Source organism: Impatiens glandulifera, chromosome 9 (genome assembly GCF_907164915.1).
Source record: "Impatiens glandulifera chromosome 9, dImpGla2.1, whole genome shotgun sequence".
In the NCBI taxonomy this organism is placed as follows: Eukaryota; Viridiplantae; Streptophyta; class Magnoliopsida; order Ericales; family Balsaminaceae; genus Impatiens; species Impatiens glandulifera.
This window is the reverse complement of record NC_061870.1, coordinates 21471268-21543101: the sequence shown is the minus strand read 5'-3', so window position 1 is coordinate 21543101 and position 71834 is coordinate 21471268. Positions and strand designations below refer to the sequence as shown.

Below are 71834 nucleotides of genomic sequence, written 5' to 3'. Positions count from 1 at the left end.
TAATAAATTATTGAGTTTGTAAGTTCTTTAGAATAACGATTAACTCTCCGACGGACTCTACTGACTTTTTGGAATGAATACCAGAAATGCCGTAATAATAGCATCATGAATGATACTCATTGGACGACTACGGTAATTAAAAGTTCGACGATTTATCTCAAACCAAATAGTCCACCAAATAATAATTGGGATGATAATCCAAATATGTAGGTCTAACATATTAGCTGCATCAATCAAAAAATTTTCAGCAACTACTTAAATATTCAGACATCACTCAATGAATCCTAGTAATACTCCACAAAAGACTCAAGATTTTAGTCAACTCTCGATAATGTAAAAATAAGTGAGTTCATCTCCGACAATAATTAAGAAATCAATAGAAAAAATAATGACTCACACTCTCCTTCAATGTCCATTCAATGTCCATTTGTGAGGCCAATTTGGGATTTGCTTTTGATTACCCTAACTATGTATGATATTGGAGCGGATCGGGCAGGAATACATTTATCATTGACCCGTTCTATTCAAGAGATTATATATTTTTATTACCATCCCTATTATGTTCGATTTTGGGTAATTTTTGCGGAGTATAAATATTTTTTATGGTAAAAGATGTTTTTATATAATATATTCTAATATATTAAAAGTTTATATTATTATAAAAAAAAATACACTTAAATTCTTATAAATAAGAAGAAAAAAATTGTTTATATATATATATATATATATATATATATATATATATATATATATAACTCTTCAAAATCAGAATAGAGTCGGGCTGAACACAAATATCAACTTTATCCCATCTCCGGTAAACTATAAATCAAATTGGAAAAAATTCGTCTCAAACGATATAATTCAGATTAAAAATCGCGAGACGGATTAAAATTATCATTTTTACCGTAACGATTGAATGTGTCAAAATTTATCATCTAATTGATTTTGGAATTGAATGAGTTTACAAAATTATTGTTCTAAGTTGGTTGTATTTTGGATCTATCCAGAAGTTTAATTGAGAACATTTTCAATCTCGCATTTTTGTAATTGGTATTGTTTTATTTTTGATCTTATTATTTTAATTTTTAAATCAGAAAGAAACTAGTACAATTACCTAGTAGACTCCACCTCCCATTCCTTTTAGCCTAAGTTTTATTACTAAATAATAAGAATATACTAGCAACAAAGAAAAGATCGTATCTAAACTACTATCTTACTTTATAAATGCAACAAAAATAAAGTTATATCTAAACATTCACTTTAAAAAGTATATGCTTTTTACTTTTCTTACAAAAGTGATAATAATTTGAACTTAAAATGATTAAAGATTGAATTCCTCAAGCATCAATAATGGACAACTTTTTCCACTGATTTCAACGGCTTAGATTCACAAGTACTTCATAATAATAATAATAATAAATCAATAAATATATATTAAACTCACTCATATAAGAATTCTCTAAACCAAATACTGAATATCACTCAATTAATACCATCTCCAACGGGCACCCATAATGCGTTTGGGGTGCCCTTTTTGCTCCAACCGTACTGCAAAAAAAAAAACTCATTTTGAGTTTTTATACTCTCTCTCCTCCAACCAAACGTATATATGCGTTTGGACTGTTCATACTGCATTTTGGCCATTTTTAAAAAATGGCCCTTAGGTTATATATATATTTTTTTAACTTTTAATTTTTTTACATTTAAATTAAACCTTCAACTTATATTTTTTTTACTTTAAGATAAAAAGTTAAATTGTTTTCTAAATATATAATTAAATCATTAAATTTATTATATTTGAAATTTAATCTAATTTATTTTATATTTTATAATTTACTTTATATTTTTACTTTATATTTTATAATTTTAATTTTATAAATTATGTTATAATATGTTAACAATGTTTGTTTTAATATAATATGTTTGTTTATTTAAATGTATTAGAATTATTTTGTTGTTTATGAATTATTGATATATAATTAATTTTATTTTAATTTTATTAAATGAAAGAGAAAAGATTGGGGTTAAATATGTAAAGTTGATAAATATATAGATAATATTAATAAGGTTAAAAAGTTAGTGTAAGAAAAAATATTCTAAGAATATTCTTTTGGGTTTGAGAATGGGTTTTTGGGTTGGAGATGAATTACTGTTTGATGGAATGTTTACTGCATTTTGGGTTTGAGAATGGGTTTATGGGTTGGAGATGGTCTAATGATAATAAGACTTTATTGAACCATGTTAAAATCTTATTCATGTAATAAAAAATGATCCTTTACCAAGAAAATATGTGAAATTGAATAACAAGGATTATTATTTAATTTAATTTAATTCTTATATTTGCAAAAATGTATATTTTTACAATGTTGTAATTTTTTTTAATTAATTAAATATAAAAAATATTATTACTTACCAATTATCTAATATTTTATATATAATTAATCTCAATTAAAAGAATAGTTAATTTTTTTTTTTATCTAGAACCACTTTAAGTTTAAGCGGAGGTCATAGTTGTGAGTTGTCATATTAGTTCTCGTTTATTCTAAAAAAAATCTCAATTAACAGAAAATATATAACTTTGCATATAATAACAAATTAACAATACTAATTACCTAATTAATTAATAATTTATAAAATGCCTAACCATTATAAAGTGACCAGACAAACCGTACACCTTGGATTATATTATAATATGTAAAAGGAAATGTTATTATTTTCATGCATATGCATGTGCACACATTATCTTCAAAATCCAAAATTACCACAAAATAAAAAATAACTGTACTTTGAAGTGATACTTGGTCTTGTTTGGAATTCATTTTGGTTAATAAAAATCATATTTATTTTCACTCGTAGCGATTTGAATGTAAGCGGAAGAATATGATCGGTTGGGTGTAATTCTATTTCTCCTTAATTTAAAAATAAAAATAAAAAATAAAAAAAAATAATCATATTTGTGATGTACGTATTTATTTTTTAAAATATATGTATTTAGTTTTTACACATTTATATAAAAATAATAATAGAATAAAAATAGACTTGAATTGAGAATTTATTTTTGAGTTTTTTTAGTAGGTTTTAACTATTTTCACAATACTGACTCTTTTTTATTTTTTAATAAAAATAAATATAAACTTTAAATCTATATCATACTACCCTTTCTTGTCAAGATAAAAAAACATAACTTAAACCATTATGGTTAAAGAAACAGAGAGAAAATAATAAAATAAATAAGTAAATGAGAATATGATAAAAATATGTTTCACCCAATCATTTCACTAAAATTTAATATATATATTCTATTATTTTTATAAGAAAATGGGCAACTACATTGTAACAAAAACAATGTCACAAATTCAACGTGGCTGGTCAAATGTGTAGGACAGAGAAAAAAAACCGGCCTCTTCTTCTCTTCTCTTTTCAAATAGAGATATTTTCAAGAAGTTCATTTCTCTATTCGGCAGTCGCCGACTTTATTCTTCGGCGGCGACTTCCTTCTTCGGCATAGACTCGAAACCCTATTTTTGTTCGTTTTCCCCATTTTGTCGCATTTATCTTACCGTCATGTTATTTAACTTTTCAGGAACAAAACAAACTTCTTGAAATCGCTTCCAGCTCAACGTCAAACATAGAAAGGTAAGTTATTTCTAGGTCTTTACTGTTTCTACGTACTATAGATTTAGTTGTTAGAATCGTGTTGGCTGATAGTAGATGTTGATGATAGTTAGATTAATATGCATTTGAATGTCATCAGGGACGTACCCAGAATTTAAAGTTGGGTTGGCTAAAATTTAATGTAATAAATTATATATATATATATATAACAATGTTAGGATCGGTGTTGACAATAGAGACGGGGTCTGACTATTGTCAACAGCTTATGACTTCGATTCGATTTTAACTCTATTAGAAGTTAAAATTTGTTTCTATTCTTCGCAAATCTTCGCAAATCTTCACAAACTCTTGAACAAGTTCAAGTGCAGAATCGTTTATTGGATTTGAAGCTTCAGATGAATGAATGTAAATGACAGAAAGTAAAAAACACATAGAGTTTTATGGATGTTCGGAGATAAAACTCCTACGTCACCCCTTCTTCCTCAACATGAAGGATATTCACTAGAACACTTTGGTCGGTATAGAACACACTACACAAACTCATTCAAAACCACAAGACTTAATAAATGTCTGCTTCTGAACTTCTAGTTAACTTTCTGTTGAACATAACAACATTTGTTCAACTTACAATACTAAAATTTCACACAGAAAGAGCAGTAGACTAATTACAGAGTAATCACACAGTGAGTTATTTTGTGCTTGAGCTTGAGAGATTGGATAATTAAAGAGAGAGAGCTTAAGTAATAGTGTGTGTGAAGAAATGAAGGAGCTACTTTGAAATGGTTCATCCGTTGTCTTTGAACTTCTATTTATACTTGAAGAGTACCAACGGTCGAATCTTCTTTGTGGACACATGTCCTCCTTTTATTGGACGACCACCAATAGTACAAAGGTACATCAGACTAAGCATTAGGATCGTGGCCATACCAGACAGATAGTGCACTGAATATCCTCTGATATATTGTTGTACTGGAACGTACAACGCATCATGAACAATTTGAATATTGGAGTACGTGACAGTTGTTCATTCGTTGTTGGAGCTGAGTTGTCAGACTATTGAAAACGGTAACTGTAGATGAGATGAGTTACGTAGTTAGACGCTCTTTCGGACGTCTAATCAAGTTAGACAACGTCTTCTTGCGCTCCTTCTTTAGACCGCGTCTAAGAGGCTTTAGACGACGTCTAACTGTGTTTCCTTTTCAGACCGCGTCTAAGAGGCTTTAGACGATGTATAACTGTACTTCCTCTTTAGACTACGTCTAAGAAGTTTAGACGATGTCTAGTTGCGCTTCCTCTTCAGACCGCGTCTAAGAGGCTTAGACGACGTCTAACTGCGCGCACTCCTTAGACCACGTCTGAGGGAGTTAGACGACGTCTGCGCGTACTCCTTGACTACGTCTAAAGGAGTTAGACGGCGTCTACTAGCGTACTTCAGACTCCGTCTGAAGTAGCAAGACGTGTAAAGGCGCCTACTTCAGACCACGTCTGAAGAGGTTAGACGTTGTCTACCGATCAAAACGTCTGCTTACGTTTCCTTGAGATGTACCTGCACAAAGACAATTTTACAGTTTAGTCTTATTCGTTTGCAGCATTAAATTAAGCTCTTTAGTTTTTCTTGTGCATAACTAAGTTTTATTTTAATTAGTCCGCACATCATCAAAATAATGTCAACTCATAATTAGAACAATGCTGATTTAAATAAACTTATTTCCTAAGTTCATTTTAATTGACTCAACAAATAATATAATATTTAAATAAGTTGAGCTCTACAAGATCTTACAATATAAAACTCATCAATAATCTATATTTACATCTTTAGCTAAATCTTGTTCAATATAGAGTGTCAAACAATCGACAAAAAAATCATTTTTCATTTTATTACGAAGTTCCGTTTTCACCTTCTTCATTGTTGAAAATGTTTGTTTAGTAGTAGCGGTAAAAACATGTATTGTTAAAACAAAATAAATCAATTTAGTCAGCATACCATAAATTTTTGATCGCCTACTCTCGGTTAGTTGTTGACACAACTCAAAAAGTGTAGAAATTTTCAAATTTTACATCACATCAAGATTGTAATGTACCAATTCATATTTCAATGCAATAATGTCTTGATTTGTAAATTTCCAAGGTAAAATTTCGTTGCAATTTTGCAAATATTATCACTATTAAATGAGTCTAATGCTTTTTTTAGATTTAAGGATGTACTAAGATATGAATTTTTTTTTATTGTAGAGACCGTATGTGTATTTTTTGTTGTAGAGACCGTATTTGTAGGTGGAGAACTTTTATTAGTTTGACGATCTCTCTTTTTAGAAAATAAAAATATCAACGTCTTTCTTTTCTTTGCAGCAGATTGATGTTCTATTTTTTATAAACATATACATAATTTTCAAGATGGAGTATTTTATCGAACAATTAAATGTAAAATTAAAAAAAAACATAAAAAAAACTCAAGTAAATATTTATTTGAGAAGTTATAATACAATAATGAAAAATATAAAAATTATTTAAGTAATTCTAACATTATAAATTTTCAAAATTCTACTTTATCAACGTACATAAAATCAATTATATAAATATTATATACATAATTAAATTAACGATTATACCAAAAACATTGGAATTAAAAGAAAAAATTATAGAGGGAGTGATTCTACTATTCGGAAATTAAAAAAATTAGCAAAAAGATTTTTATAAAATAATTTAAAAAAATAGAGAATTAGTGAAATAAAATACAAGGTATGTGTTTTTTTAAACAACTTACGGAAAAAATCAATACAAAACTATTTAAATTAATTTGATATATTATTTTTTTTTAATATTAAAAATAAAATTACAAATTAAGGAGTTTTTTAAGAGGGTGAGTTTAAGCCCACTTTAGCCCTGTACTAAATTCGTCCCTAAATGTCGTAATTTTGTAAAAAAATACTCATAAATGGCCTTGTAAAAACCATGTTCATGTAAAAGCACAATAGCTGTATAATTTTTAAAAAAATATTATTTTTAGCGTCTATGAATGTCATGTTCAACATTTATGAACTTTATGTTCAATGCCTATTACTCAATGCTCAACCCGCATTTTTCAGTTAAAAAAACTTAGTTTTTTTTCAAAATAAAAATTAATGTTCAGCGTCTATAAACTCCATGTTTAGCATATTTTTCAGTTTAAAAACTAATTTTTAAAAAAAAATAAAATCATGTTCAACGTCTACATATGTTCATCGCTTCTTAACTTTACGTTCAATATCTTTTTCAGTTTAAAAAACTTAGTTTATTTCAAAAGAATTTCATACTCAGCGTATATGAAGTCCATATTTAGCACATTTTTCAGTTAAAAAAAAAATTAGTTTTTTTCCAAAAAATCTCATGTTCATCGTCTATAAACTCCTCGCTCAATGTTTATTTCTGTTAAAAAATGTAGTTTATTTTTGAAAAAAAAATTCATGTTCAGCGCCTATGAACTCTGTGTTCAGCGTCTATGAATTCCGTGTTCAGCACCTATGAACTTCATGTTCAACGTATTTTTCAGTTAAAAAAACTTAGTTTTTTTCAAAAACAAGTTAATGTTCTTTTTTTAAAAGAACATGACCATGTTTTTACAAAGTCGTGTTCTTTTAACTTTTCAGTTTCAAAAACTTGAATTTTCTTCTAAACAATTACATATTTTACAAGAACATGGTTTTGTTCTTGTTTTTACAAGGTCATGTTCTTGTATGTTCTTCACCTAAAACATGGCCTTGTTCGGTACATTTTGGGTTCAATGAACGATTTGTTTAATGATTTATCTTCTTTGACGTTGTCTTTATTGTATTTCTGAACATTAAATCCGAAGAAGTTATGCGATTGTAGTGTTTGAGTTCATGCAATGAATAAATCTAGAGTTTTGGATTTGAAGACGATTTTTGTCGGAGAGATGAGAGAGAGAAATGAAATGACCCGAATGTGTGCGGGAAACTAATTTAGATATTTTTTGATTTTTTTTTCTTTTCTCTGTCCTATTATTTCGTAACTTTGTTTTGATTGTGTTACGGGCTGCTCATCAAAAACCTCGGTCCTAAAATATTTTATGCATCCGTCTCTCGGCCCAATTGTCCACATGGGCCAGTTTATGTTTTTTTAAAGAATAATTCTGTTTTGTTTACTTTCTCTTTTATCTTTCTTGAAACCGAATTCTGTTATGTTGGAAGTTTGTTGTAACCGAATACTTTTGGGTAAACCAGCCTCTTTAAATGGTGATGCCCACCCCACTTTTTGGGGCTATAAATTGAATATTTTGGAACTTGGTGTTTAAGTTATCTCTCGGCCCTCCTCCCCCTTCTTGGACCGCTAGGTGTGATCTAGTGGTATTTCTTTCCTCCTCTTCGGCTCTTCTCTCCCTAACCTCGAATTCTCCTCTAATTCTATGTCCGCTGCGCTAGAGTGTTGAATTCCATCATCGGTCCCGATCATCAAGAACCCGTTTCTTGAATTAAAGAACTTAAAAGACTCGGTCAAAATTTAAAAGTCTAACAGATTGTCCCTGTCATTTCTCTCTTTTATAATAGTAACTTTAAAACTCCTTATGAGTTGTTATGATTTTAGAGTATATGATTTAAAAAAAATATTGTTATTATATTATTATTGTTTTAATTATTAAATTATTTATTTTATTAATTAAAATATTAAAATATTTTTATAAAATTTAAATATAAAAAAAATATTTTAATAATTTACCTACAAAATTCCAATTAATAATCTACTTTTTTTCTATCAAACAAAATTTATGATTTTTTTAATAAAAAACCTAAAAGAACTCAAGATCAAACAATCTCATAATTAGTATTCAAATAAATAAATAAAAAGAAACTCTCAATCCAAACAAGGCTTAGTGCTTGCCCACAGTAAATCATTGTCCTTTCTGCCAAACATATTTTGAATTCTATAGCTTGTTTGTTTGATATTTTATTATATAAAATGGACATACAAAAAGCAAGAGAAGAGTGATAAAATGTATATTATAAAAGAACATAAAATCAAACAAGACCTTAAAAAATTTAATTCCGTTATTTTTTTTCCTCAAAATCTTACAATCTGCTTCTCTTTTACTCTTTCCAAAATATAATTTAAAAAAAAAATCATAGTTCGAATAGATCAAACAAAAGAAAGGAGAGAGTCATTTTTTATCCTTTTAAAAAAAGAGTAGGAAAAACAAAATTAACTTTAACATCATTAATTTTACAAATATATTTTTAATTTGCTATACTAAGTACTAACCCTTAATAAAGGGAGGAGTATATACATAAATTTTTTAAAATGTGCAATATGTAAACTAAAATTTTCAAATAGCATAAACATCTTTTAATGATTATGTTATTAAATTATTGTGTTAGTTAATTTAAAGATTAATTTAGACAATTGTAAATTGACATATACCCATGAACCTAATATCACAATAACAACAACAAATGCTCTCTATTTTATCAGTTGAACTTGACTATGCATAATAATAGCATGTTTTATCAATTAACACACTTTTCATGCATTCTCACCCACATGTTCATCCTTTTAAAATAATGAGTTATTAGAATTATTAACATATTCTAGTTATTAATTAACTTATTCTTAACCTATTGGTCTAAATTAAGTATTAATATATATATATATATATTAGTTTTATTATTTTATACTTGTGACAATCTCAATTATATTATTATTCAATTATATAACAATGTTTGTTAATCATGAGTAAACTATTCAACTTAACTTAGGTATGGTTAGGATTTTATTTAAATAATCCATTAATTAATTTAATAATTTTATTTTGATTTAGATTTAGATTATGAAAAATAGGATTATTAAGTAAAAACACTAGGTATTAAATATAATAATATTTTAATTAATTACTTGATTAATATAATTTGTAAATAAAGATTAAAAAATAATAAGTAATATAAATAATTCAAAAATTTTAAATACTTAGACGGGTATTGGTCTATCCTCATTTCTTAATAGAGTCAAGCATGCCAAAACAAAAGCATTAACTTATAAGACTTCTTGTGCCTAGGCACATTACAAGTCATTCCTCTTGTTTTTGTTTTGTCTATTAATTATATTTACAATTTTTGTATGGCTCATTAATCCATAAAAAAACATGATTTGTTACAATTGTTTATGAAATTAGTTTTTTTGTTTTTTTCTTTATTATTTTTAAATAATTACTTAATACATTTTAAATTATAAAATAAAAGTTAAAAAAATAATACATTACAAACTAAACTTTATTATTTTAAATATTTTGATTAGATTTCTATATATAATATATTCATAAATTTAAATATATATATTTTAAAAAACAATACAATACATTACAAACTAAACTTTATTATTTTAAATATTTTGATTAGTTTTCTATATATAATATATTCATAAATATATATATATATATATATATTTTTTTTTTTTTAAACTGTATTTTAATTTGGTCTTATCTTCGTTTTATCTTATCGTGATCGTGTCGGTGTGACAAGATATAAATAAATAACACGGAACAACTAACCAAGGGTAGGTAATGAAGTGTCCAACTTTATTTTCCAATATATCTATTATAATACTTTATTTGTATTGTGTAACAACATATTTTAAATATAAAAAATAAATAACTATAAAAAGATTATAGTTAAATATAAAAAAATAAGTAAAAATTTAAGGTAAATTATACTAATCGAGATGAAATTTGTTTGTATTGATATCAAATATTTACCTAGAATGATTTTTTTGATTTTTTTTTTAATTAAATGAATTATTTTAATACATTTTTTTAATTTTATTATTATGCAATAATTTTTTTTTTAAAATTTTAAGAACTCAACTTATCATAAGGATGAATTCAATCATTACTCATCCCACCAACAAATAGGTGTACACCAACACATCATATTGTCATCATATAACAATTTTATATATTAATAATTTATTTTGTTAAAAGTTAATTTAATTATTCCACGTTAAATATAGTCGAAATTTCATCTCTCTCCTTTCTCTTGACTTATTTTTTTTAAAATTTTAAATTATTTAATATTTTTCATAATTAATTCATAAATCTTATTAATATATTTTTATTTCTATAAACTTATATCAATTTGTTATATAAGATTTCTCTTATTAATATTTTTTTATTCTCAATCAACCCTAAAATTTATTAATTTTTTTATTTTCTTAAATATTAAATATTATTAATATATATTTTTCTATGAACCTAAGTTAAAAAAAAAACATTCATTATTAGTGCACCTCCTCTTCTTTCATTTATATCTTCTCTCCCCTTCATTTTTCAAATAAAAATAAATAAAAATAACTCAAAAATTATAAATAATTTCTTATAAAATATTATAATAATGTTTAATAATTTTTTTAATATTTTTTTTTACAATAATAAAATCTACTAAAAAATTGTATTTCAATAACAAAATAAATAATGACCAGTAAGACAAATATGGATTAGAGAATATTCACAAATTTAAAATTTATTTGAATTCATAAGTGAAGGTAAAATTTCAAATTTGCTTATATTTGCGGCACATATTCGTGTTATATATTATTAATTATATATATATATATATTAATATATAATTAACCTTAATTTGAAAGTTAAACAGATAAGTTCAAATAAAATTTTGAAAACAATAAATAAGGACAAATTAGACTCATTCAACAGTTAAAAGACAGACACATGATACTTTATAATGAATGTCAATATTTCTTTTTCTAGTAAATTTTTAATTTTATAATATTTTGATGACATTACTTAAAAGTTTAAAGTGAGTTGGTCATATTTGACCTATTTTCATATATTTATTGAATAACTGCAATATTTATTTAATTGAATAGTTAATATTACATGTTTGATAAATTAATCTTATTTTATTATTTTCATGTGTAGATAAACTTTAATAAAAGTTTATTCACTATAAATCTGGATATCCATTGACTACTTTTTTAAGAACTTTTTTTTAAATAAAGTTTAATCTAAGTCTAAATAATAATAATAATAATATATTATAATATAAAGTGACTCTTTTTTGTCTAACTTTTGCCCATCTCTCCATTCATCTATCAGATACAAGATCTACACATTTTTTTTTATCAATCATATATATATATGAAAATAATTAGACAATGTAATGTGCTAGTTGTCACTATAATCATTCCTATTAAAGTAAAAGGGAAAGAGATGAAAAAAGAAAGTGGAATTGGTGAAGCTAAGCCAAAAAGCAATAAAACTTATTTTAAATGTATTGAAAGATGTCAATGGAGTAATTCCGGGGTGGATAACGTATTTCCCGTTTTATTTCAGAGATTTGTTTTTACTACTATCTCCGTTTGGATCAATTTCGAGAAATTTAGAAACCATTTATACTATATTCTTTTAAAAAAAATATTATATTAACAAATTTTTTAATATAATATATATTGTAATATATTGAAAATTTATATTATTATACATAAATAAATTTAAAATTCTTATAAAATATAATAAATAAATAAATAAATATATTAATAATTTTATATATTTAATTGTGTTTATAATTTAAAAAATCATGGTGAGATCGGAAGAAATGACACAAATTTCATTCCGTCCTATTCTTGGTCAATTATCGATCAAACTGGAGAAAAATCTCTCCATAAATAGCAATTCTTTTTGTTACGGGTGATTTCAAATTGTTATCTTTAATTAAAATAATTTTACAAGAGATGTTACCATTTAATTTATAAAAATGTAATAAAATTTAAAAAAAATTAGTTATTAAATAAAATAAAATATTTTTATTTAACAAAATTAATTTAATTCAAACCTAAAAAAACATTTTAGAAAATGGATTATTTGAAAAAGTTGAGTTAGGATGAAACTAAGTAGAATGCTAGTTTTATGCATGCACTAACTAGTATTGAAACTGGTACACACATAAACACACACTTTCACAGTAAAGACGACGATGCCTATCTGCACCTTTTCTCTGCCCTATCAGTTCTTCCCCATTCTCTCTCTCTCTTTCCCTTTCTCTGCTACATCTTGTATAGCCAGCAACACGACGACTGACTCTGCGCTGGCCAGATTCCTCATTCTGTCCTTCTCCTTTCTCAATCACTCTGTTTCTCTCTTTTCCACCTAACCCTAAATTAACATGTATCCTCTCTTCCTACTTCATCCTTGATTTCACTCTCTTTTTGTGATTATAGTTCCTTTTTACTTTCTTTCACTCATGGGGTGCGCCACTTCCAAACACGACGACCTACCCGCGGTTACACTCTGCCGCGACAGATGCGCATTCCTCGAAGAGGCAATCCGGCACAGATACTCCCTTGCGGATGCTCACCTCGCTTATATGCTTTCTTTGAAGGGAGTTGGTGGTTCTCTTCGCCGTTTCTTCGATCAGGATCTTGAAACAGCTATGCCGCCGCCCCCGCCGCCGCCGCATTTGCAGAAAAAGGGACAACTTGAGCCTTCCGGTTCACCTGTCTTCTCTAAGGTCATTCATCATCACAATCACTCCAATTCCGGCTCTCATCTTCATCTAGACTCTGGTTCTGGTTCTGATTCAGATGATTTGAGTCTGCACCATCATTTATCCGGGAACAATTCTCCATTCCATTCGTACGGACAGATAAACTATACGGATCAGGAGTCTCTCAGCTCGTACATGAATTCGAATTTCAATGTCAGCTATACAAAGAATAATGCGGCGACTTCTGTTGTATACGAACAAAGGCCAATGATTCCAGAAACTGTTTATATGGGAGAGTTTCCATCTTCGTCTTATCCTTATCCTTCCGCTAATCAAAATCAGAACCAGAGTACCTACCCATATTACGGTAACTTCTTCAATGAGTCATTGCACAACTATTCTTCAACTCCGGTGGTGATTCCGCCAGATGCATCAACCTCAATGTCGCCTCCTCCGCCACCTCCGCCGCAGCAGCAAAACTCGACTTGGGATTTCTTTAATCCGTTCGATAGTGAAGACAAGTATTATCAACAATATACCTCCACCTCGAGCCGTGCATCTGGAGAGGTGCGGGAAGTTGAGGGAATTCCCGATTTGGAAGACGAAGAAGAGGGTTTTCAGCAAGAAATTGTTAAAGAGGTACAAGAAGATAAAAAGGGCGAGGGTGGAAATAGTTACTCTAAGCCGGTGGTGAAAAATGATAGCTCTTCAGATCCAGTGTATCCTGCAAGGAACAGTAATTCAACCGAGAATAATCCGGTGGAGTTCGAGGTGCATATGGTTGATAAGAAAGTCGACAAGGAGGAGATTTCAGGTGACCTGCAGGGGAATACACCGGCTTTCAATGTCCGGTTTAGCGATGATTCTGAAATTGTAAAAGAAATTGAGACCCTGTTTCAACGTGCTTCTGAATCAGGGCATCATCTCAATGGAATACTTGAAGTTGGGAAAATGCCATACAAGAAAGGTGTTGGTTATCATCATGGTAAGTGAACTTTCATCAGAATCTGTAATTTTATTTTGTAAAAGTTGGTTTCTTTCAGATTTAGTTTGAACTTTCATTTCACTTTCACAATGTTATTAGGGCTTTGTTTAATTCCATCTTAACCCCTACATCTTGGGTATTAGATTTGCTTATCAAACTCTTAACTGTTTGCTGATTTTGAATATATGTAGCCTCTTCCAAGTTGTTGCATGTAACTACACCTTCGGCATTTGATTTACAACCTTCTTTGTCAACTGAGAATGGTGGTCTTGACATGGATGAGGTCTTGGGGTCTGGGAATCTTTCTTCCACATTGCATAAACTCTATCTTTGGGAGAAGAAATTATACAATGAAGTTAAGGTATGTGGTTAATCTATGTTATTTATGCCAATATACTCTTTTTCTAGGACAAGACCCATCACCATGATCCCCATTTGAATTAAGATGTTCTTAGTTAGAACAGAAGTGAATTCATCAGATTTGTTTCCATGCAGGTTGAAGAGAAAATGAGAGTACTACATGATAATAAAGCTGCCAAGCTAGAGCGACTGATTAAACGAGGTGCCGAACCCCACAAAATAGAAGCAACACGAATGCTCATAACAAACCTCTCCACAAAGATAAGAATCGCCATTCAGATTGTCGATAAGATCTCTGTGAAGATAAACATGTCGAGAGACGAAGAGCTATGGCCACAGTTGATCGAACTCATTCATGGGCTAGCAAAATTCTGGAAATCCTCCCTAGAATCCCTTCGCGGTCAATGTCAAGCCATAAGTCAAGCTAGGAAACTCGACGCAATTGCTTCAAGTAAACAAGTAGCTAATAATCTCGAAGTAACCTTGCAGCTCGAGTACGAGCTCCTTAACTGGATCTCAAGATTTTCATCTTGGATTGTGGCCCAAAAGAGTTTCGTAAAGTCATTGAATAATTGGTTAATGAAATGTATTCTTTACGTACCGGAGGAAACTCCAGATGGAATAGTTCCGTTCTCTCCTGGAAGAATTGGAGCTCCTAGTATATTCGTGATATGTTTTCAATGGGCACAGGCGATGGAAAGAATTTCCGAGAAGGAAGTGGTTGATTCAATGAGAGATTGCGCGAGAAGTGTGGTAGCAATGAGAAACAACAACGCGAATATAGGCTACAAGGATTTAGAGAAAGACGATAGGAAGATACAAAAGGAGATTCAAGCCTTAGACAAAAGACTAGTTTCGATAAGTGGCGGTCAATTGGTATATCAAGCTGATACTAGTAACACTAGTAGTGGTTTGCAGATAAGTTTGAAACGAACTTTTGAGACGATGGAGCGGTTCACATCTGAATCGTTGAGTGCTTATGAAGAGCTTTTATTGCGTGTTGATGAGAAAAGACAAGACTATCGGCTTGATCAAGAAAATGATGAGAAAGCTGTATAAAATGGAAAACAAGTGATTTTTCCTCTTCATCCTTTTGATAATTTTGTTAAATAAGTGTGAGTCACAAGTAAGGCAGTTTGTTAATAAGATAGGGTGGGTTAGCCAGCCATATTAGAGAATTGCTAAGGACTATAAGCTAGATGTTATGTAACATTATAAAATAGGTTATCAAATATGTTAACTTTTGTAGATTTAGTTCATGTATGTATAGGTTAATTTATTGGGCAAATAATGAAATTTTCTATATTCCTTCTGGTCTGGTAAATTATAATGTTGCACTTACTTCTTTTTCTCCAAATAAAATTTGGACATTTTCTAGATTTGGGACTATTGTGATGTTGAAAATACTTATCAAACTAGTAAACATAATAATTGGTTATGATTTTGAATATTTATAATTTGAATAATATTCTTAAATTTATTATTATTTAGTTTGTTATTCATATTCTCATTAATTGGTTATGCGATTCTTTCATGTGTATATTCATTTCAAATAACATGATTTTATTATAATTTTTTTTAACGCTTAAAATATTTGGTAGAGATTTTTTCGATACCGTTTGATTGATTTGTTCGGCTTTTTTTACCTCTCCACTCATCGTTATGAAACTCAAACGAGTTTATATTTGAAATTCATACTCAAATTTTTTAAGTTTGTTGGATCTTATCCAATAAAAATTTAATTTTTATAATTTTGTCATATAATTTAACCATTAGTTTACTTATTTTGACTGTGTTGATGTTATTTTGTATTATTTATAAATTATTTTTTATATATAACTCATTTTTTGAATTAATGAGAATTAATTTTGTATAAATTTATTTGAAGAGAACTCACTCTTCTTCTATAGAGGAGTAAAGGTCTAAACTATTGCCTAGTATCCATTTAGGATCATTGTTGCCAACTTAAAAGATTAAATACAGATGGATTGTCAAATTATTTGAAATAATTAACAACTTTTGACTATAGTTTATGGAATGAATTTTTTAGCTTTGAAAAAAAAGAGAAATGTGAATCAGAATATGATATATAAAACATCACCAACAAAAAGACCATAAAAGAGAACTCCATTTGGGTTATTTAATACTGCAAGGTATAAAGCCTTTTTGATGTTTGTATTCTTTACAATTAGAACATATTGGGCCCTATGCAATATGTGATCCAACTATAGTTTTATATCAAATCAAAACATATTTCATAACTGTGATTTAAAATTTTACAAAAAGAACTTACTATTCATAAATGTTGAATCAAGTTATGGTCATTCCCTTTAAACTCTCTTGAAATTATTATTATTCCGAAACTATTGAGTGTAGAGTATACCTTGTGATGATATTTTATTTATTTATTTTTTCAAAAGAGTTGATCTTCATTCAAACCCGAGGCATATAAATCTTCTGAAATGATACACTTCATTTATTCACTAGGATTACAAACCCAATTCTTATTTAAACCACAAAATTTTGTAAGATTGACAACCCATTGGCTTGTGATAAATTCTACACAACTTAATTAAAATTATTGGATTTGGGCTTAGACTTGAATTTGGACTGAGTTTGAGTTTATCCCAAAAATTATTTAGGTTTTATTATTTTGATATTTATTTTATAAAAATATTGTTGTAAAGGGTTTTAAAGTGTAATACATCATTTTAGAGAGAAAAAAAGGTGAGATAAAACTCTTGTATTCCTTCCTAATGAAATCAAGTGACGGTGGCGTAACTCTTACAGGTGAATGAATACAAATCTATATATTCTTGTGCCCTTATTTTCTTGATTTTTATAGATCATTAGAGGTATGTTGAATTTGAGCACCCAAATACTAACAATATATAAAAGTTGTTAGGCTAGATCGGAATATTTGAAACGATAACAGACGAGGAGAGTATATGAGACCAGATTTGGAGATTCGATCGAACAAATTATGCATTTTGAAGGACGTAGATTAATGATTACCTCTACAGAAAGAAGTTTCAGTTTTTTTGAGTGAAAAATCAGAGAAGATTGGTGAATGAAGTCGTCCAATTGATGTTAGCCAAGACCGTTGCTCACAAATCACCTAAAGAGAAGACCACTGTGAGTATGATGAAAGTTCTTTTTGATATTACGAGAAATCATCCGCTAACAAGGTATATTTAATGAAAATAATTTTTAATTTAAGATTGGTTGATGATACTTCATCCACTACTCATTTGAACGATTTTAATATAATTGTGTATCAATTACTATTTGTTGAGATTAATTTTAGGGACAAAGTTAATGTCCTGATTTTGTTAGCATATTTAATGAATAGTTGAGAACTTGATAACTTATGAGGGCATCAATTAGTAACTCAATTGAAAGTGCTAAGTTGAAAGTGCTAAGTTGAAGTTTACTGAAGCTAGAAATCGTATTTTTACTGAATATGTTCGTAAAATTGATTCTAGTAAAACATTCAAAAATTCTGCTATAAATGTTGAAAACAATGATAAATGTAATAATAGAAATTTTAACTGAGTTAAGAGCAGATATACGTCGAGAAATAAGATGAGTCAGTTTAGGTGTAAACTAACATTTAATTATTGAAATTGTAGTAAACATGGTCATTTCAAAGAACTACAAAATACTGAAGATAAACGATAATGATAAAAATGATGCAGTCAATGTAGTTATAAAAGATATCACTGACGCATTGATTTTGTTAGTTGATAGTCTGATAGACTCATGAGTTTATTCGGTATCGTCTTTGCATATCATTGCACACGAATAATTAATGGATAACTTTGTGGTTGGACAATGCGAGAGAATTTAGATGGTGTGCCACTGAATATTATAGACAGCAGGGTCATCAAATTAAAGATGAAAAATAATTTTGTTTGCAAAATTAATAAGGTGAGACACATTTCATGTTTGATGCACGATCTGATTTCTATTACATAACTCCATGATGAATGTCACAGTTTCAATTGTGAAAACAATGTTTGCTAGAAACTGAAATTGTGACATTTTTCATTGAACTGTGTAACAAAAATCAGATTGCGCATCAAACCTGTAATGTGTCTCACCTTATTAATTTTCCAAACAGAAGCATTACCATCTTTAATTTGATGCTCTCAATTTTTATAATATTTAATGGCTCACCATTTGCGATATAAACTTTCCTGCAATTTACATTAATTATTTGTGTTACAATGATATGAAAAATTGCTCCCAAATTCAAAACCAATAAGTCTATCGGACTATCAACGGACATAATCAATGCGTTAGTTATAATTTCTATAACTACGTTGACTATATCATTTTTTATCATTGTTCATTTTCGGTGCTTTGTAAACATTTTCCAAATAACACTGTTTACCACAATTCTAGCCATCAAAGATTCGCTCACACTTGAATTGACTCCCCATGTTTCTTGACATACTTCTTACATCCGTTGAAATTTTTATCATTATCTCTACCCTTATTTCAACATTTATAACAAAACTTTTGAACGATTACCCAAATCAATTTTATGAACTTTTTCAATAATAATACAATTTCTAACTTCAGTCAATTTTAATTTAGAACTTTTAACTGTGTTACTAATTGTTGTCACATTTAGTAGAGACAACAAAATTATGACACTAATCTTGTCCCCAAAATCAATCTCAATAGATATCAATTTATTCATATTTATATTAAATTCGTTGAAATGAGTAGTGACATGTTGTTAAGTTAAAAATTCTATCATTTAAAAAAAATGCATTTCACTCCAACAAAACTTAAATCTCAAATCTCTCAAGACTATCCATTCTATGAAAGAACGAAAGAGAATAAAAAGTTGTTAAAACACCAAATCCAAATCGAATTTCAAATGCTTTATTTTAAAGAAAATTGGGATAGAGTGAAAAATGATATTCTTGATATGGTCACTAATTTTTTTCAAAATCAAACGACTCCTCAAAGATATGACATTTGTTTTATCTGCAAAATCAATTTTCCAAAACAAATGTGGGTGATTTTAGCTCAATCAGTCTCTACAATACATCTTATAAAATCATTTTCAAAATTATTGTTAATAAACTTAAACCACATAAGAGCTCGATTATCTATCCTATTCATGAACATTTCTACTCAGGAAAGAAATTAACAAAGGCAAGAGCCAAATCATCTATTCAAAAATATGTCATCCACAATTTATTAAATTCGTCTACGAAACACTACCATTAAGAAATGAACAAAAAAACCAAACAATATCTTGGGCTGTTATCTCTTTTAAAAAAAACAACTAAATACTAAGATTTTATTTGAACAAAAAACAATCTTATAAAATATTGATGCTTTATGTAGGGATTTATGGTAGATTTTAATAATTCAAAGCCTCACTATCTCACATAATTGGTCACATAATTGGATGATATCTTGTAAATAAACTCACTGGAGAATTGAGTTTTAGAAAAACTAAACATCACAATATTTTTCTTCTCGCAAAATTTGTCGATAAATCATTTGTGAACCAAATAACGCTACAAAAACACCATCATGGATGTATTTTTTTTTAAAATCAATTTATTAGACTTCTTATTAAGAATGCAAATAAATGAAACTCTAGCTCGAGGCATGTTAATTTCTTAAACCACTTAGGATTTGACAACAAAACTTAATATTCTAAAATTTAAAGGGCAATTTGTTCATAAAGATCTGATGCATCCAACTCATGTTCTTTGCACATGGGCACATGATCATAAAAAAAGAAAAAAACGGCCTTTGACACTGTTGAATGATTTCTTTTGAAAAAAAAAACGTCTTTTCACTCCTCTCACAATGTAATACTTTTCTCATTAGTAAACAAAATAAAATTTACAGGTTTTTCTGCACGTCCATGTTCTTTATCCACACGTGGAGAAAGCTGTTATTTTAAGGTGCAATAGTAACATAAAACATAATATATATTAGCCCTTTCCTAACCTCAATCATACATAGAGATTCTCTGACCCAAATGACCATTATAAAAATACACCAAACAAAACACATTATTATTGATATTATTATTATTGAGATGCACGCATCACAATTATCTAAATAATAGACCAGATACCAGTACAAACAAAACTACTTTTTCTACACTGATTTATGTGATCCTAGTAAAGAAAGGAAAATAATTTGGTGTGAATAAGTTCATATTTTCATTTTCGTAATAAGTTGTTACAGTAGTTTTAAAAATAAACTATCGTGTATAAATAAAATCAAACATACCTTAACGAAACTGGAACAAATAAAAATAAAATAGGAGTTAACCATTCGAATAAATTGAATATATCAAATTTACCATTCCAACAAACTTGAGACTCAAAGTAGTTAAATATATTTTTCAATCAACTTATGCCAAAACCACATGTTTGTTCTTGGTTGGCGGGCATATAATAATGTCTTATAACTTAAACTATAAGCACCAGAATGATTCCCATTGTATCAAGGATGCCACACATAGTTATTATACAAAGAAAACAATCTGATACTTTTTGCATAAACAAAACATATATCAAAAGTCTAGGCATTTGTGGTAGAGAACATGTTGGCAGCAGTGCCATTTAAAATAGAAACAAGAGATTTAATCTTATCCCATCAGGAGACAACAAGAACATGATAATCTGAATTATCAGACCTTTGTTTATTTTACTTTCATCAGATTTCACAATACTCGTGCATAAATCAATGATAATTGGTGGGAAGGAAACATTGACAGCAAACGTTTTTTCATTCAGATCTAAATCATGTTGTAACCCCTCAAATATGGACAAGAGACTATAAATATGGAGTATAGGCCAAAGAAAGAGGCAAGAAATCAAAAGCATTTTGCTAAGCCTAATTTGGAGTTGTAAACATCAAAACATCTATCAAATGGCACCATCTTCTCCCTTCAGAATGAAAACTCGCCAACATACTCGGTCCAACAGCTTGACATCAAGAAACCACCCTGTCCTTACTCAGTTCAATGAACACCTGAGCAGATTCGGGGAAACTGAAAACACAACTAATTCATTGTCTTCCCTTGGACATAAGTTGAGTGGCCTTCAAGATCTGTATATTTCTGTTGATGACATGATCCAGATGTCTCACATTCAACAATCATTGACATCGGTCCAAGAATCTAACAAGAAAGTAACTGATGATGTACTAGATACATATATCAAGATCTTGGATGCTTGCACTTCCACCAAGGACATCTTCTCGCAGGCCAAACACGATGTCCAAGAGCTTCTTTCATCCCTCCGAAGAAGGAAAGACGCAACTGATGCATCTGGAAAGTATTTGGCCTCCAGAAAGAAGGCCAAAAAGGCAATCCTAAAGACCCTAAAGGATCTGAAGAATGTTAAGATCTCTGAAGGAGCTGATCAATTAGAAGTTATCAGTTTATTATATAACGTCCAATCTGTTACTATTTGTGTGCTTGAATCATCCTTGTCTTATGTTATGGGGACAAAAGTACACTCAAGCTTGGTCTCGAAGATAATGCATAAGAAATGCAAAGAAGCAAGCACAAATGAATTCGATCAGATGAATGAAGCTCTGGGTGTGGAAGACACCGAGAGCATTCAGAGGCAGATGGGAAAGATGGAATTGAGAATTCAAGATATTGAAGAAGGGATTGACTGCTTGTTCAAGCACTTGATCAAAACTAGAGTTTCGCTCCTTAACATGCTTACCTACTAGGAGATGGATGATATTACATCCTTCCATCTTCAATTTTGACACATTAATGTAGTTTAATCTGTTCATACATGTAAAAAACATAAGCTTATACATTATACAGTATACAATTTTTCTTGCAACAATATGCAATTATGAATGATTTTACCAAAAGTAGTTTTTCCTTTATATGATATAATTAGATATTACATTCCTGCGTCTTCATTTTTGACACATCAATCTGTTCATAGATATATCATATACTAAACACTATACACTTCAACAATATAAAGCAAATTTTCATGTAGCAATATTCAATTATAAATGAATACATCTATTTAACCAGACATCAATCTTTTCTTATTTGAACATAAGTCAATTGACAAAGGTATTTTGCCTATACAATATAGTACAAATTTTCTTGCAGCAACATGCAATTATAAATGAACAACAGTAATAAAAGTAAAGCTGAACTTTAAAATCTATCACAAAAACATACTTTAAGGGTTTATTTCAAAATCAGTATATACTTGAAGGGAACTAGACAAAAAAAACATACATACAGATACCCTCCCCAACCCATATTACTATTATCAAATTAGACAAGACAAAACACATCATTGATGCACGGATGGAAAGGTGTATGCTTCATGAGAAAGACTTGCCAAAGGAGTATTGGAAAGGTGTATGCTTCATGAGAAAGACTTGCCAAAGGAGTATTGGGCAGAGGCTGCAAACACTGCAGTCTTTGCAGTCTTTCTACTCAACAGGCTACCAACTAAGGTTGTGGAAGGAAGGACACCATTTGAAGTATGATATGGTTACAAGCCTTTTATGAAAAACCTTAAGGAATTTGGGTGTTTGTGTTTTTATTATGTACCATGGATCAAGAGAGATAAGTTAGACATGATGGAGCTGGAATCTTTGTGGGGTACAACATAGTTTCAAAATATTATCGAATTTTTCAGCCTAAAACCAGAAAGTTTCTGATAAATCGAGATGTGCATTTCATGGAGAAGGACAAGTGGAATTGGGCAGAAGTAGAACCAACTCCATATCCTCAGCTAAATGAAGAAGAGTTAGTAAATGATGAACCAATTAGGGGCACAAGATTACTCTTAGATATCTACCAGAGTTGCAATGTTATAGTCCTTGAGCCCACCGATTATTTGGAAGCTGAAAGAAATCCAATATGGAGAGCTGCAATGAAAGAGGAGATCACTATGATCGAGAAAAAATCACACTTGTAAGCTTGTAAAGAGGCCAAGGGAAAGGTGATAGGAGTGAAGTGGGTGTTCAGAACCAAGTTGAATGCAAATGGCTACATTAACAAGCACATCTCGCCCTTTCTAATTGATATTTTTTTTTATTTTTCATCAGAGCTATTAGGCTAGATCGGAACATTTGAAACGATGATAGACGAGGAGAATATTATGACACTGCATTGGGAAATTCAATTGAACAAATTATGTATTTTGGAGGATATAGATCGATGATTACCTCTACAAAAGAAGTTTCATCTTTTTTTTTGAGTGAGAAATCAGAAAAGATTGATGAAGTTGAATAAAAACTCATCGATAGGTAAATTTTAGAAGTCGTCCAATTGATATTAGCCAAGACCGTTGCTCACAACTTAGCGAAATAGAAGACCGATGTGAGTATGATGAAAGTTATTTTTGATATGTACGAGAAACCGTCCTCTAACAAGGTATTTTTTTTAACTTAAGATTGGTTGATGATACTTCGTCCACTACTCATTTGAACGAATTTGTTATAATTGTGATTCAATTACTATTTGTTGAGATGTTTTAGGGAAAAATTTAATACCCTAATTTTTTTAGCATATTTGATGAATAGTTGAAAACCTATGAGAGCATCAATTATCAATTAGTAACTCAGTTAAAAGTGCTAAATTAAAATTTACTAAAGTTAGAGATTGTATTTTTACTAAATAGGTTTGTAAAATTTATTCTAGTGAAACATTCAAAAATCCAGCTTTAAATGTTGAAAATAATGATAGATGTAATAATATAATTTTCAACCGAATTAAGAGAAGATATATGTTGAGAAACAAGATGAGTCAGTTTAAGTGTAAACTAGCATTTGATTATTGGAACTGTAGTAAACATAGTCACTTGAAATGAACGAAAAAATACCGAACATGAACGAAAATGATAAAAATGATGTAGCCAATGTAGTTACTGTCACGCCCCGAACCAAGGCATGAGGCGTGCAGACGTCGCATGTCATTAGCCAAATATAACATGCTAGGCTAAACAAAAGAACTTCTTCTAACCATTATTCCTAAAAACTTTCCTTTCATATTACATACCTTCTATACATCCATATTAACACAAAAAGAGAGTAACTCTTTACCGGCTAATCTATACTACTATAGTCTTCTCACTCTTAATCCCCTTGACTAGTCGTTGTTCTTATCTGAAAAGAATCCATTTAAAAAGGATGAGCTAAACAGGCTCAATAAGAAAAAATCAAACCCTTCTACAGCTGGATCAAGAAGCCAAATATAAGTTAACCAACTATTAAGTAATTAAGATACTAATTAGACAGAAAATAATATACTTTAGGAACAACTCTGGTATCAAGATAAAGTCTGTATTATCATAATAATTTAATAAGTCATCTATCAAGACTTTTAAGTCTTGCATAGACGCATTAGCCATCAACCAAGACATAAGCGTCTTGCGTTGACGCGCTATCAATCAAGACATAGGTCTTGCATTGACGCATGGGCCATCAACCAAGACATAAGTGTCTTGCATTGACGCATGGGCCATCAACCAAGTCATAAGTGTCTTGCGTTGACGCATATTACCGGTGTAAGCGGCACTCGAGGCACAAATAGTTCATTATTAGACAAACAATACAAAACCAAGTCCAGAGTAATAAAAATAGTCCAATCGACATAATTATGTAAAACTTCATTCTCAAGTCCAAATCTATCGTAATCCATTTCATTGTCGAAATAATACACTCAATCTGTTTAGAAAACCCATTTCTCATAAACCATTCTTTTATCAAAACCCATTTCAAAATCATCAATCATAAACCCTCATTTCATCAAAACCCATTTCAGAATCAACTATTATAAACCTATCCTTTTATCAAAACAATTTCAGAATCATCTATCCTAATTATCATTTTATCAAATTCATCATCAAAATACACATGCATTCTTGATCCATACATTTATAAACTCATTTAATAATAAATCTGTAACCCTAAAATCTGTTTGATGAAAACCAACCTCTTATACCCAAAATACTTATACATATATATATTTTAAAAACTAATATTGTAGAAGAATAGATTTCCTTACCTAATTTCCCATAAGCTCTTAGTTTTCTTTATTTCCTTCAACCAACTCAAATCTCCAAACCCTGATTCTCTCTCTTTGTAGCTAAAGAGTAAAAATACAAATGATCTCTAAGTTTAGGACTACATGCATTGAAAGGTTATTAGATAATGACATTTGTCATTTACCTAATATCTTAACCCATCTGCCCATTATCTCTCTCTCATAAAATAGTCCAAGTGTCATTCATGCCTTGTTTCACTTATTTCTTTTAAAGCAAAACAGGTGTCACCTACATGTTAAGCCACTATCAATAAAATATGAAGTCTTTTATTTTTTTAAATTTGGATATTACAGTTACAAAAAATATCATTGACACGTTGCTTTTGTTAGTTGATAGTCCGATAAACTCATGAGTTTTAGATTCGGTATTGTCTTCGCATATCACTACACATGAAGAATTAATGGATAATTATGTGGTTAAACAATGCGAGAAATTTCTAACCATGGAGTTCTACATTAATTATTTGTGTGCTAGTGCTATGAAAAGTTGCTCCCAAGTCCAAAACCAATAAGTCTATAGGACGATCAATCATCAAGCCAACTACCCATGGTTAGAAGGAGAGTGAAATGATCTTGTTTTGTTTCTCGGTTGAAAAGAGACGTCTTGAACAATGGGAGAAGAACTTTGATAAACAAATTTTATCTTGACCGACTTAATTAGTTCCCCTTAAGGGAGTAAATTCTGAGCCTCTATCAAATGACAAAATCAACGCATTAGTTATATTTTCTTTAACTACATTGACTGCATCATTGCATATTTTTATCACCGTTCTTTTTCCTCTACCCTAATCATGAACATTTCTACTCAGGAAAGAAATCAACAAAGGCAAGAGCCAAATCATCTATTCAAAAATATGTCATCCACAATTTATTAAATTTGTCTATGAAACACTACCATTAAGAAATGAAAAAAATATCAAATAATATCTTGAGTTGTTATCTCCCATTTTTTAAAAAAAACAAACTAAATGCTAAGATTTTAGTTAAACAAAAAAACAATCTTATAAAATATTGATGCTTTATGTAGGGATTTATGGTAGATTTTAATAATTCCAAACCTCACTATCTCACATAATTGGATGATATCTGTAAATAAACTCACTGTAATTGAGTTTTAGAAAAACTAAACATCAAAATATTTTTCTTCTCGCAAAATTTGTCGACAAATCATTCGACGCTACAAAAACACCATCATGGATGCATTTTTTTAAATCAATTTATTAGACTTCTTATTAAGGATGCAAATAAATGAAACTCTAGCTCAGTCATGTTAATTTCTTAAACCACTTTGGATTTGACAACAAAACAATATTCTAAAATTTAAGGGCAATTGTTCATAAAGATCTGATGCATCCAACTCATGTTCTTTGTACATGGGCACATGATCATAAAAAAAAGAAAAAAATGGCCTTTGACACTGTTGAATGATTTCTTTTGCCAAAAAAAAACGTCTTTTCACTCCTCTCACAATGTAATACTTTTCTCATTAGTAAACAAAATAAAATTTACAGGTTTTTCTGCACGTCCATGTTCTTTATACACACGTGGAGAAAGCTGTTATTTTAAGGTGCAATAGTAACATAAAACATAATATATATTAGCCCTTTCCTAACCTCAATCATACATAGAGATTCTCTGACCCAAATGACCATTATCAAAATACACCAAACAAAACACATTATTATTGAGATGCACGCATCACAATTATCTAAATAGTAGACCAAATACCAATACAAACAAAACTACTTAATTCTACACTGATTTATGTGATTCTAGTAAAGAAGGGAAACTAAAGGAATAATTTGGCGTGAATAAGTCATATTTACATTTTCGTAATAAGTTGTTATAGTAGTTTTAACAAACAAACTATCGTGTATAAATAAAATCTTAACGTTTGATGAACAAGATAAATAAACTCGAACAAATAAAAAAAAATAAGAGTTAACTATTCGAATAAAATGAATATATCACATTTACCATTCCATCAAACTTGAGACTCAAAGTAGTTAAATATATTTTTCAATGCAACTTGATGCCAAAACCACATGCTTGATTCTTGGTTGGCGGGCATATAATAATGTCTTATAATTTAAACTATAAGTATCAGATTGATTCCCATTGTATCCATGATGCCACACATAGTTATTATACAATGAAAACAATCTGATACTTTTTGTATAAACAAAACATATATCAAAAGTCTATGCATTTGTGGTAGAGAACATGTTGGCAGCAGTGCCATTTAAAATAGAAACAAGAGATTTAATCTTATCCCATCAGGAGACAACAAGAACATGATAATCTGAATTATCAGACCTTTGTTTATTTTACTTTCATCAGATTACTCAATACTCGTGCATAAATCAATGATAATTGGTGGGAAGGAAACATTGACAGCAAACGTTTGTTCATTCAGATCTAAATCATGTTGTAACCCTTCAAATATGGACAAGAGACTATAAATATGGAGTATAGGCCAAAGAAAGAGGCAAGAAATCAAAAGCATTTTGCTAAGCCTAATTTGGAGTTGTAAACACCAAAACATCTATGCAAATGGCACCATCTTCTCCCTTCAGAATGAAAACTAGACAACATACTCGCTCCAACAGCTTGACATCAAGAAAGCACCCTGTTCTTACTCAGTTCAATGAACACCTGAGCAGATTCGGGGAAACTGAAGCCACAACTAACTCATTGACTTCCCTTGGACATAAGTTGAGTGGCCTTCAAGATCTGTATGTTTCTGTTGATGACATGATCCAGATGTCTCACATTCAACAATCATTGACATCAGTCCAAGAATCTAACAAGAAAGTAACTGATGATGTACTAGATACATATATCAAGATCTTGGATGCTTGCACTTCCACCAAGGACATCTTCTCGCAGGCCAAACACGATGTCCAAGAGCTTCTTTCATCCCTCCGAAGAAGGAAAGACGCAACTGATGCATCTGGAAAGTATCTGGCCTCCAGAAAGAAGGCCAAAAAGGCAATCCTAAAGACCCTAAAGGATCTGAAGAATGTTAAGATCTCTGAAGGAGCTGATCAATTAGAAGCTATCAGTTTATTATATAACGTCCAATCTGTTACTATTTGTGTGCTTGAATCATCATTGGCTTATGTTATGGGGACAAAAGCACACTCAAGCTTGGTCTCGAAGATAATGCATAAGAAATGCAAAGAAGCAAGCACAAATGAATTCGATCAGATGAATGAAGCTCTGGGTGTGGAAGACACCGAGAGCATTCAGAGGCAGATGGGAAAGATGGAATTGAGAATTCAAGATATTGAAGAAGGGATTGACTGCTTGTTCAAGCACTTGATCAAAACTAGAGTTTCGCTCCTTAACATGCTTACCTACTAGGAGATGGATGATATTACATCCTTCCATCTTCAATTTTGACACATTAATGTAGTTTAATCTGTTCATAAATGTACAAAACATAAGCTTATACACTATACAAATTTTCTTTTAACAATATGCAATTATAAATGATTTGACCAGAAATAGTTCTTTTCCTTTATATAATATCATTTGATATTACATCCTTACGTCTTCATTTTTTATACATCAATCTGTTCATAGATATACTAAACACTATACACTTCAACAATATAAAACAAATTTTCATGTAGCAATATTCAATTATAAATGAATACATCCATTTATGATTTAACCAGACATCAATTTTTTCTTATTTGAACATAAGCCAATTGGCAAAGGTGTTTTTGTCTACACAATATAGTACAAATTTTCTTAATATTACCATTATCAAAATATACAAGACAAAACACATTATTGATGCACGGATGACAATCATCATTTAAATATTTCTAGCCATCTTTTTATTTTTTACAAAAAAATAATTGGGGTGAGAGAGGCTCGAACTCTCGACCTCAGGATTACTCGTAGAAGCTATGAGACCTACGCGCTAGCCAACTGCGCCACCACCCCTTTGTGTTGATTTACATTTCTAATAATATATATAGAAAAATGGGACTATACAAATAATACAATAATAAGTAACAAATTTAAGGAAGCACATCAAAAGAGCCATTTTTAGTGCATCTATAGTCAGCTGGCAGAGATGGAGTACTGTGAATTCAAGAAATTGAAGAAGAAAGACTAAAATATTTACGAGTTACAACAACTTGCGACAAGTCCCGAGCATGTATCTCCAATTTTGTCATGTTTGATGCAATAAAATATGTACAAGATATGTTTATATAGTCAAACATTTTACCAGATTAGTATTCAACCTATTTTGTTATGACATGATTCAAGCATATTTCAAATTTGAAGCCCTTAGAATAGATAATTTTCATGGTAAACGCAAACTTTACACAATTTTAACAATCTTGAGACTCAAAGTAGCTAAGCAGATTTGTCAATGAAACTAAAACCACATGCTTGTTCTTGGTTGGTAGGCATATAATGTCATCTAACTTAAACTATAAGCACCATAAATAGATTCCAATTGTATCCAGGATGCCACACAAAGAGAACAATTTAGTAGTTTATGAATAAAAAACCTATTTAAAAGAAGGCATTTGTGGTAGAGAATTGGCAGCAGTACCATTTTAAAATAGAAACAAGAGGTTATCAGACCTTTGTTTATTTTACTTCCATAAGATTTCACAATACCCGTGCATAAATCAATGATGAGTTTGCTTGATTAATCATATTACATGGTGGGAGGGAAACATTGAGCAAACATTGACAGCAAATGCTTTTTCATTAAGATCTAAATCATGTTGTCACCACTCAAATATGGAGAAGAGAATATAAATATAGAGTATATGCCAAAGGAAGAGGCAAGAAAATCAAAAGTATTTCTCTAAGCCTAATTTTGAGTTGTAACCCCCAAAACATCTATGCAAATGACACCATCTTCTCCAATCAGAATGAAAACTAGCCAGCATGTTCGCTCCTTTAGCTTGCCATCAAGAACTCACCCCCTCCTTTCTCAATTCGACGAGCACCTGAGCAAACTCGGGGAAACTGAGGCCAAATATAACTCATTGTCTTCCCTTGGACATAACTTGAGTGGGCTACAAGATCTGTATGTATCTGTTGATGACTTGATCCATATGCCTCACATTCAACAATCATGGACATCAATCCAAGAATCCAACAAGAAAGTAACTGATGATGTACTAGATACATATATAAAGATCTTGGATGCTTGCACTGCCACCAAGGACATCTTCTCGCAGTCCAAACACGATGTCCAAGAGCTTCTTTCATCTCTCCGAAGAAGGAAATACACAACTGATGCATCTGGGATGTATTTGGCCTCTAGAAAGCAAGCAAAAAAGGCAATCCTAAAGGCTCTAAAGGATCTGAAGAATCTCAAGATCACTGAAGGAGTTGATCAATTAGAAGCTATCAGTTTATTCTATAACGTCCAATCTGTTACTATTTGTGTGCTTGAATCATCCTTGTCTTATGTTATGGGGACAAAAGCACACTCGAGCTTGGTCTCAAAGATAATGCATAAGAAATGCAAGGAAGCAACCAAAAATGAATTAGATCAGATGAATGAAGCTTTGGGTGGGAAAGACATCGAGAGCATCCAGAGACAATTGAGAAATATGGAGTTGAGAATTCAAGATATTGAAGAAGGACTAGATTGCTTGTTCAAACACTTGATCAAGACTAGAGTTTCACTCCTTAACATGCTTACTTACTAGAAAAGGATATTACATCCCTCCATTAATTTTGACACATCAATGTAGTTTAATTTGTTCATAGATGTATAGACTATACACTATACAATTTTTTTTTGCAGAAATATGCAATTATAAATGAATATAACATTTTCACCAAACATCGTTTTTCCTGTCTTCTCTTCCCCTACCACTCTTACAAAAACAATTGGGTTGATTTGGCTTGTTTCATATCGGATTAAAATTGTAATCCATAAAGTTAAGTTAAAGAAAGAGATCGTAAGAGTATAAACCATAAGCAAGGATTTCACAAGTTAGATATATGTTGAGTAGTCCACTGCAAGAGAAAACATCAAATATGTGTTATTGAATAATGTATATGGTGAATATATAAATTTGCAAAATATTAAATAAACATTTACAGATGTGTTGGATAGAATAAATCAACAATCATTGTATCAGTCTAAAAAGAAGGCAGTCAAAGATGTGTTGGATAGATTATATCGAAATTGAGGAACTAAGGATATCTTCTCCAAGGCAAAACATGATGTGCAAACACTTCTTTCATATTAAACCTACTTTTTGATAACATGATTTAAGTCACTATAATTAAAACTATTTAAGGATATCAGGAAACAAGGATAACTAAAAAGTGAAATTGGTTTCCAATTATTCGTCTATCAAATCCCAGCAAATGAAGCATCAACACTGAAATGGCCTTTAAATGCAGCTTTAAAATAGTAAATTTCATGAAATGAAATAGACTATACAAAATTCCAGATTAATCATAGCAAACAATAGTAATTTTAGAAAGAAAATAAACTTGAGTGCTCAAAGTAGGTTGTTTTTAAAATGCAACTTGATGCCAAAACTGCATGCTTGTTCTTGGTTGGAAAGCAGATGATATTTTCTGACTTAAATTATAAGCACCATAAATAAAGAGATTCCAATTGTATCCAGGATGCCACACATTGAGAACAATCTGGTAGTTTTTGCTTAAACAAAACATATAAAGAAGGCATTCGTGGGTATTGCCAGCTTAATCTGCAAAATCATGTGAAGAGTATTATTAATTGAGAAGGCAAATAAGGTTTTTGTGAATACGCATATGCACTAACACGCTCACAATTTTTTTTTTTTAAGAAATGCACACGCTCAAACTTGATAATACAGGAAAAAAAACAGAGAAGTTGACATTTAAGTAAATGTATCAGTTGTCTATAACTCAGCAAGCAATAGAAGCAGAGAATATGTTGGGAGAGCCATGTTAAAAAAATCAAGCATAAACACATTTTAAAATAGATTAGATGGAGAAAGACATGGAAGAAATATAAATAAGAGAGTCCATCTATCCCATTGGGAAACAAGAGAACATGCAAATGAAATTATCACGTTAGACCATTGTTTATTTTACTTTCATCAGATTTCTCAATACCCGTGCATAAATCAATGATAAGTTTTCTTAAATAATCTTAGTACATGGTGGGAGGGAAACATTGCCAGCTAATGCCTTCTCATTCAGATCTAAATCATCTTGTCACCCTCCGAATATGAAGAAGAGACTATAAATAGAGCATATGCCTGATGAAGAGGCAAGAAAATCAAAAGCTTTCCACTAAGCCTAATTTGGAGTTGTACCCCTAAAAATATCTATGCAAATGGCACCATCTTCTCCCTTCAGAATGAAAACTAGCCATCATACTCGGTCCATCAGCTTGACATCAAGAAACCACCCTGTCCTTACTCAGTTCAACGAACACCTAAGCAGGCTCGGGGAAACTGAAGCCACATCTAACTCATTGTCTTCACTTGGACATAGGTTGAGTGGCCTTGAGGATCTGTATGTTTCTGTTGATGACTTGATCCATCTACCTCACATTCAACAATCATTAACATCGGTCCAAGAATCCAACAAGAAAGTAACTGATGATGTACTAGATACATATATCAAGATCTTGGATGCCTGCACCACCACCAAGGACATCTTCTCGCAGGCCAAGCATGATGTCCAAGAGCTTCTTTCATCTATCAGAAGAAGGAAAGACACAACTGATGCATCTGGGATGTATTTGGCCTCCAGAAAGAAGGCTAAAAAGGGAATCCTAAAATCCCTAAGGGATCTCAAGAATGTCAAGATCTCTGAAGGAGCTGATCAACTAGAAGCTATCCGTTTATTCTACAATGTCCAATCTGTTACGATTTGTGTGCTTGAATCATCCTTGTCTTATGTTATGGGGACAAGAGCACACTCAAGCTTGATCTCAAAGATAATGAATAAGAAATGCAAGGAAGATATCAAAAATGAATTTGATCAGATCAATGAAGCTTTGGGTGTGCAAGACACTGAGAGCATCCATAGACAGTTGGGAAAGATGGAATTGAGAATTCAAGATATTGAAGAAGGGATAGACTGCTTGTTCAAACACTTGATCAAGACTAGAGTTTCGCTCCTTAACATGCTTACCTACTAGGAGATCGATGATATTACATCCCTCCATCTACGATTTTGACACATCAATGTAGTTTAATCTGTTCATACATGTACAAAACATAAGCCTATACACTATAAAGTACAGTACAAATTTTCTTGCAGCAATATACAATTATAAATTAATACAACAATTTTATCAGACATACTTCTTTGCCTTTTGATTATATCACTTGAATTCTCCTACTATAAGCTGTTAGGAATATCTGGAAACAGAAATTAAATTGCATACTTTGTTCTCAATCCTAGTTCTGTCTAATGCCTATAATAATTTAATTACTTGTCATCTCATTTCACATTCTTTTATCTTAACCAATGCAATGGCACTGTAGCATACATCAATAAAGTGAGATGAATAAGAACAAATTTTAGGATTTCAACAACCTGCATATTCGGAGTTACCAAATAGATTTTTCAATGTAAAGTAGATTTTAAAATCATGTGCCTGATCTTGGTTGGTGTGCAGATGATGTCTAATGACAGTAAGAAATCACGATAAAAGATTCCAAATGTATCTAGGATGCCAGACATAATCATGGTAAACAAGGCATTTGTCAGTATTTCCAACTTCTTAAGCAAAATATCATATGAAAATTACACATATTTTGAGAAGATAAATATCATACTCCACACGATTACACATAACAATACATAAAAAAAAAAAGTGAAATAGAAATTTATATGTTTTCTTGTACATGAAAATTGACAGTAAATCATGAGTATGAATATTTTTATGAGCCAGATTCATAAATTTTGAATTATCAAACTAGACATATTCAAAGTTTCTTTGCCTTCCCAAGAACAATTTACTCTAAGTGGTTTTCCTTCTCAAGAAAGACTCGTTAATAATTATTTAGAAAGTTGTCTTGTCATTTATTTTTCTTGTGCTAATATTGCTTATAAACTGGCCTCTTTTAATAGTTTAAGTACCACAAAATATATCAATATATTTTCTCTTCATTTTTCTACAATAATGATACATGCAAATGAATGGACAGTATATCATGCATATACATATCTTAATGTTTGTTGACTGTTAGTTTCAAAGATTTACAAGATTAAGATTAAAAAATATTAAATAAAAAAACACAAAGAGTAACAAAACTTACACAAACAAAGATTAATATTTAGCCCTAAACTCCATTGAGATATTCATTTTAAGCTCTTAACTCAATTTCACTTTAAAATGAACCTCAAACCTGTGCGAGTTCTCAAAATAAACATCCCAAGTTTCCCCATCACTACGACAAAAAAACTCTTGTCATTAAAAGAAAAGATAATGACATTAGCTAAAAAGGTTTATTTTAATCTTATCATACAAGTTAAAGGTCTATTAAATTATCCGACAAGTTAGAGATTCTTTTTGAAATGGCGTTGAGTTCACACTTAAGAATGAATATCTTAAGCAAATTCAGGATTCAATATGTGTGTATATCCCATCTTACACCATGTACATATAAAATAAAACCATGTTGTGAGTACCAGTGGATCAAATTTTATAATTATAGACGTGTGAAAATGTCCCTGTTATCATACCTGCCAGATCCTGCAATATAGTAGTCATTTGCATATCCTGCCAGCTTCACCTGCAACCATCATTGAAAGAGTTATTGAGAATAATAACATTATTTGTGAATATTTATTCGTACCTGCATATGGTAATACAATAATAAAGAAAGCAATACAGGCTGGTTTTTTGCATGAAAGGAGATATGATTATAAACACAATCGTGCACATGAATATTTTATGATGCTTGACCAAGTAAGAAATTGATAGGCATCAGTACTCTTTTACAGAGAATTTTTTCACAATTTATAAGAATGTCAGGTCTATGAATCATTTTATGACTTGGTTGGAAGGAGGCAATACAAAAGCATTGCCAACCTGCCCATCACATTGGCCCCATGCAAATTGAGATCACATCGTTAATCAATTCACCTTCAAACACCATAAGGGAATTCAAGATATTGAAGGAAGGGATTGACTGCTTGTTCAAACACTTGATCAAGACTAGAGTTTTCCTCCTTGACTTCTTTACCTATTAGATAAAAAAAATAAAATAAAAAAATAAAAGAATGGCTTCGCCCGGACTCGAACCGGAGACCTTCAGTGTGTTAGACTGACGTGATAACCAACTACACCACGAAACCTGAACATGTCAATGTAGTTTAATCTATTTATACATCTACATAACATAAGACTATAACATTATACAATGTTTTACAAATTTTCTTTCAATTATATTCAATTATTAATCAATACAACAATTTTACAAGATATGTGTCTTTTCCTTTTGGTGATATCATTTGGATTTCACTTTCTATAAGCTGCTAGGAGTAATTTACCAGCATACTTTGTTCACAATCCTTGTTTGATTTAATTCTTTAAAAATATAATTATGTAACATCTAATTTCACTTTCCTTTTTCAAGGTGCCAATACTATGGAACTATAGTTAAATCTTTAAAGATAAATCAATAAAGTTAGATGAATAAGAACAGATCTTAGAGTTTCAACAACTTGCAGACTTAAAGAGTCACCAAACATATTTCTGTAGAAATTTTGAGAGGGGTAATAAATATTGAGATGTTGAGTTTTGATTTACATGAGAAATTCAGATATTTAAAGGACAACAAGTACACGTTGAGGATAAACAAAGCAACATGTTGAGTGCGAGTAAAATTGGTTGCAAAATTGCACCATTTTCAAGGAAGATGGAGAGATAATTCAACAATTTTATATCGTCAAGTAGATGCCAAATGATGTGTTTGGTCTTGGTTGGTGTGCAAATGAGGTCTAATTACAGTAAAGAACGATAAAGATTCCGATTGTATGCAAGATGCCACACATAATCATGGTAAGAAAACAATTTGATAATAGCAGTTTTCTGTATTGCCAGTTTCATAAGCAAAAATTATATGAACATTATTATTTTGAGAAGGTAAACACTCACATGGACGTGCCATTGACACAAGTGGAAAACACTCGCACAATTCACTTAACAGTACATAAAACAAAGAATGACAATCAACATTTAGCCCATTTTTTGCAAGAAAATTGATACTAAATCACGCATATGGTTATCTGTATGGACCAGGTTCATAATGACACCATGGAAATGAACTAACTTAAGTCTGTGAGACCAAGGCCCAGCTAAAAAGGTTGATATTGATTTTATCATACAAGTTGAAGGTCTATTTCAATTTATGCGACACACAAGAGATTCTTATGGAAACTAGCTATGTTAGCAGTTCAGGATGGACATCTCGAGCACAATAACTCATGTTCAGAAGGTCATGAGTTTGAGTTTTCAGGCCATTTTTTTAAAAGAAAGAACATCTCAAGCAAAGTATACAGTATGATCCCCCCACCATCTCACCCCATGCACAAACAAAAAAATCATGTTGTGAGTATCAATGCATAAAGTTATAATATATGTGTGGAAATGTGCATGTTGTCCTCCTCACCAAGAGAAAAAATAATAGCAGAGATTATGATGGTACAACCATATGCAGAATACAAATTCATTTTTAAAAAGACATAGAAATATAAAATTATAAAATGTGAGTTGTCATATATACCATGAGGGAGACAACAAAACAAAAGAGTAATGATATACCTCAATTTGTTTGAATCGTTAACATTGCAGCAACACTCATGACTCAATGATGCTTAGTTGGAGGGAAGCACTGAGAAAACATTGACAGCATGGGGCCAGAAAATGCTTTATCATTCATATCGAAATTACATTGTCACCAAAAGATGATGATACTATAAATATAGAGTATATGCAAGAGGAAGAGGCAAGAAACTCAGAATCATCTCTCTAACCTAATTTGGAGTTATACCCCAAATATTTCTATTCAAATGGCACCATCTTCTCCCTTCAGAATGAAAACTCGCCAGCATACTCGCTCCTTCAGCTTGACATCAAGAAACCACCCTGTTCTTACTCAGTTCAATGAACACCTAAGCAGATTCGGGGAATCTGAGGCCACATCTAACTCGTTGTCTTCCCTTGGACATAGATTGAGTGGCCTTGAGGATCTGTATGTCTCTGTTGATGACTTGATCCAGATAACTCACATTCAACAATCATTGACATCGGTCCAAGAATCCAACAAGAAAGTAACTGATGATGTACTGGATACATATATCATGATCTTGGATGCATGCACCGCCACCAAGGAAATCTTTTCGCAAGCCAAGCACGATGTCCAAGAGCTTCTCTCATCTCTCCGAAGAAGGAAAGACACCACTGATGCATCTGGGATGTATTTGGCCTCCGGAAAGATGGCCAAAAAGGCAGTCCTAAAAGCCCTAAAGGGTCTGAAGAATGTCAAGATCTCTGAAGGAGCTGATCAACAAGAAGCTATTCGTTTCTTCAATAACGTCCAGTCTGTAACGATTTGTGTTCTTGAATCATCCTTGTCTTATGTTATGGGGACAAGAGCACACTCAAGCTTGGTCTCCAAGATAATGCATAAGAAATGCAAGGAAGCAAGCCATAATGAATTTGATCAGATCAATGAAGCTTTGGGTGTGCAAGAAACCGAGAGCATCCAGAGACAGCTCGGAAAGATGGAATTGAGAATTCAAGATATTGAAGAAGGGCTAGACAACCTGTTCAAACACTTGATCAAGACGAGAGTTTCTCTCCTCAACATTCTTAGCTATTAGAATATAAAACAAGATCCATCTTCAGTTTTGACACATGGATGTAGTTATAAGTTGTTCATAGTTGTACAGAAACAAAGCCTATACAGTACAGTGCAAACTTTTCTTTCAATATATGAAATTATAAATGAATACAACAATTTTACCAGACATACATACATACATACTTGTCTTTTAATGATATCATTTAAGTACTTCGATAAGCTGCTTGAGTATCTAGAAACAAGAGATTATAATCATTTGTTTCATCCTTGTTCTATCAAATCCCTACAGAATAGCATGCAAATCAACTGATTTGATTCAAATTGAATGCCACTATGTTTAAATCTCGCACATAGAATTTACATTTTCAATGACCTACAGACTCCAAGAAAATATTTATTTTTTATTTTTATGTCAACTTGATGATTAAGTGATGTGTTTTTTCTTGGTTGGTTCAATGATAATAAGATTCCAGTTGTCTCAAGGATGTTAAAATGATTTTGAGAGATAATGAAGTTGATTTTTCATAATTAAAAAAAGGAGAGAAATATATAGTAGTTATTTGCAGATCTTCCAGTTTCACCTGCAACAATCATGTGAAAAATTATTGAGGGTAATGACATTATTTGTAATAATTATTTGCACATGCATACTTCCACTTTGGAAATACAATAATAAACAAAAGCAACACAGGCTGGTTTTTTCATGGAAAGGGGACAAAATTTTCAACACACTCGTGCACATGAATATTTTATGATGATTGTCCCAATAAGAAATTGATAGACATTTGTCAGTATTCTACTACAGGGAAATCATTCATAATTAATGATAATAATAATGTAAGGTCAATGAATCATTTTATGACTTGGTAATCACAGAAAGGTAACTCTCTATAATCAGTAGTCCACTGCAAGAGAAAGCATCAGATCTGTGTTATTGAATAATGTATATTTTACACGTCCGTGTCTTTCAGTCACACGTGGAGAGAGTTGTTATTTTAAGCAAAAGTAACAAAAAACATATAGCCCCTCCCCAGTCATACATAGAGATGCTTTCCCGCACTCATATGACCATTATAAAAATAGAAAAGAGAGCAATGTTAATTTAGTCCAGTCAGGTATTTTATAATATTAGCGTTCATGGGACGGAGAGAGACAAAGACTTTGTACATCTAAATATTGCTAGGCACGTTCATATATATGCATGATGAAGGACCACTTGTCATTTCTAATATATGGAGAAAAATGGGACTCTGTAGACTATATATAATTAAGAAAAATTAGTCAGAAGCAGATTTTCATCTAGCAAGCAAGAGTTCTGATTATACCAAAAGTACTGTGAGAATGGCCACCATATTCTCCCTTCATTTTCATAAGCACTCCAGAGAAGATTTTAGTTTCCTGCCACATAATATTCATCAACCGTTGTATCAGTCTAAGAATAAGACAGTCCAAGATGTGTGTTGGATATAGATTAAATCAAAATGAAGGAAGGACATCTTCTCCAAGACAAAACATGATGTGCAACAACTTCTTTCATCTTTAATGTCAACCAATCTGTCAGTCAATGTGTTTGAGCCTCTTTTATGGGGAGAAAGGCAATCTCAAGCATAGTCATGAAGCCAATAAGCAACAAAGGTAAGCAAGCACACGACAGTGATTTTGAGAAGATCATAAAATGGAGTCTCGTAGATTCAAGAAATTAAGGAAGGGCTAGATTGCTTATGCAGACGCTTGATCAAGTCTAGAGTTTCCCTCCAAAACATGCTTAGCAGCTAGGACATGATACAAACCTGTATATCTCGATTTTTTCACAGTTGATTTAGTAAAATGTACAAGACATATTTTGTCGACAAATATCCTTATTCAACCTACTTTTTTTTCAAGGGAAAATAAATGTTAAGAAAAAAGAACACTAGTTGGCTTTTTATTATATTTTATTCTATGAAAAGGGGGACATGATTAACAATCCACACGTGCACATGATTATTTTAAATCATGCATATTAAATTCATGATGCTTGTCCCAATTAGAAATAGGCAACATTGGAAGGAGAGTAATATACAACCTTGTGAATCATTAAACCAGCAACAATATTTGTGAATATTCTAGTAATGGAAATTAATTCATGAATTGATAATGTCGGGTTTAGGAATCATTTTGTGACTTGGTTGGCGGGAAGCACAAGAAAAACATTGCCAGCAGGCCCATCACATGTGGTCCCATGTAGATCCAGATCACATAGTTAATCTATGAATAGAACCATACAGGGACTATAAATATAGAGCAGATGTCAAAGAGATAGCTAAGTCTCTAGCATCTCATCTAGCAACATTGAGTTGTATCAAAACAATCAGAACAGATTCCATCATCTTCTCCCTTCACAATGAAAACTCGCCAGCATGCTCGTTCCATCAGCTTGCCAACAAGAACAAACCCGCTCCTTGCTCAGTTCGATGAAAACCTGAGCAGTCTAAGGGGAGCTGAGGCCACATCTAACTCGCTGTCTTCCCTTGGAGATAGGCTGGGTAACCTACAAGATCTATATGTTTCCGTTGATGACTTGATCCAGATGTCTCACATTCAACAATTGGTTCAAGAATCCAACAAGAAACAAGCTGACGGTGTATTGGATACATATATAAGGATCTTGGATGCCTGCACAGCCACCAAGGACATTTTCTCACAGGCAAAGCACGATGTGCAAGAGCTTCTTTCGTCAATCCGTCGAAAGAAAGACACAACTGATGCACATGGAAATTATTTGGCCTCAAGAAAGAAGGCCAAAAGGCCAATTCAAAAGGCTCTAAAGGATCTCAAGATTGTCAAGATCTCTGAAGGAGTAGATCAAGTAGAAACTATTAGTTTATTCAACAAAGTCCAATCTGCCACAATTTCCGTGCTTGAATCATCCTTGTGTTATGTTATGGGGACAAAGACACACTCGAGCTTGGTATCAAAGCTAATGCGCAGCAAATCAAAGGACGCAAGCAAAAATGAATTCGATCAAATGGATCAAGCTTTGGATGCGCAACAGTTGGGAGAGATGGAATTGAAAATACAAGATATTGAAGAAGGACTAGATTGCTTGTTCAAACACTTAATCAAGACTAGAGTTTTGCTCTTGAACCTGCTTAGCTACTAGGAGTGGAAACACTCATTTTTGACACATAGATGTAGATAGACAATTTCAAAGTTGTACACAACAAAAAACTATACACTGTACAAATTTTACTTCTCAGCATATGAGATTATAAAGGAACACAACAATCTTAGCAGACTATACATCTTTGTCTTTTGGTTATATTATTTAATAAGGTTTTGTATAAGCTATTATCAAAGAGAATCTGAAAAACGAAAAGAAATTAGATTGAAAAATTAGTTTCCAATCCTTGTTCCATCAGATCGCTACATAATAATACTTAACACACCTAGTTTAAAATTCCTTTCTTGTGGAGTTGAATGCAAAAAAAGCGAGGCCAGTGGAAAAAAGAACGGCCTCAGAGCCCAAACAGATCTAAGAGAGTTTTCCAATTCACCTGATGGTTAGGTGACAAGTTCTTTCTTGTTTAGTGCGCAAGCACATGTGTGCCTGAATGATCAACACGGCAGCGAGATTCCAATTGTCCTAACCATGGTAGACAATTATAGGAAAATATAATAATTCATGACAGAAAACAGAAATAATAGCCATTCGTGGATCCTGCCAGCTTCACCTACAACAATCATGTGAAAGAGTTATAATTGAAGTTAATGATATACTATTTCAAATATTTATGTGTACCTTGAACTTTGGCAATAAATGTTAAGAAAAAAGAACACTAGTTGGCTTTTTATTATATTTTATTCTTTGAAAAGGGGGACATGATTAACAATCCACCCGTGCACATGATTATTTTAAATCATGCATATGAAATTCATGATGCTTGTCCCAATTAGAAATAGGCAACATTGGAAGGAGAGTAATATACAACCTAGTGAATCATTAAACCAGCAACAATACTTGTCAATATTCTGGTACTGGAAAATAATTCATGAACTGATAATGTCGGGTTTGGGAATCATTTTGTGACTTGGTTGGCGGGAAGTACAAGAAAAACATTGCCAGCAGGCCCATCACATGTGGTCCCATGTAGATCCAGATCACATAGTTAATCTATGAATAGAACCATACAGGGACTATAAATATAGAGCAATGTCAAAGAGATAGCTAAGTCTCTAGCATCTCATCTAGCAACATTGAGTTGTATCAAAACAATCAGAACAGATTCCATCATCTTCTCCCTTCACAATGAAAACTCGCCAGCATGCTCGTTCCATCAGCTTGCCAACAAGAACAAACCCGCTCCTTGCTCAGTTCGATGAAAACCTGAGCAGTCTAAGGGGAGCTGAGGCCACATCTAACTCGCTGTCTTCCCTTGGAGATAGGCTGGGTAACCTACAGGATCTATATGTTTCCGTTGATGACTTGATCCAGATGTCTCACATTCAACAATTGGTTCAAGAATCCAACAAGAAACAAGCTGACGGTGTATTGGATACATATATAAGGATTTTGGATTCCTGCACAACCACCAAGGACATTTTCTCACAGGCAAAGCACGATGTGCAAGAGCTTCTTTCGTCAATCCGTCGAAAGAAAGACACAACTGATGCACATGGAAATTATTTGGCCTCAAGAAAGAAGGCTAAAAGGCCAATTCAAAAGGCTCTAAAGGATCTCAAGATTGTCAAGATCTCTGAAGGAGTAGATCAAGTAGAAACTATTCGTTTATTCAACAAAGTCCAATCTGCCACAATTTCCGTGCTTGAATCATCCTTGTGTTATGTTATGGGGACAAAGACACACTCGAGCTTGGTATCAAAGCTAATGCGCAGCAAATCAAAGGACGCAAGCAAAAATGAATTCGATCAAATGGATCAAGCTTTGGATGCGCAACAGTTGGGAGAGATGGAATTGAAAATACAAGATATTGAAGAAGGACTAGATTGCTTGTTCAAACACTTGATCAAGACTAGAGTTTTGCTCTTGAACCTGCTTAGCTACTAGGAGAGTAAACACTCATTTTTGACACATAGATGTAGATAGACACTTTTCAAAGTTGTACATAACAAAAAACTATACACTGTACATATTTTACTTCTCAGCATATGAGATTATAAAGGAACACAACAATCTTAGCAGACTATACATCTTTGTCTTTTGATTATATTATTTAAGGTTTTTTATAAGCTATTATCAAAGAGAATCTGAAAAACGAAAAGAAATTAGATTGAAAAATTAGTTTCCAATCCTTGTTCCATCAGATCGCTACATAATAATACTTAACACACCTAGTTTAAAATTCCTTTCTTGAGGAGTTGAATGCAAAAAAAGCGAGACCAGTGGAAAAAAGAACGGCCTCAGAGCCCAAACAGATCTAAGAGAGTTTTCCAATTCAACTTGACGGTTAGGTGACAAGTTCTTTCTTGTTTAGTGCGCAAGCACATGTGTGCCTGAATGATCAACACGGCAGCGAGATTCCAATTGTCCTAACCATGGTAGACAATTATAGGAAAATATAATAATTCATGACAGAAAACAGAAATAATAGCCATTCGTGGATCCTGCCAGCTTCACCTACAACAATCATGTGAAAGAGTTATAATTGAAGTTAATGCATTATATACTATTTTCAAATATTTATGTGTACCTTGAACTTTGGTAATAAATGTTAAGAAAAAAGAACACTAGTTGGCTTTTTATTATATTTTATTCTATGAAAAGGGGGACATGATTAACAATCCACCCGTGCACATGATTATTTTAACTCATGCATATGAAATTCATGATGCTTGTCCCAATTAGAAATAGGCAACATTGGAAGGAGAGTAATATACAACCTTGTGAATCATTAAACCAGCAACAGTATTTGTCAATATTCTAGTACTGGAAAATAATTCATGAATTGATAATGTCGGGTTTAGGAATCATTTTGTGACTTGGTTGGCGGGAAGCACAAGAAAAACATTGCCAGCAGGCCCATCACATGTGGTCCCATGTAGATCCAGATCACATAGTTAATCTATGAATAGAACCATACAGGGACTATAAATATAGAGCAGATGTCAAAGAGATAGCTAAGTCTCTAGCATCTCATCTTGCAACACTGAGTTGTATCAAAACAATCAGAACAGATTCCATCATCTTCTCCTTTCACAATGAAAACTCGCCAGCATGCTCGTTCCATCAGCTTGCCAACAAGAACAAACCCGCTCCTTGCTCAGTTAGATGAAAACCTGAGCAGTCTAAGGGGAGCTGAGGCCACATCTAACTCGCTGTCTTCCCTTGGAGATAGGCTGGGTAACCTACAAGATCTATATGTTTCCGTTGATGACTTGATCCAGATGTCTCACATTCAACAATTGGTCCAAGAATCCAACAAGAAACAAGCTGACGGTGTGTTGGATACATATATAAGGATCTTGGATGCCTGCACAGCCACCAAGGACATTTTCTCACAGGCAAAGCACGATGTGCAAGAGCTTCTTTCGTCAATCCGTAGAAAGAAAGACACAACTGATGCACATGGAAATTATTTGGCCTCAAGAAAGAAGGCCAAAAGGCCAATTCAAAAGGCTCTAAAAGATATCAAGATTGTCAAGATCTCTGAAGGAGTAGATCAAGTAGAAACTATTCGTTTATTCAACAAAGTCCAATCTGCCACAATTTCCGTGCTTGAATCATCCTTGTGTTATGTTATGGGGACAAAGACACACTCGAGCTTGGTATCAAAGCTAATGCGCAGCAAATCAAAGGACGCAAGCAAAAATGAATTCGATCAAGCTTTGGATGCGCAACAGTTGGGAGAGATGGAATTGAAAATACAAGATATTGAAGAAGGACTAGATTGCCTGTTCAAACACTTGATCAAGACTAGAGTTTTGCTCTTGAACCTGCTTAGCTACTAGAAGTGGAAACACTCATTTTTGACACATAGATGTAGATAGACACTTTTCAAAGTTGTACATAACAAAAAACTATACACTGTACAAATTTTACTTCTCAGCATATGAGATTATAAAGGAACACAACAATCTTAGCAGACTATACATCTTTGTCTTTTGGTTATATTATTTAATAAGGTTTTGTATAAGCTATTCTCAAAGAGAATCTGAAAAGCGAAAAGAAATTAGATTGAAAAATTAGTTTCTAATCCTTGTTCCATCAGATCGCAACATAATAATACTTAACACACTTAGTTTAAAATTCCTTTCTTGTGGAGTTGAATGCAAAAAAAGCGAGACCAGTGGAAAAAAGAACGGCCTCAGAGCCCAAACAGATCTAAGAGAGTTTTCCAATTCAACTTGATGGTTAGGTGACAAGTTCTTTCTTGTTTAGTGCGCAAGCACATGTGTGCCTGAATGATCAACACGGCAGCGAGATTCCAATTGTCCTAACCATGGTAGACAATTATAGGAAAATATAATAATTCATGACAGAAAACAGAAATAATAGCCATTCGTGGATCCTGCCAGCTTCACCTACAACAATCATGTGAAAGAGTTATAATTGAAGTTAATGATATACTATTTTCAAATATTTATGTGTACCTTGAACTTTGGCAATAAATGTTAAGAAAAAAGAACACTAGTTGGCTTTTTATTATATTTTATTCTATGAAAAGGGGGACATGATTAACAATCCACCCGTGCACATGATTATTTTAAGCCATGCATATGAAATTCATGATGCTTGTCCCAATTAGAAATAGGCAACATTGGAAGGAGAGTAATATACAACCTAGTGAATCATTAAACCAGCAACAGTATTTGTCAATATTCTGGTACTGGAAAATAATTCATGAATTGATAATGTCGGGTTTGGGAATCATTTTGTGACTTGGTTGGCGGGAAGCACAAGAAAAACATTGCCAGCAGGCCCATCACATGTGGTCCCATGTAGATCCAGATCACATAGTTAATCTATGAATAGAACCATACAGGGACTATAAATATAGAGCAATGTCAAAGAGATAGCTAAGTCTCTAGCATCTCATCTAGCAACATTGAGTTGTATCAAAACAATCAGAACAGATTCCATCATCTTCTCCCTTCACAATGAAAACTCGCCAGCATGCTCGTTCCATCAGCTTGCCAACAAGAACAAACCCGCTCCTTGCTCAGTTCGATGAAAACCTGAGCAGTCTAAGGGGAGATGAGGCCACATCTAACTCGCTGTCTTCCCTTGGAGATAGGCTGGGTAAACTACAAGATCTATATGTTTCCGTTGATGACTTGATTCAGATGTCTCACATTCAACAATTGGTCCAAGAATCCAACAAGAAACAAGCTGACGGTGTATTGGATACATATATAAGGATCTTGGATGCCTGCACAGCCACCAAGGACATTTTCTCACAGGCAAAGCACGATGTGCAAGAGCTTCTTTCGTCAATCCGTAGAAAGAAAGACACAACTGATGCACATGGAAATTATTTGGCCTCAAGAAAGAAGGCCAAAAGGCCAATTCAAAAGGCTCTAAAGGATCTCAAGATTGTCAAGATCTCTGAAGGAGTAGATCAAGTAGAAACTATTCGTTTATTCAACAAAGTCCAATCTGCCACAATTTCCGTGCTTGAATCATCCTTGTGTTATGTTATGGGGACAAAGACACACTCGAGCTTGGTATCAAAGCTAATGCGCAGCAAATCAAAGGACGCAAGCAAAAATGAATTCGATCAAATGGATCAAGCTTTGGATGCGCAACAGTTGGGAGAGATGGAATTGAAAATACAAGATATTGAAGAAGGACTAGATTGCTTGTTCAAACACTTGATCAAGACTAGAGTTTTGCTCTTGAACCTGATTAGCTACTAGGAGTGGAAACACTCATTTTTGACACATAGATGTAGATAGACACTTTTCAAAGTTGTACATAACAAAAAACTATACACTGTACAAATTTTACTTCTCAGCATATGAGATTATAAAGGAACACAACAATCTTAGCAGACTATACATCTTTGTCTTTTGGTTATATTATTTAATAAGGTTTTGTATAAGCTATTATCAAAGAGAATCTGAAAAACGAAAAGAAATTAGATTGAAAATTTAGTTTCCAATCCTTGTTCCATCAGATCGCTACATAATAATACTTAACACACCTAGTTTAAAATTCCTTTCTTGTGGAGTTGAATGCAAAAAAAGCGAGACCAGTGGAAAAAAGAACGGACTCGGAGCCCAAACAGATCTAAGAGAGTTTTCCAATTCAACTTGATGGTTAGGTGACAAGTTCTTTCTTGTTTAGTGCGCAAGCACATGCGTGCCTGAATGATCAACACGGCAGCGAGATTCCAATTGTCCTAACCATGGTAGACAATTATAGGAAAATATAATAATTCATGACAGAAAACAGAAATAATAGCCATTCGTGGATCCTGCCAGCTTCACCTACAACAATCATGTGAAAGAGTTATAATTGAAGTTAATGATATACTATTTTCAAATATTTATGTGTACCTTGAACTTTGGCAATAAATGTTAAGAAAAAAGAACACTAGTTGGCTTTTTATTATATTTTATTCTATGAAAAGGGGGACATGATTAACAATCCACTCGTGCACATGATTATTTTAATCCATGCATATGAAATTCATGATGCTTGTCCCAATTAGAAATAGGCAACATTGGAAGGAGAGTAATATACAACCTAGTGAATCATTAAACCAGCAACAATATTTGTCAATATTCTGGTACTGGAAAATAATTCATGAATTGATAATGTCGGGTTTGGGAATCATTTTGTGACTTGGTTGGCGGGAAGCACAAGAAAAACATTGCCAGCAGGCCCATCACATGTGGTCCCATGTAGATCCAGATCACATAGTTAATCTATTAATAGAACCATACAGGGACTATAAATATAGAGCAATGTCAAAGAGATAGCTAAGTCTCTAGCATCTCATTTAGCAACATTGGGTTGTATCAAAACAATCAGAACAGATTCCATCATCTTCTCCCTTCACAATGAAAACTCGCCAGCATGCTCGTTCCATCAGCTTGCCAACAAGAACAAACCCGCTCCTTGCTCAGTTCGATGAAAACCTGAGCAGTCAAAGGGGAGCTGAGGCCACATCTAACTCGCTGTCTTCCCTTGGAGATAGGCTGGGTAACCTACAAGATCTATATGTTTCCGTTGATGACTTGATCCAGATGTCTCACATTCAACAATTGGTTCAAGAATCCAACAAGAAACAAGCTGACGGTGTATTGGATACATATATAAGGATCTTGGATGCCTGCACAGCCACCAAGGACATTTTCTCACAGGCAAAGCACGATGTGCAAGAGCTTCTTTCGTCAATCCGTAGAAAGAAAGACACAACTGATGCACATGGAAATTATTTGGCCTCAAGAAAGAAGGCCAAAAGGCCAATTCAAAAGGCTCTAAAGGATCTCAAGATTGTCAAGATCTCTGAAGGAGTAGATCAAGTAGAAACTATTCGTTTATTCAACAAAGTCCAATCTGCCACAATTTCCGTGCTTGAATCATCCTTGTGTTATGTTATGGGGACAAAGACACACTCGAGCTTGGTATCAAAGCTAATGCGCAGCAAATCAAAGGACGCAAGCAAAAATGAATTCGATCAAATGGATCAAGCTTTGGATGCGCAACAGTTGGGAGAGATGGAATTGAAAATACAAGATATTGAAGAAGGACTAGACTGCTTGTTCAAACACTTGATCAAGACTAGAGTTTTGCTCTTGAACCTGCTTAGCTACTAGGAGAGGAAACACTCATTTTTGACACATAGATGTAGGTAGACACTTTTCAAAGTTGTACATAACAAAAAACTATACACTGTACATATTTTACTTCTCAGCATATGAGATTATAAATGAACACAACAATCTTAGCAGACTATACATCTTTGTCTTTTGATTATATTTTTAAGGTTTTGTATAAGCTATTATCAAAGAGAATCTGAAAAACGAAAAGAAATTAGATTGCAAAATTAGTTTCTAATACTTGTTTCATCAGATCGCTACATAATAATACTTAACACACCTAGTTTAAAATTCCTTTCTTGTGGTGTTGAATGCAAAAAAAGCGAGACCAGTGGAAAAAAGAACGGCCTTAGAGCCCAAACAGATCGAAGAGAATTTTCCAAATCAACTTGAACGGCCTCTTGAACCTGCTTAGCTACTAGGAGAGGAAACACAACTCTCCGTCATTTTTGACTCACTGATGTAGATATACACTTTACAATGTTGTTCATAGCAAAAACCTATACACTGTACTTACTTTTTTTTTACTTTTCTACATATGAGATTATAAATGAACACAACAAGCTTAGCAGACTATACATCTTTGTCTTTTGATTATATTATTTAAGTTTTCATAGATTGCAAAATTATTTTTCTGTTCTTGTTCTATCAAATCCCTAAATAATACTACTTAACATCTACCAATTCCTTTCTTGTGATGTTGAATGTAATAAGATGAGATGAGTCTGAAAAGACTGCACATTCAACCGCCTCTAGAGCCCAAACAGGTCAAAGAGAGTCTTCTACGACAACTTGGATGGTAGGAAGGCATGTGTATTTGAATGATAAACACGATAATGAGATTCCACTTGTCCTAAGCATGCTAGACAGTTATGAGAAGGAACTAATTTGATTTTTCATGAAAGAAGTGAGAAATAATAGTCATTTGTGCAACAATCATGTGAAAGAACTATTAATTGAAGTTAATGACGGTTTATTTTAAATATTTATGTGTACCTTGCACTTTGGCAATCGATGTTAAGAAAAATAGCACTAGCTCGCTTTTTTTCATGTGCAGATGATTGAACTTTGCAATGTTTGTCCCATTGGCTACATAGGAAGGAGACATAGTCGGGCTAGAAAATTTGAATAAAATAGTCATTCAATAACAAAGTTAGCATTTGGATCCATGCCAAACATGATGCATAGAAATAAAAACATATGTACATTTGAAGTAGTAGATAATTACAAGATGATAGGAATGCAGAAGAAAACAAATTATGGATTGACACTCTCTAATCTAGAGGAGATCGACAACAGGTATTTAAAATATGATAAACCTCAACTAAACTGAATGATTTTAGTCCTGCACCAACATTATCAACTCGCCAACCTATACACTACTTTAGCTTTAGTCTACTACAGGAAAACCAGTCATGAATCAATATCGATGAGTCAGATGAATCATATTATGACTTGGTTGGAGGAGACAGTACACAAACATTGCCAGAAGAACAGCACATTCTGCCTTATGCAAATCGAGATTCATTTTCAAATGCAGATAAGGAGCTATATATGAAGCTCAAGCCAGAGGGTTTGAATTCACTAATATTGCATCTAACCAGACATGGGGGTTTCTATTGGAACAGTAAAATTTACATCATCTATATATCAAATGCTCCAACAAGTTTTGACATGCATTTTATTACAACCAAGTAACAATTCAATATCACACAATTTAGGTTTCAAAGCAAAGACATTCTACAGCTTCAACCACAATAAGACTGCAACAAGGAACAAGCGATCAAACATAAGATTGATATCATATCTGCATATGCGGTACTTAGTATTATGTATGTGATCAATCAAACAAATAATACGCATAAGATCGGTATACAATGGATTGATCACCTCAAGACTGTAGTCGGCGAAATGGAGTCCCGGCGCCGGTGCCGGCGGCGCGGCTAGAATAGGCGTGTTAGTTTTGCCGATTCAAAAATAAAATATACGAATAATAAATATTTTATTAGAAATTAAAAACGTCTATTTGAAAAGAGAAATTATATATATATATATATATATATATGAATTATTTAATAATATTGCAATTTATAAATTTTGAAATTTGACGAAAATACCATACAAATCGACTAAAATGAGCGGGGTGAACAGCGAATGCGCGGGTGATCACTTCATATTTTTTTTTATGAAATTGTCCTCGTTGCGAGATACAACCGCCGGTTGCGAGACGCAACAGAATGCCTTGTGAAAAATCCACAATGCTTTGTGAAAAGTCTACAATCGTGAGACGCAAACAAAATGTAACCGGCAATTGCGAAACGCAACCAGCAATCGCGATATGCAACCCCAGTTTCTTCACTTCTACATTATTCTGCATCTCGCGAATCCAACTATGGATACAAGCAGATGATCTGTTTCAGCACTAACGTTTTTTTAAGGAAACTTACTTTATTGTTCCTCAATATCCAACAATATGAAAGTCATCCTACTCTGAAACTTCCCTTGTCAATTCTGACATCTTCCATTGATCATTTGTTCTTCCTATAACAAACCTAAACGCCAAACCTGTTAGAAATTAAAGTAATAATAATAACAATTAAGGAATCTTTTTGTTATGCAAGAGTCTCTTGGATTGTCCAAGCCTCTTGGTCTTATCTCTAGTAATGAGACTCTTCATGTCTCTTAGTTTAATATCTAAGTTATGTTTACTTTATATAAGTTATGTAATCGTGATCTTATCTCTATCAATTTCAATAGACAGATTTTCATTCAAGGTTATTTTCATTCTCTAAATTTTATATTCATTTTCTAATATATTTCTTCACGGTTCGATCATCGAAGTCCTGATTGTGACTTCGTTACATGGTATCAGAGCTTTGGTAATATTGTTGAAGAAGATATCGTTGTTATTCGATATGGAAAGTGGTGGTCGTGTAGCTGGACTCGGTTTGGAGTTGTTAAACCAGTCAAACTACCGGATATGGAAAACTTGTATGGAATCGTACCTGGTTGGGGAAGATTTGTGGGACATCGTCGTAGGCGATGATGATGTAGCTCCTGAGGATGTTGCTGAAAATGCGGAAGCATCGAAGAAGCGGAAGAGACTCAACGCAAAGGCAGAATTTGTGTTGAAGAGGTCAATCTCCCACAATCTGTTCGAACACATCATCGGTTGTGGATCTGCTCGTGATATCTGGGAAACGTTTGATCGTCTTTTCAATAAGAAGAACGAGGCTCGTCTCTAGATGCTTGAAAACGAGTTGGCAGCCGCAAAGCAAATCGGATCTGTCTCGGAGTTCTTTCTTAAGGTAAAGAACATATGCTCATAAATTTCTTTATTGAACCCAGATGAGAAAATCTCAGAGGCTCAAACTAAGAGGCATATTGTTCGAGGACTTCGACCCGAATATACACCATTCATCACCTCGATTCAAGGTTGGGCTCAACAACCTTCACTCGATGAGTTTGAAAATCTCTTTTCATCTCAAGAGTCGTTGGCCGCACAAATGGCTGGAACGAGTATAAAGGAGGAGTCGAACAGTGCGTTGTTCGTGAAGAAATCGAGCTGGAAAAAGGGAAAGTCAAAGAAGGAAGAAACATGTCAGGATTCTTCAAATATTCCTAGAAAGCCCCTTAAGTGTTTCAGGTGCGGCAAAACTGGACACTTCAAGAGAGATTGTCGAGTAAATTTGAATGGAAATTTCGTTGGTTCAAATATCAGAGAAAAGTCTGATCAACGTGTTGAGGAGGACTGGGATAAGGCTTTTCATGTCGATGTGACGACTTCGAAGGAAAAGAAAACATAGGCTTCTCATGGTAAACAAGAGATTGATCAAAGGTGGATCATCGATTCAGGGTGCGGACATCATGTTACTGGAGATGATTCTGTGTTCTCGTCGAGTCGAGTTCATAATGGGGGCGGTGGCATTGTCACGGCAGATAACTCGGTTCACGAAGTTAAAAAGGAAGGATTGATTGTCATTGAAAGCGACAAAGGAGAATCTATTACTCTGAAGAATGTTTACCACGTCCTAGGAATTCTGAAGAATCTCTTCCCAGGTTGCGTCTTGTGATTGTTGACTTTTCACAGGGCATCCAGTGGCATCCAGTTGCGTCTCGCAACAGGAGCAATTTCGTCAAAAAAATATGAAGTAGTCACCAGCGCATTTAAAATTATGCGCTGGTTACCCGCTCATTTTAGTCACTTTTGTAGGGTCATTTTGTCAAATTTCTCCTCTTTGAGCTTTCAACTTAACATTGAGGATTATATATCCATTTTGAAACTTTTTGGTTCAAACTTAAAATTAATCTCATAATTGTGCATTTTTCATAGTAGTAAATGTTTAAGGGATTGGTTTACCTTTAAAGTTTATTATCGAGGAAGAGAACATTCAAATTGTGTATATTGGGGTGAAATTTAAACCCAAAAAAAGATTACAAGTAAATAATTACATGTGTTTAGCTGCTGATATATTGAGATCAGGTGGAGAGAATACATATTTTGGCTGCATGCATTCAAAAAAGAAAAGTGAAAAATAAAATAGAATAATTGTTTTTAAAATAGGGTAGATATTTCGGTGAATGCATGTGTCCATTCACAGCCTCACAGGGTAGGGTCACCGCTCATTAGTTAATCAATATTCGAATCCTTCATGGCTTGCAAATCAAGTGGTTTGCAATATGACATTGATCGGTTGTTCTTGCTCCTACACAAAAATAAAAATCAATTAAAAATTTATTTATTTATGAAAAATGCATATAACTCAAATAAATTATAAAATAAATAGAGAACTCACATATGTCATAAGGGGTTTCTTGATCCCATGAATCTGACGAACCCAATCTGCTCCACAAATCAACACTTGTACCATATACCATATCAGATGTTAACCTTGATCGATAAGGATCCAACAATCGCGTTCCTACACTAAATGTAACATCTGATGCCACTGTACTAATAGAGATAACTAGAACATCACAAGCTAACTTGGATAGAATTTTAAACTTTAATTCTTGAGATTTCCACCAAGCCAAGGCATCAAACTGTACACTTGTATCCTCGTCTTAGTTCTAAAAATCCCTTCCTCCAAGTAAATATCCAAATCCGACTTTAGAGGATCATGAATCTCAACGGTATCCAAATACCGATCAAACATAGACAAACTAGAAGGCACAATTTTTTCTTTAAACGTGAAGTTCGCACACGTAGAAGAACATTGTACTAAAGTAGTAGACTTTCGGGATCTTGATTGATCAAATTCAACATACTCAAAGAACAAGTTATATAATGCTTCTCTAACCTTCATCACATTTGTAAGTGCTTCAGCCTTACTATATATGTTACCGAAAGTAAAATCAACCAACCTCACCTAGGGTCTAGTATCGCTCCAATTGCCATCAAAAAATTGCATTCTCCACAATATTTGTCAAATTTCTCCTTCATCTTTTTTATCATCACTCGAATAAACTCATCAACATGATTTTCTTTTTCATTCAATACATGCTTGACTCTCCAAATAACAACAAGATAAACATTTGAAGTAGGATAATCAACTCCAGAAATTACATGAGTCGCTTCATAAAAAACCTCTAAAATATCAATAACATCCTTCACTTTTTTCCAATCATCAGGGCTAGGACAATGACGATAAAAAAGTTCACCCTCTTTAAATATAGGAAATGCATCCTTAACTCTATATGCCTCAACTAACATCTCATATGTAGAATTCCAACGAGTTGGACAATCAATGATCAATTTTTTTACTTGGATTCCTATTTTTTTTTTCATTTATCTCGATCATAATTTTCTCCCAATTTCATAACAAATATGTAATTAGAGCTTAAAATGTTAAAAAATATATCTATATTCTAAATGATATACAATATTTAATAGTCATATTAGATATGGGTTACAGCTGATCAAGAAATACATGGTCGGAGAAGAAAATAACTCACCGCAGAAATCACTAGAGTAGTGTCGAGTGGAGAAGACGACGAGCAGAGAAGAGAACTACATGGAGGCGGTGGCGGCGACCGAAGTAACGTCGACTGGAGAAGAGAAGAGATGAGATGAAAGCGGTGGTAAGTTTTGAGTGATTAGCAGCAGAATGACTAGATGTGGGTTTCAAGTTTTCAACCGAAGAAATATATATATGTACTAGGGTTTTAGAATAAATAATATTTATAAAGTTAAAATTAATAAAATGGTATATATATAATATATATAATATATATAATATATATAATATATATAATATATATAATATATATAATATATATAATATATATAATATATATATATAATATATATATATTATATATATATATAATCGAATATTTAATCGAATATTGACGAATATCAAATCGAATCGAATATTTTTATTCAAATTCGAATCACAAAATTACGAATACAAATATCAAAATTCGAATACGAATACCGAATCAAATCAAAAGTATTTGATTCATTTACAACCCTATTCACAGGGTAGGGTCACCGCTCATTAGTTAATTAACCTATATTGTAATCTATATATAATGATGCTTAATTTTTAAATTATCTGGATTGTCGGGTCGAGGACTATGGTTAATTTGGATATATATGTGAGAGTAAATGAATTTTTTGGCTGGATTGTGGGTTAACCCGTCCATAAACTTAAAACGGTTAAAAATAAATTTAAAAATCATATATGTATGTTTAGAACTTTCAACCTAACAAAAATAAGTGCAATCCTTTAACCAACTAGGCTAATAACATTTTATATTTTAAATTCAACACCAAATTAGATGAATGTGTGATATTTTAACAATATAGTTCAACTTTTTAACTAATTAATATATATATATATATATAATGATGTTTAATTTTTAAAGTGTCCGGATTGTCGGGTCGAGAGTTGTGATTAATTTGAATATATATGTGAGAGTAAATGGATACTTGGGTCGGATTGTGGGTTAACCCGCCCATAAACTTAAAACGATTAATAATAAAATTAAAAATCCTATATGTATATTTTGAACTTGCAACATAACAAAACAAGTACAACCCTTTAACCAAGTGTAATTGAGGCAACATGAGAAATACGAGTCTAATCATGAGGAGATCTTTTGGGGTAATCTAATGTCGTGGTCGCAGCTACAATTTAATGTCGGCGGCGTGCCCTAGTTCTCCCATTAAGGAGGAGAAGAAGACAAATGGGTTGAATTTGAGACAAATAACAACCTTTGTAGTGCGCATAGTAGGGGGTTTTGTGTTACCTACTTTATTATCTAATTAATATTTTTATAAATTCAACATTTAAATAAAGTATATATATTGAATTATAAAACTAATTAAACGATAATATAATAAGATTGCGATCTTAAAAATGGTGAAAGACATTAAAAATTCTAAGAGATGGCGAGATAATGGAAAAAAATAAACAAATCTAAAAACAAGAAGGAGAAATGAAAAACTTAAATGTAATATTGACTATGAATCTCGAATAAAAAACCTAAGTTCATTAATACAAAAACTAATATTATTATTGATTTTAATTTTTATGATTTTATTCCTTCTTTTTGTAATAGAATAATGTATATTTTTATATTATTTTGTTAGACTAGTGACAAGTAACACTAGTGAAAAAGGGGGTTTTACCAAAAGATTTTTCCGACAGATTTATATATCTGTCGGTAAAGGTGCCGAAAGGAACAATCCCTTCTCAAATGAGAAAAAAACCCGACAATCTCTACATATCTTTCGGTTTTTAGAAACAATACCGAAATATTTCCCCTATATCTTTTGGCTTTTGTTCCTTTCAAAAATATTCAGATTTCATAAAGGGATATACCGAAAGATATGTTATATATCTTTCGGTTTTGATCCCTTCCAAAAAAAAACAGAAAAATGGCTAAGCATTGAGTTTTCTTAAAGGGATATACCGAAAGATATGGTATATATCTTTCTGTTTAGATCCCTTCCAAAAAAATTCAGGAAAATGACTAAGTGTTGAGTTTTCTTAAAGGGATATACCAAAAAATATGGTATATATCTTTCGGTTTGATCCCTTCCAAAAAAATTCAGGAAAATGGCTAAGTGTTGAGTTTTCTTAAAGGGATATATCGAAAGATATGGTATATATCTTTCGGTTTTGATCACTTCCAAAAACATTCAGGAAAATGGCTAAGTGTTGAGTTTTCTTAAAGGGATATATCGAAAGATATGTTATATATCTTTCGGCTTTGATCCCTACAAAAAAAACAAAAAAAACGGCTAAGGATAAGGTCTATATATAAAATGTATACAAGTTTTGTGTTTGATTATATATACTTAGAATAAGTGAATATGTTTTATATTTGTATGTGTAAGGGTTTGTGTTTAATTTATAAATATAGAATTGTGATTAGATTTTAAGGATAAAATATTATCATGCTTCAAATGTTTAAAATAATTAAATTTAAAAGTTCAGATACCGAAAGATATAGGGGAAATCTTTCGGTATTCAAGGGTAAAGCCGAAAGATTTATATAAATCTTTCGATTTTGCCCAATTTCCAGAAGTTTGTTTTTTTGTTATTAAAGACCAAAATCGAAAGATATATGTATATCTTTTGGTTTTGCTAAAGAACACCGAAACTAATTTCTTTCCCTTTTAAATTGGTGTTTTGGTTTCTAAGTATATGAATATTGTTTAATTGTACAAGCATATCAATTGAGAATCAATATTCCAAGTATAGGGGTTGTGATTGAAGTATGAAATATAAGGTTGTGTTTGATTATAGTATGATGTGTAAGGTTTGTATGTTTGATTATGAAATGAGTGAATATGTTTTATATTTGTATGTGTAGGGATTTGTGTTTGATTTATAAGTATATGAGTGTGTTTAGGTTTTAAGGATAAAATATAATAATGGTTAAATCAAGTGAAAATAATAAATTTTAAAATGTCAAATACCGAAAGATTTAGGGGAAATCTTTCGGTTTTGAAGGGTAAAACCGAAAGATATAAATAAATCTTTCGGTTTTGCCCATTTTCTAGACAGTTTAATTTTTTTGGTTATTCAAGACCAAAGCCGAAAGATTTGAGTGTATCTTTCGGTTTTGCTAAAGAATACCGAAAGATATACCCTAAATCTTTCGGTTTTGGTCATCCTTTACAAATTTCCCACTCCTTATCCAATTGGTGTTTTGGTTTCTAAGTACATGAATCTGGTTTAATTGTATATGTATATCAATTGAGATTCAATATTCCAAGTATGATTGTGATTGAATTACTTATAAATATAGTAGGTTGGTGTTTGAGTATATAAAATGTGTACAAGGTTTGTGTTTGATCATTATATACTTATGAATGAGTGAATATGTTTTATATTTGTATGTTTAGGGATTTGTGTTTGATTTATAAGTATATGAGTGTGTTTAGGTTTTAAGGATAAAATATAATAATGGCTAAATCAAGTGAAAATAATAAATTTTAAAAGGTCAAATACCGAAAGATTTAGGGGAAATCTTTCGATTTTGAAGGGTAAAACCGAAAGATATAAATAAATCTTTCGATTTTGCCCACTTTCCAGACAGTTTAATTTTTTTGGTTATTCAAGACCAAAGCCGAAAGATTTGAGTGTATCTTTCGGTTTTGCTAAAGAATACTGAAAGATATACCCTAAATCTTTCGGTTTTGGTCATCCTTTACAAATTTCCCACTCCTTATCCAATTGGTGTTTTGGTTTCTAAGTACATGCATCTTGTTTAATTGTATATGTATATCGATTGAGATTCAATATTCCAAGTATGATTGTGATTGAATTACTTATAAATATAGTAACTGTTGTTTGAGTATATAAAATGTGTACAAGGTTTGTGTTTGATCATTATATACTTATGAATGAGTAAATATGTTTTATATTTATATGTGTAGGGATTTGTGTTTGATTTATAAGTATATGAGTGTGTTTAGGTTTTAAGGATAAAATATAATAATGGTTAAATCAAGTGAAAATAATAAATTTTAAAAGGTCAAATATCGAAAGATTTAAGGGAAATCTTTCGGTTTTGAAGGGTAAAACCGAAAGATATAAATAAATCTTTCGGTTTTGCCCACTTTCCAGACAGTTTAATTTTTTTGGTTATTCAAGACCAAAGCCGAAAGATTTGAGTGTATCTTTCGGTTTTGCTAAAGAATACCAAAAGATATACCCTAAATATTTCGGTTTTGGTCATCCTTTACAAAATTCTCACTCCTTATCCAATTGGTGTTTTGGTTTCTAAGTACATGAATCTTGTTTAATTTTATATGTATATCAATTGAGATTGACAATTACTTATAAATATAGTAGGTTGGTGTTTGAATATATAAAATGTGTACAAAGTTTGTGTTTGATCATTATATAAAAATACATTGCCTCTATTCATTATCTTGGAATTATATTAACATTTATATAAAAAAAACACATGCATTTTCCTTCTCCATTTAACAATTAGACAACACATAAAATTAATAAAAGAAAATATTATTTAAAATATGAAACAATCCTAATATTTTCTTATAATATAAATTTTCAAATAATTCACTATTTCATTAAAAATAATATTTATAATTAATATGTTATTTTTAAGATTTTAATAAGTTTATATGATCAATAATTATTTCAATCATGATTTGATTATCTATCTCGTCCTTCTTAGACATAATTGGCCTTTGTGGAAGGCTAATAAAATCGCAGCTGCGATTTAATGTCGTCTGCGACGTGCCCTAGTTCTCCCATTAAGGAGGAGAAGAAGACAAATGGGTTGAATTTGAGACAAATAACAACTTTCGTAGTGCGCATAGTAGGGAGTTTTGTGTTACTTACTTTATTATCTAATTAATTTTTTATACATTCAACATTTAAATTAAGTATATATATTGAATTATAAAACTAATTAAAAGATAATATAATAAGATTGCGATCTTAAAAATGGTGAAAGACATTAATATTCTAAGAGAGGGCGAGATAATGAAAGAAAATAAACAAATATAAAACAAGAAGGAGAAATGAAAAACTTGGTGTAATATTGACTATGAATCTCGAAAAAAAAAATCTAAGTTCATTAATACAAAAAATAATATTAATATTAATTTTAATTTTTATGATTTTATTCCTTCTTTTTGTAATAGAATAATGTATATTTTTATATTATTTTGTTAGACTAGTGACAATTAATGTCACAACTATAATTCTCTTTCCCTAGTTTTGTGACATTAGGAGGACAATGAAAATTGTCTTATTATTTATATTATAAATATAATTATTTTTATAAATTATATATAGACACTGTAAATTCTTATTATTGTAAATTTAAAACAGTAGAGATTTACTTGTTTAAAATTTAACTATTAGCCTTCTTTAAAATCATAAATTTTGAGAGTTATTTAAAAAAATCAAAGTTCACGCGAGATAAAGAGAGAGAAAAAATATAAAGATCTTATTCTTTTGCTTTGTCAAAAAATCTTAATCACATTTCTAATTCAGTGCAAATTTTTCGCTCTCTATCATTACTCTTATAATAATGGTTTCGATTTTTTTTTTTTATATTCCTTGTTAATGCTCTTATTTTTGGAGGGCACCTTTTTTTTTATAAAAAACATAGATGACGAACATGTTATTCATCCAATAGTAATGATTCTCAATCACATTGTGATGCATAATTAAATGTCATTATTGTTTTAATTAATTTGGTTGTTAGCAATTCTTTGATACTCTATTTTTCTTGTTTTTGTATTGATATTTGATCATGCAATTTTAACAAAAAAAAAATACATTTTTTTTTATTAATGAGTACATATCTAGTTGAAGACATAAATGCCCTTGCCCACTTAGGGTATGCAGGTGTCTCTAGCTTGTACATATAATTTGGCTGTTATATGCATCCATAATTAAAAGGAGAAAAATAAATAAACATAATTACATATAAAATGAGTCATTACATTACGGTGAATGCAGCCACGTTCCTCGTGATCATGCTTCCACCAATTCTCCTTAATATAAGATAAAATTTGCAAAATTTATCATTAATTATTTGCTTGCAGTTTTCATCTATTTTTTTTTTTTGGTTCAAATAGTTTAACCTCTTGAAAATCATTAAGAACAATTCTGGGTTCAAACAATAAGAAACAAAGTATTGAACCCATATCTCTAATAAATTTACACTGAATATTTTAAAATGATTGGTAAAAAAAATGTATAAAAACCATAACTTGATGAGGGATATCACAATATAAGTTTAAGAAAACATCCTCTCAATATTTAAATCATTGATAAAACATAATTAATGTTAAAAATGATTTATTTGATTATAAAACATATTTAGACGTTTGCTTACCATATATATATATATGCCTGAACCTGGACTCATATTCAGAAACAAGGGGTGAGAATATATAAAGCAATATATAGGACAAATCACCATGCACAAAGAAAACAAGCTAAGAGACGTACGAGCTTTAACAAAGGTTGCCACCTATATATGCTAAAACCAAAACTAGAACCAGCCATGCCCTCTTCTCCCCTTATAAAATCCCTACAATTCCCCTACTCTCATTTCATCTCTCACTTTTACCTCATTAATTATATATCTATCTATCTAGCAATGGCTAACTCTCATGTGCTTGCTCTCAACCTACTATGCCTCTTTGTTCTCACCATCGGTGGTTCGGCATTTAGGCAAAGTCCTCATCGGTTTTCGCAACTTGACCAATGTCGCATCCAAAGTCTCAACCCTCTTGAGCCTAACAGGCGCATTCAACATGAAGCTGGTTACACCGATGTTTGGGACCAAACATCCGATCAGATTCAGTGCGCCGGTGTGGCTGCCTCCCGCCACCTTATAGAGCAAGGAGGCCTCCTTTTGCCTTCTTTCAACAATGCCCCTTTGTTAGCATATGTTGTACAAGGCATGCATGCGATTATTTAATTAATCATCTCTTGTCGTTGCATTTTATTGTTATTTTAGAGTTTTAATTAGTTGAAGTTTGCATGGAACAGGTAGGGGAATTGTTGGCACAACCCTTCCAGGATGCGCAGAGACGTTTCAATCAAGCGAACAGACTGGATCAGCTGGAGAACAATTTGGCTCTCAGAGGTTTAGGGATCAACACCAGAAGATTCATCGCTGCCGAAAAGGGGATATTGTTGCTTTCCAAGCCGGTGTAGCCCATTGGGTCCATAACGATGGAAACGAAGACCTTGAACTTATGGTAGTCCACGACACCAGCAACGCCGACAATCAGCTTGACCAAAACCTCAGGGTAAAAAACAAACGCATCCCATTTTCTCTCTTTGGAATTTAATTTAACAAACACGTGGAATAATAAAATATTATTGAGTCATCATCTTCAAATGTGTTGTAGAGATTCTTCCTTGCCGGCAGCCCACAAGAGACGGAGAGGCGACAGGAGAAATACGGGTCTGATCATGATCAGGAGATCTTTTCGGGTAATCTTTTCCAGGGATTTGAGACCGAGGTCTTGGCAGAATCATTCAATGTCGACTTGGAGACAGCGGCGAGACTACAAGGACAAGACGATAACAGAGGATTCATCGTTAGGGTAGGAAAAGAATTCGAAATGCAAAGACCATCGAGGTTCGAAGAAGAACGAAGAGAGAGAAGCATAAGAAACAATGGAGGATTCGAGGAAACTATTTGCACAATGAGGATCAGAGAGAATCTTGATGATCCAGAGAGAGCAGATCAATACACTGCTAAGGGAGGTCGCATCAGCACTCTCAATAGCAATAACCTTCCAATTTTGACGCAAATCCAATTGAGCGCTGAGAGAGGAGTCCTTTACGAGAATGCAATGGTGGCACCGCAGTGGAGCGTTAACGCTCACAGCATCATCTACATATTGCGTGGATCGGGTCATATCCAAGTTGTGGGTCACTCTAACAGGGCTGTCTTCAATGGCGAAGTTCGACAAGGGCAGTTGTTGGTCGTCCCACAGAACTTCGCGGAGGTCAAGCAAGCAGGAAGCCAAGGACTTGAGTGGGTGTCATTCAAGACCAACGATAAGGCGGTGTCAAGCCCGTTGGCAGGAAGAACGTCCGTGATCCGTGCAATGCCCGAGGAAGTGGTGATGAGTGCTTTTCGGCTGTCAAGAGATGAGGCACGAAGACTGAAGAATAACCGACAGGAAGTGAGGATCTTCCCACGGTCAAAGAGACAAGAAAGTGAGAGGTTTTGAAATTTTAATAGTAGAAAACCAAAAAAATAAGTATACATGCGAGAACTAATTATGAGTGATGGAGTTTGTTAAGGAAGTTTCTCTTATGTAGTTTAAAGATGATAATAAATATAAAATAATATTTTATTTATTTTTATTTCGTACACTAAAATATATTTAGAATCAAATATATATGGAAAGAAGATTAGATTTATCATTTAGGTTGGGGCAATTTCAGAATTTTATCCATGACATAACAATATGTCTATTCATGATATGAAATTATGTTCATATTTATCTCAATGGACAAAAAAACAAGTTAGCAATGGTTAATTTTCCATCGGAATAGACCAAATTCCGGTATGAATTAACATTTACACCGATCGATTTGTATTTGAACGTCAATAGTCGGTAAACCTCGTCCGGGATTGCATAAACAGGCAATACCCACTGAAATGTGTTTAGTGTCTTGTTGATTAATACCCACCCAAATACTTTTGGTGTGTATTGACTCATACCCAAAGATATAAAGTCGGTGGGTATTTTCTATTTTAAAAAAATATTTATGTTTTAATTTAAAATTACGAAACATATTTTTAAATTAACTAAGAGCAACATTTAGTTTACAAAATTATTAACAAACTATTTTAAAATTCTAAATATTTCAATCTTTTTTTTGAAGGTTTCAAGTTTTACTAAATATATTTAACGTCTTACATTTAACAAATCGTTCAAAAGATACATAATTACAACGTTTAAAGTCTTTACAAACATTCTCAAAAGACTTTCAAGAATTATGATAAACATTTAATTAACAAACTTAGTGTTAGATGTCATACTTGAACCCACATTTTCAAAAACTAGTTTGTTATAATCAAACACGATTCGTGAGGGCACTCTATAAAAAAATGAAAAGGGGCAGGAATTTGTTGAAGACGAAATCAAGATAAATCAGTGCAGCAGACCTTACAACCATAGGATGAGCGCTGGAATGTCATACATCGCTCTACAGTTAGTTGTGTCGTCCGCTGCAACGAAAGAGATGCGCGTTCACGAAGCAGCGAAACAGCTAATGTGCACCTCAACGTTGTTAGCCCAAACGCAACAGAATGTCCAAACGCTAACAGAACACGGACAGGGCGCCCGAGTGTTAGTATTCAGCCCGAAATGATGTCGTTTTATTTATATTTTTCTTCTTTCTCGCGACGAGCAACAATCATCATCTATCGAAACTTTTGATTTTTAAAAAGTGAAACTCGACCGATACTCAATCAAATCGGTTTATTCAAATGTTGAAAATTTTGGGAAAAAACCCTAACAGAAACACAAAGAAAGAAAACAAACTGAAAGAACACTAATAGAATTTGATAACGGAGTTCGGCCAAAATGTTGCCCACGTCTCCGAGCACTAAGGCTATCAATTAATAAGGAAATAGAGATACAAATATTGAGTGCCATAAACCAAAGAGGGGAGAGTTTTTTTTATACACTAAGAAACTTCCCCAACTCCCATCATCTTCCGATGTGGGATTTATACTAATTATGAATATAGTTTCTTTTATATACTAAGAAACTTCTTTCACTCCCACCATCTTCCGATGTGGGATTCTAATTGTGCCAAAAACAACAAATCTTCACTTTGGCACAATATCCAAATACTAATCTTCAATATTAAAAATAAACCTTTAGTGCTTCCAATTGGCGCTCTTCAGCGCCGACTCAAACGCGGAAGATGTTTACCAAATCTAAACAATTAGATTTGGTTTTCCCCATGTCTTTCATCTCGAACTCTTTACCCAATCGTCTTCAATTTGTCAACTTCATATTGGCTCTTTGATGCTATCAACATATCATCAACGTACGAGAGTAAATAGATGTAAGACTCATCTTATAATTTGCGCAAATACACACATGAACTGAATCTGCTTCTTGTGTACTTGTTCTCCATCATAAACTTGTCAAGTTGCTTGTACCATTGTCTCGACGATTGCTTAAACTTGTACAATGATCTATTCAACTTGAAAACCCAATTTTCTTTATCAGCAACTTTGAATCCATCTTGTTGACAAATGTAGATTTCCTCGTTCAAATGAACGTGTATGTCTGCGGTCTTCACATTTGGTTGAGCTAGCTCCAAATTCATCTGCGCTGCCAAGGCCAACAAAATTCTAATGGAAGAGTGTTTAATAACGGGAGAAAATACCTCATTATAATCAACTCTTTCCTTCTGAGCGTAGTTTTTAGCTACCAATTTTTCCTTGTAACGAACGTCAAATTTTTTGGAAAAAATCCTTCTTTCTTAGCAAAGATCCATTTACAACCAATAACCTTCTTCCTTTTTCGTAGATGCGTCAACTTGCATGTCTCATTCTTTTGAATAGATTGCATCTCATATTCCATAACACCTCTTTTTTTCTTCCATTTTCAGTACTTCGACTGACATCTGAAAAAGTGGATGGAACATCATCTACGACTAGAAGTGCATAGGCCGTCATGTTAACTAACCGACCTGGTTTTTGAGTAACTCGTCTTGGCCTGTTTACAACAATTGATTCACGCTGTTCTGAAGGTTCTTGGGTCAGAACCTCTTCCTCATTTAACTCTTCGTCTGTCGTCGGAGAGTCACTTATAGTTGGGCTTATCTTTATTTGCTCAAACTCCACCTGTTGCGGAGTACAATCAATCTTGTCTGGTGTTACCGTATTCAACATTGAATAATCATTAAAAGTAACATCTCTACTGATAATTGTTTTCCTTGCATCAAAACACTAAAGGCGATATTCTTTAACTCTGGTAGTAAGTCCCATAAACAGAGTATTCTTTCCTTGTGGATCCAAATTTGATTCAACTCCATGATAATATATTGTAGAACCAAAAATATGCAAAGAATCATAATCAGTTGCAGGTTTTTCAGACCATACCTCTAATGGAGTCTTGCCACCAAGTGCAGATGATGGTAGGCGATTTACCAAATGTTGAGCGGATGACACAACTTCTGCCCAAAATTTCCTGTCTAACCCAGTATTAGACAACATACATCGAACTTTCTCCACTAATGTCCTGTTCATACGTTCCGACACTCCATTCTGCTGTGGTGTTTTTCTGACTGTGAAGTGTCGAACTATGCCACACTCTTGGCATAACTTCTGGAATGAATCATTCTTGTATTCTCCACCGTTATCAGTCCGGAGAACTTTGATCTTTCTTCCTGTCTCGTCTTCAACTTGAGTTTTCCATTTAAGAAAAATCTCAAACACTTCATCTTTGTTCTTCATAGTAAACACTCAAACTCTTCTAGAAAAATCATCAATAAAAGTAACAAAACAATGTCTAGCTCCAAGAGAAGGAGTCTTGGTAGGTCCCCAGACATCTGAGTGCACATAGTCTAAAATACCCTTCGTATTATGCATAACAGTGCCAAATTTTACTCGCCTTTGTTTTCCCAGAATACAATGTTCACAAAAATCTAATTTACAAACTTTTGTACCTTTCAGCAATCCTTGTTTGACAAGAGTTTGCATAGATTTCTCACAAGCATGCCACAATCGCATATGTCATATCTTTGTTGCCTCTAACTCTTTACTACTCCCGGAAGTTGATACATCTACTGTCCCATTAACTGTACTACCTTGATAATAATACAAATTATTAATTTTCCTAATAGTTTTCAACATCACTAGCGCTCTAGAGATTACCTTAAGATTTTTCTTTTCCAATTTCACTTGTAGGCCTTTTGACTCCAAGGCCCCCAAAGAAATGAGATTTTTTTTTTACATTTTGTATATACCGAACATCTCTGATAATTCTGGTGGATTCGTCTTCATTTCTCAGTTTGATTGAACCTATCCCTTTTATTTTACATGTATTAGCATCTCCCATGTAAACAACTCCACCATCCAGCTCCTTAAAGTCAAAGAACCACTTTCGAACTGGTGTCATATGATAAGTGCAGGCTGAGTCCAATATCAATGCATCAGGATGTGATGTTGTGTGTGACATCGATAAAGAGTATTCTGAATCTGCATCACCTTTGTTTTCTGCAATATCTACATTTTCAGAATCTTTTTCTTTCTTCTTCAATTTTGGGCAGTTATTCTTCCAATGTCCCTTCTCACGAAAGAAAGCACATTCATCTTTGGCAACTCTACTTTCAGATCTTCTTCCTTTCCCTTTTGATTTGCTCTGCTGACGGCCTCTGACCATCAATGCTTCATCTGATATACCTACTTTGCTTTTCCTTTTATCCTGCTTTCTCAATTAATGACTATATAAAACATAATTTACAGTATCAAGAGAAACATTTTCCTTCCCATGAAGTAACGTTGTTTGTAAGTGTTCAAATTCACCAGGAAGGGACGATAGCAACATCAACGCGAGATCTTCATCCTCAAACTTAACTTCAAGGTTTAACAGATATGCTACTAATTCATTAAACTTAGTAATATGTTCATTCATAGTAGTACCTAGTTGGTAATCAAACCGGAACAACCGCTTCTTCATAAAGAGCTTATTCTGACCACTCTTCTTCAGAAATTTATCCTCCAATGCTTGCCACAGTTTTTGTGCAAAAGTTTCATTCTTCACAACATACTTCTGTTAGGATTTGTATCTCCCAAATCCGACCAGCTTGAAACAATCTGTAAAAAACACAAGAAAGAAGAACACAAGAACACACAGATTTATAGTGGTTCACTCAAATTGAGCTACATCCACTTCAGCCACCACCAGATTTCACTATGAAGAAGAAGAAGGAATACAGAGTTTTTTCCTCACACTTTATCTCTCTAGAATCTGTCTTAACCATGTAAACCCTTAATAATCACATATTTATAGGGTAAACATTCAGGTAATAAACCTAAATAACTTTGGTCAGGTCCAAGCCCAAAACCAAAAAAGATAAACCCAATAAACTCTAATTAACAATGTAGAGTTTATTATAAGTGTATACTCCATAACTCAACAATCTCCCACTTGGAGACTAACTTCATCATCTCTCGATCGGTAGTGGCTTTCCATTCGGTGTCTTAACGAAGAAGACCAACTGAAGTTGCACACAACTTCAGTTTCTCATTTGTCACAGCTTTCGTCAACATATCAGCTGAATTCTCACTCCCGGGAATCTTCTCAAGAGCTAATACTCCATCTTCTAAAGCTGACCGGATGAAATGATAACGAACCTGTATATGCTTCGTCCTGCCATGATAAACAGGATTCTTTGCCAAATGAATGGCACTATGACTGTCGCATCGCAACATACTTCCCTCGTAGTCTTGACCCAATTCTCGCAAAAAGGGTTGTAACCACAACATTTCCTTAGCAGCTTCTGTCACAACAACATACTCTGCCTCACAACTAGAAAGAGAAACAATCTTCTATAATTTTGAAACCCAACTGATTGCAGTACCTCTCAGAGTATAAATGTATCATGTTGTGCTCTTACTACTATCAACATCACCACCATTGTCAGCATCAACGTATCCTTCGAAACTCATATTATACTTTCGAAAATACAAAGCGAGACCCGTACTTCCTCTTAAGTATCGTAGTATCCACTTTACTACTTCCCAATGTTGTCTACCCGGGTTGCTCATGAACCTGCTAACAACTCCCACTGCATGTGCTATGTCTGGTCTTGTGCAAACCATCGCATACATAATACAACTAATGGCAGAGGCATACGGAATAGTGGCCATGTAATTTTTCTCCTCCTCTGTTGAAGGCGACTGATCTTTAGATAGTCTGAAGTGACTAGCTAAGGGGTTAATAACTGGTTTTGCATCATACAAGTTAAACCTGCTAAGAACTTTCTTGACATATTCTTCTTGTGAAAGCTTGAGAACTTTTTCATCCCTAAAAATTCTCATCCCAAGGATTTGTTTAGCAGCACCCAAATCCTTCATTGCAAACTTTTCAGACAACTCTTTCTTGAGTTTGTTAATCTCATACAAGCTTTCTCTAGCAATCAACATGTCATCAACGTAGAGGAGCAGAATAATGTACGATTTATCAAATCTCTTTATATAGCAGCAATGATCAGCTTCACACCTTAGAAAATTGTTACTTTTCATGAAGCTATCGAACTTCTTGTACCATTGCCTTGGAGCCTGTTTCAAACCATACAGACTCTTCTGAAGCTTACACACAAGCTCATCTTTTCCTTTGATTTCAAATCCTTCTGGTTGTCGCATATAAATTTCTTCATCTAGATCACCATGAAGAAAAGCAGTTTTGACATCCATTTGCTGAAGATGAAGGTCTTCTTTCACAACCAAACTCCCAAAACATGTCTATCAAGGAGTTTCCATTCAGCTTCATCCATCTTCTCTGGTTTCTCACTCAAAGGAACATGAAGCTTCTTTCCATAGAGATAATCTTCAATCTGCATTCTCTAGAAAGCATAATATGTCCCATCAAATATTCCAATTCTATGTCCTATACTATTCTCACTTGTCATTGTTTCCAATGCTCAGATCGAGAACTAGTTGCTCTGATACCAGTTGTTAGGATTTGTATCTCCCAAATCCGACCAGCTTGAAACAATCTGTAAAAAACACAAGAAAGAAGAACACAAGAATACACAGATTTATAGTGGTTCACTCAAATTGAGCTACATCCACATCAGCCACCACCAGATTTCAATATGAAGAAGAAGAAGGAATACAAAGTTTTTACTTCACACTTTATCTCTCTAGAATTCTGTCTTAACCATGTAAACCCTTAATAACCACATATTTATAGGGTAAACATTCAGGTAATAAACCTAAATAATTTTGGTCAGACTCAAGCCCAAAACCAATAATGATAAACCCAATAAACTCTACTTAACAATGTAGAGTTTATTATAAGTGTAGGCTTCATAACTCAACAACTTCTACTCTCTAGACAGGCATGATCGAATTGTTCCGCACGCCAAACGATTCATGATACTCCACTCTTTTTCTTCTATACCATCTGGTTTTCCGACCTAAATAGCAACATCTAGACCCTACTGAAAAAGACAATCTAGAACCTCACCTTGCCACATGCTGAAATGCTCAGTTCCATCAAAGATCTCCACCGCAAACTTCAAATTCGACATCGGTGTCTCGTATAGGATGACGAAGGAGTTGAAGCCCCTTTTGAAGACTCCACCATGCCAAGGACGAACCTTCGGCTATAATACCACTTGTTGGAAAAAAAAACCTGACAGAAACACAAAGGAATAAAACAAACTGAAAGAACACTAACAAAATTTGATAACAAAGTTCGGCCAAAATGTTGTCTACGTCTCTGAGCACTAAGGCTATCAATTAATAAGGAAGAAGAAATACAAATATTGGGTGTCATAAACCAAAGAGGGGAGAGTTTCTTTTATACACTAAGAAACTTCCCCAACTCCCATCATCTTCCATGTGGGATTTATACTAATTGTGAATATAGTTTCTTTTATAAACTAAGAAATTTCTTTCATTCTCATCATCTTCCGATGTGGGATTCTAATTGTGCCAAAAACAATAGAAATGATCACCCTATTACATTGATCATTTCACCTACAAACTTAGGCTTCATCGTCGCCTATGTCGATCAACTAGATGAAGATCAAATAAAACGCCATAAATGGATTTTGACTAAAATTCGATCCACTTGACCGATCTTGGGAAGTTATAAATATCCTCTAGGCAAAAAGAGGCATGAAATTCAATCTCAAGCCCTCAATCAATCTCAAGAAAAATCCGCCATTAAAAATTTCAAGATTTTCTTGAAAAATTTGAATCTTCGTTTAAGGTTGTGAAGCTCGGATTTGGGCATTAATAAAGTTTTTAAAAGAGTTTAGGAGTGTTCTCCAACTTATAGTAAGCTTCCAATCATGTTGTAATTCGAATTACAAGTTCGAATTGAAATTTTTATATTTTAGTTCGACTAATTTCATATACTACTTGATTGTTCAATTTCTTAATTGGAAAACGATCATAAAATCATATATAAGATTTCTAACGAAACTAATTTGAATCAATCGATCTAAATTAAGAATATAAAATCGGGTTTATGTTGTTGTGGTATAACTCATGAATAGTAACCCAAAACCTTCCTAACAAGTTTCTAATGATAATATGAGTATATTCAGACCAATTCCAAGCAATCCCGATAATTTAGATAAAAAAATTAATTTTTTTATAAAAAATTTAGTTCTTGAATTGGTTAATATGAACGGTCAGTATTCATGTTTTGGATTTATTCAATCATATGAAATATAAGAAAGCTATTAACAAACTCCTTACACTTTATCAAACCTTAAAAATCAAAAACTCCATTTTTTCTCCAAAAACTGTTTGATTTTAAAGGAACATCATCTTGATTGAATGATGCATCACGATGATGTTATAAATTATCCTTGGGATTAGGCGAAACTCCCCATACCCTTGGATCGAAGGATAGGGCCTTAATCTAAATCATCAAACTTGTAGTTTGATGTTCTTGACGACCGACCGGGGACTTAACCTGGGTTCGATTTCCGACCTAGAAATTCAAACTCTTCCCTGCATCCAACCGAGGATTCTTA

At 32.6% G+C, this 71834-nt stretch overlaps 12 protein-coding genes, 1 long non-coding RNA gene and 2 other non-coding genes across 16 annotated transcripts; 12 read left to right on the top strand and 3 right to left on the bottom strand.

Annotated features, from left to right (window-relative positions):
* Positions 1-12526: 12526 nt before the first annotated feature.
* Positions 12527-15818, top strand: LOC124916691 (protein ALTERED PHOSPHATE STARVATION RESPONSE 1-like). 2 transcript variants are annotated; one of them, XM_047457443.1, is made up of 4 exons: positions 12527-13269; positions 13303-14082; positions 14274-14443; positions 14578-15818. In XM_047457443.1, exons 1-4 carry the CDS (start codon positions 12855-12857, stop codon positions 15499-15501), a joined length of 2289 nt encoding a protein of 762 aa, XP_047313399.1. In that variant the 5' UTR covers positions 12527-12854; the 3' UTR covers positions 15502-15818. The 2 variants fall into 2 exon arrangements, with proteins under 2 accessions (XP_047313399.1, XP_047313398.1); XM_047457442.1 differs by having other exon boundaries at positions 12528-14082.
* Positions 15819-21381: 5563 nt separating this feature from the next.
* Positions 21382-22239, top strand: LOC124913662. Its single transcript, XM_047454074.1, has one exon. The coding sequence runs from the start codon at positions 21385-21387 to the stop codon at positions 22171-22173; it is 789 nt and encodes a 262-aa protein (XP_047310030.1). The 5' UTR covers positions 21382-21384; the 3' UTR covers positions 22174-22239.
* Positions 22240-28081: 5842 nt separating this feature from the next.
* Positions 28082-28894, top strand: LOC124916005. The gene has a single exon (XM_047456742.1). The coding sequence runs from the start codon at positions 28082-28084 to the stop codon at positions 28892-28894; it is 813 nt and encodes a 270-aa protein (XP_047312698.1).
* A 504-nt stretch (positions 28895-29398) lies between these two features.
* On the bottom strand, positions 29399-29485 carry TRNAM-CAU. Its single transcript is given in 2 exon segments — positions 29399-29434; positions 29448-29485. It is a non-coding gene; the product is annotated as a tRNA-Met (tRNA).
* A 926-nt stretch (positions 29486-30411) lies between these two features.
* On the top strand, positions 30412-31224 carry LOC124916004. The gene has a single exon (XM_047456741.1). It carries the CDS (start codon positions 30412-30414, stop codon positions 31222-31224), a length of 813 nt encoding a protein of 270 aa, XP_047312697.1.
* A 1634-nt stretch (positions 31225-32858) lies between these two features.
* On the top strand, positions 32859-33786 carry LOC124916002. The gene has a single exon (XM_047456740.1). The coding sequence runs from the start codon at positions 32859-32861 to the stop codon at positions 33669-33671; it is 813 nt and encodes a 270-aa protein (XP_047312696.1). The 3' UTR covers positions 33672-33786.
* A 1979-nt stretch (positions 33787-35765) lies between these two features.
* TRNAV-AAC lies at positions 35766-35839 on the bottom strand. The gene has a single exon. It is a non-coding gene; the product is annotated as a tRNA-Val (tRNA).
* Positions 35840-37555: 1716 nt separating this feature from the next.
* Positions 37556-38368, top strand: LOC124916001. Its single transcript, XM_047456739.1, has one exon. It carries the CDS (start codon positions 37556-37558, stop codon positions 38366-38368), a length of 813 nt encoding a protein of 270 aa, XP_047312695.1.
* Positions 38369-40732: 2364 nt separating this feature from the next.
* On the top strand, positions 40733-41491 carry LOC124916000. The gene has a single exon (XM_047456738.1). The coding sequence runs from the start codon at positions 40733-40735 to the stop codon at positions 41489-41491; it is 759 nt and encodes a 252-aa protein (XP_047312694.1).
* Positions 41492-42637: 1146 nt separating this feature from the next.
* On the top strand, positions 42638-43396 carry LOC124915999. Its single transcript, XM_047456737.1, has one exon. The coding sequence runs from the start codon at positions 42638-42640 to the stop codon at positions 43394-43396; it is 759 nt and encodes a 252-aa protein (XP_047312693.1).
* A 1151-nt stretch (positions 43397-44547) lies between these two features.
* LOC124915998 lies at positions 44548-45297 on the top strand. The gene has a single exon (XM_047456736.1). The coding sequence runs from the start codon at positions 44548-44550 to the stop codon at positions 45295-45297; it is 750 nt and encodes a 249-aa protein (XP_047312692.1).
* Positions 45298-46446: 1149 nt separating this feature from the next.
* Positions 46447-47205, top strand: LOC124915997. Its single transcript, XM_047456735.1, has one exon. The coding sequence runs from the start codon at positions 46447-46449 to the stop codon at positions 47203-47205; it is 759 nt and encodes a 252-aa protein (XP_047312691.1).
* A 262-nt stretch (positions 47206-47467) lies between these two features.
* LOC124916646 lies at positions 47468-51115 on the bottom strand. The gene is made up of 3 exons (XR_007096899.1): positions 51007-51115; positions 50113-50231; positions 47468-47778 (listed from the first exon to the last, which is right to left on the bottom strand). It is a non-coding gene; the product is annotated as an uncharacterized LOC124916646 (long non-coding RNA).
* Positions 51116-52031: 916 nt separating this feature from the next.
* On the top strand, positions 52032-53189 carry LOC124915996. Its single transcript, XM_047456734.1, has 3 exons — positions 52032-52353; positions 52465-52551; positions 52972-53189. Exons 1-3 carry the CDS (start codon positions 52032-52034, stop codon positions 53187-53189), a joined length of 627 nt encoding a protein of 208 aa, XP_047312690.1.
* An 8533-nt stretch (positions 53190-61722) lies between these two features.
* On the top strand, positions 61723-63316 carry LOC124915995 (11S globulin seed storage protein 1-like). The gene is made up of 3 exons (XM_047456732.1): positions 61723-62026; positions 62118-62380; positions 62483-63316. Exons 1-3 carry the CDS (start codon positions 61723-61725, stop codon positions 63314-63316), a joined length of 1401 nt encoding a protein of 466 aa, XP_047312688.1.
* The last annotated feature ends 8518 nt before the right edge of the window (positions 63317-71834 follow it).

Coding starts and splice junctions, on each gene's coding strand:
- LOC124916005 (XM_047456742.1), top strand. CDS start 28,082: ATGGCACCATCTTCTCCCTTCAGAATGAAAACTAGACAACATACTCGC.
- LOC124913662 (XM_047454074.1), top strand. CDS start 21,385: ATGAAAACTCGCCAACATACTCGGTCCAACAGCTTGACATCAAGAAAC.
- LOC124915999 (XM_047456737.1), top strand. CDS start 42,638: ATGAAAACTCGCCAGCATGCTCGTTCCATCAGCTTGCCAACAAGAACA.
- LOC124915998 (XM_047456736.1), top strand. CDS start 44,548: ATGAAAACTCGCCAGCATGCTCGTTCCATCAGCTTGCCAACAAGAACA.
- LOC124916002 (XM_047456740.1), top strand. CDS start 32,859: ATGGCACCATCTTCTCCCTTCAGAATGAAAACTAGCCATCATACTCGG.
- LOC124916000 (XM_047456738.1), top strand. CDS start 40,733: ATGAAAACTCGCCAGCATGCTCGTTCCATCAGCTTGCCAACAAGAACA.
- LOC124915997 (XM_047456735.1), top strand. CDS start 46,447: ATGAAAACTCGCCAGCATGCTCGTTCCATCAGCTTGCCAACAAGAACA.
- LOC124916001 (XM_047456739.1), top strand. CDS start 37,556: ATGGCACCATCTTCTCCCTTCAGAATGAAAACTCGCCAGCATACTCGC.
- LOC124916691 (XM_047457442.1), top strand. CDS start 12,855: ATGGGGTGCGCCACTTCCAAACACGACGACCTACCCGCGGTTACACTC. Junction 14,083..14,273: donor AGGTGTTGGTTATCATCATG/GTAAGTGAACTT, acceptor GAATATATGTAG/CCTCTTCCAAGTTGTTGCAT. Junction 14,444..14,577: donor AATTATACAATGAAGTTAAG/GTATGTGGTTAA, acceptor GTTTCCATGCAG/GTTGAAGAGAAAATGAGAGT.
- LOC124916004 (XM_047456741.1), top strand. CDS start 30,412: ATGACACCATCTTCTCCAATCAGAATGAAAACTAGCCAGCATGTTCGC.
- LOC124915996 (XM_047456734.1), top strand. CDS start 52,032: ATGGAAAGTGGTGGTCGTGTAGCTGGACTCGGTTTGGAGTTGTTAAAC. Junction 52,354..52,464: donor CAATAAGAAGAACGAGGCTC/GTCTCTAGATGC, acceptor TATTGAACCCAG/ATGAGAAAATCTCAGAGGCT. Junction 52,552..52,971: donor ATTCATCACCTCGATTCAAG/GTTGGGCTCAAC, acceptor TCATCGATTCAG/GGTGCGGACATCATGTTACT.
- LOC124915995 (XM_047456732.1), top strand. CDS start 61,723: ATGGCTAACTCTCATGTGCTTGCTCTCAACCTACTATGCCTCTTTGTT. Junction 62,027..62,117: donor GTTAGCATATGTTGTACAAG/GCATGCATGCGA, acceptor TGCATGGAACAG/GTAGGGGAATTGTTGGCACA. Junction 62,381..62,482: donor AGCTTGACCAAAACCTCAGG/GTAAAAAACAAA, acceptor AATGTGTTGTAG/AGATTCTTCCTTGCCGGCAG.